The sequence below is a fragment of the Aquarana catesbeiana genome, linkage group LG11 (assembly GCF_042186555.1).
Source record: "Aquarana catesbeiana isolate 2022-GZ linkage group LG11, ASM4218655v1, whole genome shotgun sequence".
Taxonomy (NCBI): Eukaryota; Metazoa; Chordata; class Amphibia; order Anura; family Ranidae; genus Aquarana; species Aquarana catesbeiana.
In genome coordinates, this window is record NC_133334.1 from 221,662,379 (window position 1) to 221,734,467 (window position 72,089).

At 42.9% G+C, this 72,089-nt stretch overlaps 1 protein-coding gene across 1 annotated transcript; it reads right to left on the reverse strand.

The window, feature by feature from the left end:
- Positions 1 to 1,204: 1,204 nt before the first annotated feature.
- STIP1 (stress induced phosphoprotein 1) lies at positions 1,205 to 49,589 on the reverse strand. Its single transcript, XM_073605380.1, has 14 exons — positions 49,434 to 49,589; positions 26,479 to 26,688; positions 24,020 to 24,161; positions 23,479 to 23,620; positions 21,977 to 22,145; positions 20,194 to 20,320; positions 18,707 to 18,809; positions 14,569 to 14,689; positions 13,807 to 13,903; positions 11,949 to 12,073; positions 10,932 to 10,968; positions 9,480 to 9,583; positions 5,382 to 5,554; positions 1,205 to 1,539 (listed from the first exon to the last, which is right to left on the reverse strand). The coding sequence occupies exons 1-14, from the start codon at positions 49,440 to 49,442 to the stop codon at positions 1,467 to 1,469; spliced, it is 1,632 nt and encodes a 543-aa protein (XP_073461481.1). The 5' UTR covers positions 49,443 to 49,589; the 3' UTR covers positions 1,205 to 1,466.
- Between the last annotated feature and the right edge of the window lie 22,500 nt (positions 49,590 to 72,089).

Consider the following 72,089-nt stretch of genomic DNA (forward strand, 5'->3'; position numbering starts at 1 on the left):
TTCAATTCTCCTTTTTTGGATTAAGTGTGATAGCTGATGAGGTACAATAGCCATTGTTCCGCAGCAAGCATGACACGGTTTATCTGCAAAGGAGAATTACATTTCGGTCATAATATACATCTGTGTGGTCATGATTTTCCCTATTTAGGCCTTTCATTTTTTTTATCCCTTTGCCCTTCTGAGGAAAGGGAAGTTGTTTCACCCACAAAACGCAGGTTTTATGTGACCTATTTAACACTTAAAACTTACCTTGGCCTCTTTTTTTGGCCCGGTGCTCTTTTCTATATAATCCCTTCCATGGCAGATCTGTCAAGAAATGGTGAAAGATGGCACCCAGCAACCAATTAAAAAAGGAGGGAGCTTCTGGTGTCCAGCCCAAATAACCTACTCTCAAAAGGGAGTCTTTACAGACCGTGCATTTGCACAGGCAATCCCAGCAGTTTTGGGCCTGGAAAGCACTCTGCAGCCAACTTAACCAGAAACAATTCTGAAAAGTGCCCACACAAAGCCCAGCACTCAAGGATTACTTCTAGACTCAGTCCACAATAGTCTGGGGCAGCGGGGTGCAGTTGCAATACAGTCCAAACTTTGAGGGCTGAGGGCAACTATGGTGGATAGTTGCGAGTGTGGATAAAACTGCTAGTGACAATGTAAAGGAATCTTGACTGAAGGATAAGTAGCTAGAAAATTAAGGTTAGTCTTCACAAACAGCAGAGCTGAAGAAAAACACTAGCAAAAATAAAAAAAAATTGAGGCATGTTGATTGTAGGATAGGCTTATACCCTGTGCTGGCCTACAGTTTTTTTTCTTTGCTAGTGTGCAAGCCTTCTGTAAGTAGCAGTAACTCAAAGATTATAAACTTCCTGTGTACTTTAATGGACGCAAATGAAACCCCCCTAATACTTCCACATCAGATAACAATAAGCATGTGAAAAGTGTTCCAATCCTCTCCCACTCAAAAAAAAAAAAAGAGGAGTACCGAGTTTTGCAGTAGTTCAGTTTTACAAAAACCCAGTCTCAATTTAGGTACAAATATTTTACTGTAAACAGTTGATATGAATAGCCATGTTAACATGCATATGTACAAATGTTTTTTTGTTTTTTTTTAATACACACATGCATCCATTTACTCAGTTCAGCCATCCCTATAGAAATTTTATAGAATAAGACAGTAAGCAAATGAAGGATTACACAAATTCACAAATCTCATCACGTGCTCGTCTTTATTACATTATTACAGATCAATAAACTTAAACAACTGGGAGAGATTAGCAGAACAAATATGCGTATAGAGTGTCTGACGCATGGATCTCTACCCCAACTCTGCTGTTCACAGAGCGATCCTTTCATAAAGTCCCTAACTCTCCACTGAACCACAACTAGTGAAGAGAAAAATAGGGGCAGCATCAGGGGATGAGGACACCAGCTCTTAACATGAGGCAAAAGGAGGGGGGCTAAGAGATTCATCACCGGATAGCAATTAACCCAACATCCATTAATTTCTGTATCTTCTGGGCAATACCTGGATTTTTCAAGTGTCTGTAGGGAAAACAAAACCACAAAAAAGGTAAGGCATCAGGATTTATGCTGAAACCGCTTATTTAGTTCTAATTTTCTGAGAATGGAAAACCCATCAATATAGATGCAGACGAGTACAAATAAACTAGTAAGAACAATTACTATACTGTATATTTTACTGAATATGTAAATGTCCTAAAACCTGCACAAACCATTTACAGTGGATATAGAAAACAATCACCCCCCTAAAATAATCACATTTTGTTGCTTTGTAGCCTGAAATGAAGACAGTTTGTTTTATCCAGCCGTAATTACTCAGTGCAACTTAAAACAGCTAAGTGAAAAAAAAACACCAACATGTCAGAATTAAAAAAAAAAAAAAAAATTCTATATTAAATCAGAGTTGGAAAAAGGATCACTCCCTCCTAAAAATGTGTTGTAAATTCAATCGGGTGTAGATCACCTTCTCAATGGCACACAAAGCCATTTGACTTTCAACTGTGATCATGTTGATTAGCTCAGCATGAAAAGAGCTGTCCTGGAGCATTTCAGTCGCTGATAGTACAACTGAAGCAATCAACTATGGGTGGCAAGGCCCTGTTAAAAAGATCTCTGGGACAAAGTCGTGGCTAGGCACAAGTCAGGAGATGGATACAAAACAATTTCAAAGGCTTTATCAATGCCTAGAAGCACAGCAAAGTCTATAAAGAAGTGGAAGGTATTTGGTACAACACAGACCCTCCCTGGATTAGGATGTCACTCCAAACTGGATGAAAGAGCCAGGAGGAAACTGGTCTACCAAGAGTCCTACAGCAGCTCTGAAGCAGTTGAAAGAATGTATGACAAAGAGTGGTCATTGTGTGCATGTGACAATAATATCACAAATCCTCCACAAATGTGGCGTGTATGGAAGGGTCGCAGGAAGGAAAAAAAAAAAAAAAAAAAAAAAAAAAAAAAAAAAAACACACCACACTCCTAAAGAAAGGCCACAGGCAGTCACAACTGAGCTTTGCCAAAACACACCTTAAAGATTCTGAGGCCATATGGAAAAAAAAAAAAAAAAAAAATATGTAATTGGCCTCAACGCCAAACATTATGTCCAACAGAAACCCAATACAGCTCACCGTCCAAATAACACCATTCCTACAGTAAAGCACGGAGGTGGTAACGTCCTGTCATGGGGGTGTTTCTCTGCAGCAGGGAATGGAGCACTTGTAGGATAGAAGGAAACATTGATCGGGCAAAATACCATCAAATTCTTGCCAAAAATCTGCTGCCCTCTGCCAAGTCAATGGGAAGAAGGATTACCTTCCAACATGACAATGACCCTAAGCACACAGCAACAAAGACCACACAGTGGTTGAAGTAGAAAAGGTTGAATGTCACTGCCTGGCCTAGTCAGATCCCAGACTTAAGTCTAGTACACACGGACCAAATGTCGGGTGGCATCACAAGCCGACTGACATTTGGCCTGTGTACGGTTAGTCTTAGGACTAAAATGGCATTTTAGTTTTAGTCCCATTTTAATCTTCTGCAATTGTTTTAGTTTTAGTCGTATTTAGTCAACTAAATCTCTAGTACATTTTAGTCGACTAAAATCTAATGGGTGTAATTAAATTGTAATGCATTAGTTAACATTTCTCTACAATTTCCAAACTCATATACTGCTGGAGTGAAAACTCTAATATGTTATTTATTATGGTATTGAACATGAACTATATGAACATGCACTACAGACCAGTATTAATTTTGAAGTCAAATTTCAATTTAGTTTTAGTCTTTTGACTAAAATGCCATTTTATATCTAGTCGTATTTTAGTCATTTCAGTTGTTTTAGTCGTATTTTAGTCGACTAAAATAATATTCATCTAGTCGACTAAAATGTTTTAGTTGACAAAATTAACACTGCTTTAAACCCCATTGAAAATCTGTGGAAAGACTTGAAGACTGCAGTCCACAAACAGTCACCAAGAAATTTAACTGAACTTGAGCAATTCTGCAAAGAGTGGGCAAATATTGAAAAGTCTAGATGTGCAAAGTTAGTAGAGACATATCCCAACAGCCTAAACGACTAACTAAAGCAAAAAGGGGTTCAATAAAATACTAACACAAGGGGGTGATCCTTTTTCCAACTCAGTAATTAGGTTTTTGATTTTTTTTTTCTGACATGTTGGTGTTCCATCTGCCTTTCACTTGGATGTCATAAATTGCACTGAGCAAATACTGAGATCTCTCTCTATATCTATATCACAAACTGTCTTCATTTCAGGCTGCAAAGCAAACAAAATGTGATTTTTTTTTTTTTTTTTTAATAAGAGAAGGGGATGATTCTTTTCTATATCCATTGTACGCAACACTATATTTTGCAAATATCCAGATTTGTTGCTTGTGACAGCGGTTAAAATAAATCAAAGTGCACCACACCAAGATTTTAGATCATAAAAAAAAAAAAACAAAAAAAAAAAAAAACCACACCATTGGGACTTTTCAGGTGCTGCGTCGGACATTATACATGACAGAATATTAACTTTTACTAGTTAAATAATTTTTCCATATAAAGAGATCCTACATCTCAACATAGAACGTATTGCTAATATATGTATACTCCATATCAAGCCTAGTAAAGAGTTTTCCCCATCAAGTAGGTATTCCTCTCTTCCCCCCCCACATGTTTAATGTATACATTTTGCTACAGGATAAATTCCATATAAGCCTATCCGGATAATCAGCCGCAGGTTAGTTGGAGGGGGCGAGGGCACCAGTCCTAATTTTCAATACTTTGCAGCACTGGAGTCCAAGGCTCAAATCAGAAGAATGTACCAACTTCCTATTACCATTTAAATCCCTCAGGGCACAATCAAGCTTTCCTCTCCATACTGGACACAGATAGGGGAGCTCCCAGGCTGTAGCAGATCTTGTAGAACCCCACCAGGACTGCCACCAAGTTAATCCCATGGTGCCCCACCTCTAGGACCCCAATCTCCAGAAAAGGGCGATTACCATTCCAATAGAGGTCTCTTGAGCCCCATCTGGAAGAGCACTGGCCAGGTACAGCCCACCGGTAGCTCCTTCACAAATCTGACTGGCAGCCATGTCTCAGACTTCATCAACGCTAAACCCCGACCCACAGAGCAGAGCTAGGAACAATCAACTTTCCCCTCACCCCAAAATCTGACCTGAACATAAAAACTAACTGAGAAACAAATACAACCAACTACTCTGTACATGGTAAGACAGTTTCCTGAAGGCTAAAACAAGAACAAAAAAAAAAAAGCTGGAAGACTGCCAGGAAGCTAAAGAATGCCCTTTAACAAGGGGACCCCCAGATCCCGCCCTGGTCTGGCCCTCCAAAGCACCTTTTCCACCCATGTTGATGGGGACAAGGGCCTCATACCCACAACCCTTGCCCAGTGGTTGAGGGTCTGCGGGTGGGGGCTTATCGGAATCTGGAAGCCCCCTTTAAACAAGGGGACCCCCAGATCCCGCCCCTCCCCCCTTAGGTGAATTGGTAACGGGTACATTGTACCCCTACCAAATCACAAAAAAAAGTGTCAAAAATGGTAAAAAAGACAAGACAGCTTTGGTCTGCTTAGCTGTCAATGACTTAGGCCTGACTAAGGTCTAAACTGACACCATCTCCACCAGCCAATACAGACTACTACTGTAATAAGGGCCCAGGAGACAAATGCAGCACCCCTAAGCCTAGTACTGCCCTAAGACCTGAACAAAGATATGGAAAGACAAGAAAAAAAAAAAAAAAAAAAAAAAAAACACACAACAAAACACCACACACACACACACACACACACAACCACACAACCACAGGTAGAGTAGACCAATGCCAAACCATTTGTATTACTCACTCGCTCAGTGCTTGTGGGTCCTTTTGCATTTGTTCCAGTATAAGTCTCATTGCTGGATCACTCATAATCTGTTGTACTTCTGGATCTGACATTGCCCTGCGCTTTACATCTTCTGGACTGTCATTCCGATGGTACTGAGACATCATACACCTCTGATAACCATCACTTGCTTCCTGTGTGATTATATAAATAATGTTAAATCTGATAATCTCTTCCTAGTTCAGGAGTATTTTACATGTCCGAACTGTCAGATCAGTGCATTATGTTTTACTGAATATATTTTTATTAGTGTTCTACAAATGAACATCTCCTAAAACACCTTACAAAAAGGTGGAAGGGTCCTGCCCTACAACATGTACAATTAGACACATGGGTTGGGTACAAACCAGCAACTATCACTTACTACAGGGATCTCCAAACTATGGCCCTCCAGCTGTCGCAGAACTACATGTCCCATGAGGCAATGTAAAACTATGACAATCACAGACATAACTAGGCATGATGGGAGTTGTAGTTCAACAACTGGAGGGCCATAGTTTGGGGATCCCTGCCTTACTACTTTATTCCTATTACATTGTGACCAGTCTCCTTTAAATGGTCCTCACCCAATATATATTTATGCATTGGTTTTTCTTCAAGTTCGTGGAACTAGAATAAAATTGTTCATGAATAGCAAAAACATTCTCTATTGGCTACAAATTTGTCAGTATCTTCCCAATCAACAGCCTCAGGAAGTGCAAGAGAAAAAAAATAAAAAAAATAAAATAAAACCTGACGAGCTCTCTTGTAACATGCTTTTAAGCTTTTTTTAGTTGATCATGATAGATCATCTCATCAGTCAAATATATCTGGTATTTAACTCGTTATTATATTAAAGTAAACTCTCATAGATGGTTGATGCTACAAAAAGGTCAAATAGATTTTTGAAATGATATATTAATGAGAACAGATCATGAATGCTATTGCAATACTTTTCTTCAGAAAGCCGTTAGGTCAGCAAAACACCATCATGCAAACAGGAAACCGGTGAGTAGGGATGGGTGAACGGTTCAGCCCGAGCACAAGTTTGGCAAACAATGAACATTATGCGGTGTTCGTGACAAATTCAAAAGCCGCGGAACACCATTAAAGTCTATGGTACACCAACATGAAAAACCAAAAGAGCTCATTTTAAAGGCTTATATGCAAGTTGTTATATTAAAAAAAAAAAAGTAAAAGTGGCGCAGTTTTCTTCGTGTTTAGAACAGTACCGCAGCAAAATGACATTTCTCTGGTATGAATATTAAGGGGAACCCCGAACCAAAAATTAAAAATTGTGTGGGGTCCCCCCAAACCTGAAGGGCCTGGTATGGAAATTAAGGGGAACCCTGCGCCAAATAAAAAATATGGCATAGTGGCACCTCCCCCCCGTCAAAATTCATACCAGACCCTTATCCGAGCACGCAACCTGGCAGGCCACAGGAAAAGAGGGGGGGCGAAAGAGCGCCCCCTCCTAAACTGTACCAGGCCACATGCCCTCAACATGAGGGTGCTTTGGGGTCTGAACCATGCCGGTTTTTAAAAAGAGTTTTATCTATATTGCCGAGACCCAACAATTCATTACAGCTGCGATTAGTTTTAGATGACAATTTTTCCTTTAGAAATGTCATTTTGCTGTGGTACTGTTCTAAACACGGGAAAACTGCGCCACTTTACCCGGTTCCCGAACGGTGCACGCCGATGTACGTCGGCAGAATGGCACGGCTGGGCAAATGGGCGTACCCATATGTCCCTTTAAATTTGCCACCGTGCCATTGCGTGTGCGCACCGGGCGGGAGCTCTGTGAGTCGGGTCACGGGTCCCGCGGACTCGATCGCCGCGGGGATACCTGCGATCGCCTCACGGAGAGCAAGAACGGGGAGATGCTTATGTAAACAAGCATCTCCCCGTTCTGCCTTGTGACACTGTCACTAATCTCTGCTCCATGATCGGGAGCAGAGATCAGTGACGTGTCACACCCCCCCACAGTTAGAAACACTCCCCAGGACATACTTAACCCTTTCACTGCCAGTGTCATTTACACAGGAATCAGTGCATTTGTATAGCACTGATTGCTGTATAAATGACAATGGTCCCAAAAATGTGTCAAAAATGTCCGATGTGTCCGCCATAATGTCGCAGTCACGATAAAAATCGCTGATCGCCGCCATTACTAGTAAAAAAAAAAAATTATCAATAAAAATGCCATAAAACTATCCCCTATTTTGTAGACGCTATAACTTTTGCACAAACCAAACGCTTATTGTGATTTTTTTTACCAAAAATACGTAGAAGAATACGTATCGGCCTAAAAACGGAGGAAAAAAAAAAAAAAAAAAATTAAATATTTTTTGGGGATATTTATTATAGCAAAAAATGCGTTTTTTCAAAATTGTCACCATTTTTGTGTTTATAGCGCAAAAAATAAAAACTGCAGAGGTGATCAAATACCACCAAAAGAAAGCTATATTTGTGGGGGGGGGGGGGGGGGCCAATTTTGTTTTGGAGCCACGTCGCACGACCGTGCAATTGTCAGTTAAAGCGACGCAGTGCTGAATCGCAAAAAACGCACTGGTCAGGAAGTGGGTAAATTCTTCCGGGGCTGAAGTGGTTACTGTCATACTACAGACACCCTCCAGGCATGGCAATTAAAGGAATATTTCACTTTTTTTTTTCAGGAGCAGTGTTTTATTGTTTCACTTTAAGCATAAAAAATTTGCATACACACACACACACACACACACACACACACACGCTCAGGTGCTCTCCATTTTAGGCACTGTCGAGCTTGTAGAGGCTGATCTGCTCACAGACTTAAAGCAGAATTAAACCCTCATAACCTGTACAGTCAAGGAAGCTGCTTCTGTTTGATCTGCAACTGTCATGGTGCTGCACATGTGATCAGGTATGACATCAGCCACTTGATAGTTTGACAGTTTGGTTGAGGACATAATCAAAATGTGACAGTGTAAATGTTTATGAAAAAAAAAGCCTGTCAGCTCCTGTGTGTGAATGGTCTCCCCTCCTGCCGCTATTAGGAATACAGTAAATATTACAAAATGGTCGCTGCCAGCCCTTGCTTTTATGTGGCCATCACACTGTAAAGATTTATGACAAAAAAGCTTCTAAATACAGTTTCAGAGCTCTTCAGGCCGGTCACGTGACTCCCAGCCGCACCTTCTCCCCATCTAAGGGCTACAGCGGGAGGGGCAGAGCAGCCAGCAGAGCAGTCACATGACCTCCCCGGCTGAAGTGAGGGAGAGCTCGGCCCTTCCCACTATAGCCCATACATCGGAGTAGGGGAGCGGGCGGGAGTCACGTGACCGGCCTGAAGATTGCTGAAAAACAGTATCTAGAGGCTTCGTTTTTCATAAATATTTACACTGTATGTGATGGCTGCATAAAAGAGGTGCTGGTAGTGACAGTTTTTAGAAGGGTTACAAACCCTTTAAGGTGTATTATTGCTGTGATGTCCTTTGATACCTATGCTATACTGTATAAAACTATATTATACTAGAATGTTAAGATCTGTGGGGAGTCAACAACTGATGTTAAGATACTTAAGTATCAGATGCACTATATATTGTCTTATTAGAAAAAAAACTGATTAAAAAAACAAAATCAAAAAACACACCTTTGCCCTTTATGGGCAAAAAGATTCAGCTTAACCATCCTCCATTTGTAATTCTGGAGAACTCACTGGAATTTCAGCACATAGAACTGTTCCACGTCTGCTAGCACACTTTCCTTTAGCTGCTTTATTAATATAAATAATTTCCTGTTACAGATCCCATGCAGACTCTGTGCAGGTCATAGTTGTCAGAACAGGATACACATAAATCTGGGGTCTGTGAAGAAGATGAGAAGGAAGTTGGCTGGAAGAGGTTTGACCTAGGGTCTATGAGTATCAAACCTGTGTCCTGTACAACTGAGATAAGCACAGTACTCTGGAGAAGAGAATTACTGTTGTGGTTTTATGCAAAATCAAGACCAAAAAAAGTTGTGCCATGTTGAATTCTCAAATTTTTTAAAAAGATACAACTGTGACAAATATGGGACTTGCGAAACCGCATACTGTACCTTGCATGCAGAGTCCAGCTCCAATGCTTTCTGATAGACATCCATAGCCTTGGTGAAATCTTTCATGGCCTCCAGCGCTGAAGCTTTGCGAGTGTAGCCCTTAACTGAAGGAAAGAGAATATGACATTTTGTATTCTGTCCCCTAACAAACCAGGATATCAATGTATACAAGTTACACTCCCATTACACACAGATGGGAATGAGTCTGTGTAGGAGGAGTACATCTTATAGGAAGAAGAAACCTTTTAGTGTCCAACCTATGTATCCTGTGAAGGATATAGAAAAATATATCCTTGACACATTTGGGCTATTAGTGTATCTTAAAAGTGTTACTAAACCCACAACAGTAAAATCAGTCTGTATATGCAGTAAAACCTGCTCGTTTTACTGACTGTGGAACCTAAGGGGTTAATCCTCTGCACTGTGTAAAATGACTGTCTGATCCTGTATTTGATCCTCCTCTTCTTCCATGTGCCCTTATTATTTCCCGATAACACACAGCTCTGGGACAAGCTGCACATGCTCAGTTTGGTGCATTTTGCTAGATTTTTTTTTTTTTTTTCCCTCTGGGGAGTGCATGTGATCGGCACAGGCCAATCAGAACTGTCCAGAGGGTCAGGGGTCCATGATTCTTATAGGACATTCGTGGGAGAATGAAAACTTCTCCTACAAGCTTTAACCAGGCACTGATAGAAGTCACAAGACTGCTCTAAACTGCTAATGAGAAAAGGTACTTAGTTTATATATTTTTTTTAAAACAAAGTTAGTAGCTAAAGCACTCTGGAGTTTTAGGTGATGAAATATCAGCTATACTGTTGAGCAACGTGTGTATGTGATTTTGATAATCAAATGTTAAGCTGCAGTAATTCCATATCTCTTTAAAATTACCGACACACACAAGGAGGGGGGGGGTACAGCCTTGAAACACCCCAGCTGTGAGCCTAACAATCATCTGTGTTTGCGAGTAGTTTACTACATTTTAATAAATGGTGCCAGTGGTAATGCACTAGGCTGGTGTGACTTTACCGTTTGTTAGCTACACATGTTAACCATTACACAACCTGCCTTGAGTTTACATGTTCTCCCTATGCCTCTGTGGGTTTCCTCCGGGTACTCCGGTTTCCTCTCACTCCAAAAGACATGCTGGTAGAATAATTGGCTACTGTCTAAATTGGCCCTAATATGTGTATATACGAATGTGAGTCGGGGACCTTAGAGTGTAAGCCCTTGAGGGCAGGGAGTGATGTTAATGTACAAAATATATGTGTAAAGCGCTGCGTAAACAGTGCTATAAAAAGTACCTGTAATAAAATTAAAAAACTAAACTGATTCAATCACAAATATATTCTGAAGAACAGAGATTCATAATGCTTCATTCCTAAAGTGCAGGATTACAGAAAACATCCCATGCATCCATTCTCCACATTCTGGAAACACTTAGTGAATACTTACTGAATGAAGGCTCTAGTCGTATACATTCTTCACAGTCCTGTAAAGGGAGAAAATTATATACGTTATATAGAATATGTACTAAACAGATGACAGTTCTCCCCAGATGTCAACTTCTAGTGGTGTCAACTGCTAGTATATGGCCAGTTTTAGTACAAACAACTGGTGAATTAACTAAATGTCATTTAAAAAAGTATTTCAAAACAGTTTTTCACATTTCGATTTTAGAATGAATGGATTTTCCTGGAAAAAACCTGTACGTTGTTAGATATTTGTTTTTAAATTTAAAGTTTAAATTTTTCCATCCTGCTCTTTTGAATTTTCTTGTCACTGCATTCCAAAGCTACCATCCATTTAACCCCAATAACGAGAGAGATATATAGAGATATATATATATATTTTTTTTAATAAATTCTACTACTGTAGGGCCAGCTTTAGGAGTTTACAAAAAATAAAATTAAAATAAAATTGTTGAGCTTAAAATTGTTTGAGTAAAGTAGTGAATGCACCGAACACACCCACAGTGCGTTATGTCTATGTGCGGGTGCCTTCACCTATTTATGTCTATGGCCAGCTGTATGCAGCTCTAAAACATCAGAGAAAACAAAAATAAACTGTGCGGTTATGCTGCATGGGCAAATGAGCTCATGTACATGCAGTGAAATCGTGAAAGAAAGTGGTTAATAAATACTGCCAAAATAAAGCTCTGTCTCGAATGAAAAAAGATTGAGTTGGGTACAGAGTTTCATGATTGGGTAACAGTCAAAGTATCACAGTATGGAAGGATATAAACAAACATCGGTCATATTTTCACTGCCGTCTCTGGCCCTGTGGAGATTTCCCGTTATTCCTCTGACCACGATTACCAGGACAGAAAGTAAGAAAAGTAAGAATTCTGCTTTGTTACTAGCCAAAAAAAATGAAATTACCTTTTTAGATTAAAAGTGACCAGAGCAAAAAGCACATTTTACTAGACTATACCCCAAAAAAAAAAACAAACAAAAAAAAAACAAAAATCACCTTAAGGGCAAGTTGAAACTCCAGCAGTTTGGTGTAGCATGCTGCTCGATTACTGTATAGTTTGGCATCTTTTGGATTTCTTTTAATTGCTTCTGAGTAATGCTTCATTGCTTGCGGGTAGTCTCCTACAGACAGGAAAGGCAAAAACGCCACACACAGCTCATTAATATTACTTACATATACTGTATCTATGTATAGCCATCTCAAATTTGGATACAATATATGACTGATAATTACCAGGGTGACAATTTTAACCTCCTAGCGCCAGCGTCTCCCAGCCATTTAAGAGGATTATGATGCCGAGAGGCAGGGCTTAAGACCAGATGACAGTGACTGGCTGTCACGTGATCTGTCGCTTTCGGTTAAGCAACGGAAACTGTGCAAGGAGCAGGCATGCTCTCTCTGCACAGGTTTATTAGCAGCAATTCACGCAAATATGACCCCCTCGGTGCTAAGGACCAGGCAGCCAAGCTTGGAGTAAATATACAAAATAGTTAAAGTGGTTGTAAAGGCTGAAGATTTTTTACCTTCATGCATTCTATTCATGAAGGAAAACAAAAAAACCAAACAACCACAACCCACCTGTGTGCTGCTCACCCCACAGCCCCCTTAATACCCACCTGACCCCCCCCTCTAGATCCAGCGATGTGCATGGGAGGCTTCTCTGTCCCGGGTCTCTCTCCTCATTGGCTAGGACACAGCAATGGGAGCCATGGGCTCCCACTGCTGTCAATCACAGCCAATGAGCCAAGAGCAGGGGGGGGGGGGGGGGGGGGGGTGCACCATAGCAAGGAATGCCAGCAGGGGACCCAATTTTTTGTTTAAAAAAAAAAAAAAACACATACAACTTTCATATCACTTTAAACACAATGTTTACTAGCAAAATGAAAGACATACCCCTTCCCATCAACATGACATGAGTGCAGTTACACCTGAACATCTTAAACTGTCCCTGGATAGAACAGAACGTACTGTACAACATAATATCAGACATTTTACAAAGATAACACTTTCCTAGGCAGAAAGGGTCAATTTTTCCTGACATTTCTATGTGCTCAGCGTTTAAAAGATATTTTTTTTTTCCACATCGCAGTACTTCAAGCATTGGATAAAAGTATTCCCTATTGTAAAGGATAAAGATGTTAGGAATCACACAGGAGTTCAGTGAGAAGACTGCTGACAGCATACAAAGCTCAAAACTGACAACCCCAGACTGTGGCAGACAATGACAGAACTCATACTGACAAGTAAGGTTGCCTACAGAGCTTTAAGGGTGTTCAGACATGCATGCACAATCTGATTGCCCCTAGACTTCAGGATGAGGCAAATATAGTTTATGAAAAATGAACACTCTGTTGATGTGAATAGACAGGGAAGGGAGACTAGCAGTGCTGGAAGATGCTGCCGCCGCTTTTTATTTGATAGGAAAAGAGAATTTGGGTTAGTATTCTAGATTAGGTTGTAATGAGCTCACAGAGCCACCACAGCATCAGAAACTCAGTTTGTTAAATCTGGAGTCCAGGAGATCGATATCTGATGTCTCCCACCTGCAAAGAAGACCTCCAGGTGAGAGAGAGACCATTCACTCCAGTGCAGGCATTGCCACAGCTGAGGTGGTCTGTTTGTCCAGAATGTAAGTCTGAATCATGAAGTTCTACCCAAAACCAAATTTTCTGCCCATTTTCCTGCAGGAAGACTTTGGGTTTTCTCCCTGATGGTTAAAGTGTGGCACTGTACATCTGAATCCTAATCACATGCCCCGCGTTGAAGGGACATTGTGTTTGAGTAACTAATAATATTAATATATGGCAAACTAACTAACCATATCTGGATAATAGCTACCAAATGAAATGCCTACCTTTTTGAAAACATTCATTGCCTTTATTTTTCTCCTCCACAGCCAGCTCAGGATTGATGTAAGCGAGGCGCTCCTGCTCCTTTAGAATTTTCTCTGCCTTAAAAAAAAAAAAAAAAAAGGAAGAAGGTATTGACTCATTGGCACAGCATCTTCATAACCTTCATTATGGCAATTTTTCCTGGTAGATGACTAATATTAAAAGAAGTTCCTTTTTTTTTTTTTTTTTTAAAAAAGGAACTTTTTTTGCAGGTGCAAAAAATAAAAAAAGTGCATTTATTTTTCTTCTAAGGAGCCTGCAGAGCATTGCACCTACAATCAGCAAATCATGGATGCAATGTCTAGCTCCTGCAGACTCCGGATAGCTGTCTGCAGGTAGTTACTTTAGAGCAGGACTATGAGGACACACACACACACACACACACACACACACACACACGTGCCCTCGAAGATCATAGAAAACTACAATTACATTGCGGCCAACAGTACTTGTAGGCACTCATTCAAAGGAAACTGAATGGATGACGTGGCTGTGCACTGTTTTCAAACTGTAACAGCAGGTGCGGGGAGGAGATCCCCTACCCGCTGTCACAGGGAGGGGCTGCAGATGCTGAAACATGTAACATGTTCCAGAAGTGAACTTATTCTTTAAGATTGAAACATGCAAAGCACAACTACTGCACACTGTGTGCACTGCTCATCACAGTAGTTCTATAAAGATAATATAACAACATTTCATGAATATATCTTTCCACACAAGCTGACCTGCTGACATTTCTTGAGAACATCTGGAGTTCTGTGTTCTGCCAGAGATTTGTTGAAGAACTGAATTGCTTCCTTGTACTTTTCTTCTTTGTAATAAGAGTTCCCAATGCGGGCATATGCTCTGCACAAGGACAAAACAGTAGCTTATGAGATGAGAGGAGGTAGCAGAATGTCAAAATGTGATCAACATGTGCAAAATGTTAAGGGCTTACTTAGAGAGAGGAAACTGAAAAGAAAAAAAAAAAAAAAAGAAAACCTGCACATAATGCCATAAACATCAGCAAATTCACCAAGTCATAATTTCACTAGTCTATTGAAACATTTTAACCAGAGACAACAATGGGGGCTGCATACATCAATACAGCCATGGCTCAATGGCCTACAATGGAAGCTTGGGGAGATTAAAGTGCATCTAAACCCAAACACAAAAAATGTGTTGTGGCTTACCATTTTTTTTTTTTTTTTTAAGGTGCGGTGGCTAAATTCATTTTTTTTTCTGGCTTGTTTTAACTTTCACCTAGTAACCCCGCAAATACGCTTCTAGTGCCTTCAGCTCTAGACTTATTTTTCCTTTCCATCTATGGAGGAAGCAAGCCATGGTTGTCACACAGGCTTGACTTCAAACATGCCTACTGTTGCTTTTCTTCCTTACATAGTGGATTGATGGGACAAGTAGATTATACAGAAAAGTGTTTGTTGTTTCTTTTCATCTCACAGGAGCAACAATACTGCATTTCTCTTAAGGTCAACAGGTTTTCTTTATATTTGCTATAAAAACGTTCTTAGCTTTTTTTTTTTTTTTTTTTTTTTTTTTTTTTAAAAAAAGGTGGGGCAAGTTAGGCACCTTTCCATATACCACAACTCCCTTTGAGCACACCTGTCTTCCATCCATTAAGGGCGCACGTGCGCCTCCCCAATCCGTGCGTCCAGCCCCCATGCATGGATACATGGGGGGTTGGGGGGCTTTGAAGCACATGATTAGAGCCAGAGGCTCCAAAATAGGGAGGGGTGGTTTGAAAAACAAACAAACAAACCACACACACACACACCTCTGCTGTCTTCACTTCCTCCTCTATATTCTTGTCTCGGTGCAAGGGTCCTTTCCACTTCACTATTCTATGTTGCTCAATGGGACTGTGACATAGCAACCCCTTTGGATTTAGAGGACTGAAACAAGGCCTGGATAGGTATAGCCAAGTGTTTCTTCAATACATCAATTATGGAAAGGCTTATAAAGTACTTTTTGGGTAGTACTGGGTCCCTGCCAGGATCACTCGAGCCAACCCCAATCATAGCGATAGGCATTTCAGAGGCGGTGGTCAAACCAAAGCAAGTCAGGTTCTGGTCCAGAGTGTTTGGCCTTCTTCAAACCCTATTCCATCTGGTAGTCCATAGGGATGCCTGAACAGCTCATCTTCACCAACCAATCCCTGGCCTCTATACTTTCCAACAGAAATTGGCTACATACAGTACCTGTTCCTGGCAGTGAAACAGTCGATAGCACAAGGCCTGGAAAAAACCCTTGATCCCTTTTCAAGTGGTCAAAGGCTGTATGACTTATGTTAGATAATAAGAAACTGTCAGGCATCCTCAATGACATGCAGCCCGAATTCAACTGGAACCATGGCTTAGCTACATGCTGCCAACTTTGCATCCTATTAGCATGGTTGCTTCAGGACCTTCTTTTGGCTTTTTTTTAAATTTAATCTGAGTCTTTGGGGGGGGGGGGAATATACACCCCACCCCCTTTTCTTGGTTGCTTTTAGTTAGCTTCTTTTGGTCATGCAGACCCCTTGGGTAACCTACCCTAAATTGACTAGCTCCGATGTTATCTAGTCGTCCAAGGTGGTTTCTGATGCAGCCACCACTTTTAAGGACTTCTGAACTGTAATATACAGTGCCTTGAAAAAGTATTCACCCTCCTTGGCTTTTTACCTATTTTGTTACATTACAGCCTTTAGTTCAATGTTTTTTTTAATCTGAATTATATGTGATGGATCAGAACACAATAGTCTAAGTTGGTGAAGTAAAATTGGAAAAATATATACATAGAACTATTTTTCAGAAATAAACTGATAATTGGCATGTGTGTATGTATTCAACCCCTTTGTTAAGAAGCCCATGAAAAGCTCTGCTGCAACCAATTACCTTCAGAAGTCACATAATTAGTGAAATGATGTCCACCTGTGTGCAATATAAGTGTCACATGATCTGTCATTACATATACACACTTTTTTGAAAAGATCCAGAGGCTGCAACACCAAAGCAAGAGGCACCACTAACCAAACACTGCCATGAAGACCAAGGAACTCTCCAAACAAGTAAGGGACAATGTTGTTGAGAAATACAAGTCGGGGTTAGGTTATAAAAAAAAAATATCCAAGTCTTTTATGATCCCTAGGAGCACCATCTATCTATTATAACCAAATGGAAAGAACATGGCACAACAGCAAACCTGCCAAGAGACGGCCAATACACCAAAACTCATGGACCGGGCAAGGAGGGCATTAATCAGAACAATGGGAGGAGCTGCAGAGTTCCACAGCAGAGACTGGAGTATCTGTACATAGGACGACAATAAGCCGTACGCTTCATAGAGTTGGGTTTTATGGCAGAGTGGCCAGAAGAAAGCCATTACTTTCAGCAAAAAACAAAATGGCACGTATTTAGTTTGCGAAAAAGCATATGGGAGACCCCCAAAATGTATGGAGGAAGGTGCTCTGGTCTGATGAGACTAAAAATTGAACTTTTTGGCCGAAGAAAACGTTATGTGTGGCACAAACCTAACACATCACATCACCTAAAGAATACCAACCCCACAGTGAAACATGGTGGTTGCAGCATCATGCTGTGGGGATGTTTTTCAGCAGTCAGGACTGGGAAACTGGACAGAGTTGAGGGAAAGATGGATGGTGCTAAATACAGGGATATTCTCGAGCAAAACCTGTACCACTCTGTGTGTGATTTGAGGCTAGGACAGAGGTTCACCTTCCAGTAGGACAATGACCCCAAACACACTGCTAAAGCAACACTTGAGTGGTTTAAAGGGAAACATGTAAATGCGTTGGAATGTCCTAGTCAAAGCCCAGATCTCAATCCAATAGAAAATCTATGATCAGACTTAAAGATTACAGTTCACAAGCGCAAACCATCAAACTTGAAGGAGCTGGAGCAGTTTTGCAAGGAGGAATGGGCGAAAATCCCAGTGGTAAGATGTGGCAAGCTTAGAGACTTATCCAAAGCGACTTGGAGCTGTGATAGCCGGAAAAGGTGGCTCTACAAAGTATTGACTTTAGGGGGGTGAATAGTTACGCACATTGACTTTTTCTGTTATTTTGTCCTATTTGTCGTTTGCTTCACAATAAAAAAAAAAAAAAAAAAAAAAAAAAAAAAAAAAACACACCACACACAACACACATTTTCAAAGTTGTGGGCATGTTCTGTAAATTAAATGATGCAAATCCTCAATCCATGTTAATTCCAGGTTGTGAGGCAACAAAACACGAAAAATTCCAAGAACAAAAAAAAAAAAAAAAAACAAAACAAAACAAAACAAAAAAAAAAAAACACAACAACAAAAAAACAAACAAAATTATATATAAAAAATAAATAAATTAGTTTTTCTGCAGGAGCCTGGAAAGCATTGCACCCACGATCAGCAATATGGTGCAATATGGGCTCCTGCAGATATATCCTCCTGCTTTCAGCCCATACCTCTGCTTGAATAGTTTTCCTCCTAAACTCTACTGTATCCACTCTGTAGTGTTTCAAGAATGTTTTCTGGGATGACCAGCTAGCCGCCTTGCAGACTGTCTCCAGAGAAACTACTGCCCTAGCTGCCCAGGAAGAAGATATCGCTCTGGTTGAGTGTCTCTGGAGTCACTGATTCTGTATTGATGAGATTAAAGTTGGCCAACAGATTCCTCCATTCACACAAAGAAGGTGGCTGGAGGAATCGCTCCCCACCCTCCAGCTGAACAGCCTAAAATTCGATCCACCTGTGGCCAGTATAGATAAAAGTATTTAACTTGAGGAAGACAAGACAAACAATGCAAAAAAAAAAAAACACACCAAAACACACACCCAAAGCACTCTCAACTTCCATGCAGCTGAAAACAAGCTTCTTCTCCATACTTACTTTGCAATCTGCCGATAATCTTCTCGGTTTTCTCTTCCTACTTCAATTGCTGTTTCACATAATTCTCTGCATTTATTGTAATCTCCTTTTTCAAAATAAACAGCTAAATAACAAAAAACATTGTTCAGTAATGTACAAAGTATGTAGCACGCTAAACGTCACCAACAAGTGATAATGCCTTAAAGCAGGATTTCTCAACCGAGGTTTCCAGGAACCCAGGGGTTCTGTCACCATGCAGCAGATTTATCTGTCCAATGTTGGCTTCACTTTTTGCCCCCTGCAGCTGCTGTTAAAATGGAAGTAAAGGCAAAACCTAACTCTAAACCTACTCCCACCCACATTCTAAGCCTAATCTAACCCTGTAATACTTACCTATTCTGAAGCCGCTCTGGTCCGGTCTCCAGCGGCACCTTCTGTGTGCAGGAGAGAACAGTCAGCAGCTGGGAAACAATGTCACCTATAGACTTACTTTGTGGCTTCTGTTGTCGGCTGCCTCTCCTACACACACTGAAGCCACCACTGGCAGCTCAGCATGTGACCAGACCAGCTTCAGACTAGGCAAGTACAGCGATGTTTTCTTTACAGGGTTAGATAGATTAGGCTTACCATGGGGTGGGAGTAGATTTAGGTTTTGCCTTTACTGCCACTTTAATAGTTCTGGGCTGCCTGGGGAGCTAGAAAGCTATTGGTCAGTGCTGATAGGGTGGGGCTACAGACCAGCAGCTGGAAAGTATACTGTGTGGATGCACACATCCCTGTCCTGTCAGTGCTGGCCAATGGATTTCCGTAGGGTCGCTCCACAATAGATGGGGATCAAGAACCTTACATCAGAGTCGAGATGGGTGGCTACTACATGGTGAGGCTGAAGATGGAGCAGGTAGGAGGCACAAGACCCCATACTCCCCTGGACACTGGCAACGCCCACCAGTGCAAATGCTATATCATGACTGTCATTCTATTATGCAATTCTGTTTTAAATTGTATGTGTTTGTTATATTTCCATGTTTGCTAAAGCTACAACTCACTGAGCACACTGCAAGCTGTAGACAAGAACATTTCAAGGGTTCCCAGAGATTTTAAAATTTCAATGGAGGGAGAAAAGGAAAGAAAAGGAAAGAAAAGGAAAGAAAAGAAAAGAAAAAGAAAAGGAAAGAAAAGGGAAGAAAAGGAAAGAAAAAACTTTAAAAGTATACCTAAGGACAACAATTTTATATTCTGATAGATAGAGCAGGGAGTGGCTTGCATTTGTGTCAGTTTTTTGCCATTTGTATCCGATTCGAAAAACAGGAAATGTCTACAAAGTGAGGAAAATTAGAGCTGTTACTGGAATAAGTATCCCTGTAAGAAGAGTTCCCCTCTTTCGGTTCTAGTGACCATTTTTAGTCCTAGTGCTCACTACGACAAACGGTAAATCTCCCTGCGAACACAGATAGTAATACAAAGCTGAGAGAGAATCTAATCCCTCACAATGCTATAGAATAACTCACCAGCCTGGTTTGTAATATAGGTCATGTTAGATGGATCCAGCTCTCTGGCTTGCCCATAATGTTTCAGTGCCAGTTCAAAATCTTTCTTCTTGTAAGCTTCATTACCAAGCTCCTTCTCCTTTTGAGCCTGTATAGAAACATGACAAACATTAAAAATTCTATAGGTTAGTGCTAATAGCCCCAATTTTCATTAAAGCAGAGTTGTACTACACTGAGCAGTCTCATTGGTAAACAGGAGATTTCCTGTGATATAGGAACTAGTGAGCCAGGCTCTCTAGTAGTGGGTCAGGTGAATGAAGCTAGACAGAGAAAATGCACAGATGCCTATACTTTGGTCATGTGACCCAACAATACTAAAAGCCAGTTTGTGCAGCAAAGACACAAGAGAAAATGTTAGGAAGGTTGAGTTTCAGCTGGGTATAGCTTCTCACTGTTCTAGAAGAATTCAGGGTAAAACTGCATCCAATTCGGAGATTACATAGCTCTGCCCTGTCTTGCAGGGCAAGAGACTTGATGGTTTGCTCTTCTGTAGTTAAACACTTGCAGGTCATTTCCCCATCCCATGACTGGACAGTGAAGGAAAACCAGCATGCAATTGATCTCATCTCTACAACTTTGCTTTATTCCTCCTATCAGCATGTCTATTGTCAGCAAATGAACTGAATGACTCCTTATGCCATTTTTTACCCTCACCAGTTCTGCTGTGCAGAGGACTGCCAGTAAAATTTGTGTATTTCCATTACTGACAAAAAAAAAAAAAAAGGGGGGGATCTATAATTATTACAGTGCTGCAATATTTGTGTATTTTATATCTGCTTAGGGTCCACTCCTAAAGTGACCCTTTAGAGCAAAAATTAAATTCCACAAATTATGACAAAAGGACATAAATATTTAATAAAATTGTGCCTTAATCTTTTATAGAATGCTGCTTGGACCTTGAATTCCAGCTGTTGATTCTTCCTCTGTGCTGTCTATGTGCAGTACAGTTATCATTCCTGGCATCTCCAAGACAAAGAAGATTTTTTTTTTTTTTAAGGCAGATACGTGCGCAGGTGGACAAGCAAACTACAGGTGGGAGCAGTACGGGAAAAAGTGGGGGAAGCAGTCAGAGTAGCCTCCTTCTGTGATGTGATTAGATGGGTACATTTTATGTTATCATAATTACAGTTTTGCCTTCAAAGAAACACATCACAAGAGAAATATATAGTCAGCCACTGCCAACCACCTAAAAAAAAATAAAAAGCTAAGCACCCCATCAGTCATACAGATCTGCAGGCTTTAACAATTTCTATAAATTTCTAAATAAGTGATGATAAAGATCAGGAGTTCAGATATAGACAGGTGTTCCAGGTCTGCGATTCAGGAAATACTGAAGTTTGAGATAGTCAAAGCAACTAAAATTATTAAGAAAGTCAGCAAATGCAGCCCCCACAGTTTTTTCTGACACATGTGTAATGGCTGAAAATACTGATAGAATAAACTTCCAAAAAGTGGCTCTTAAGCAGGCCATTTTTACATGCAATTATTGAAAGCGGCTATAGTCACTAGCAATAATCCCTGTTCTCCCGGGGCAGGTACAGCATCCCTCTCTCCCCATGGTTGCGCAAAAAAAAAAAAAAAAAAAAAGAGCATGGTCTAAAGCCAGCTTTGAAAAGGAACACAAAGTTTGAGGAAAAAAAAAATATATAATAATAATAATAATGATAATGAAAGCTCAACTCTTCTTTCCAGCACTGGGTGTAATTAGCATTTATAATTTCACATGTCATGGGCCACTTCTCACCTGTTTCTTATTTTCAGGGAGATCTTCTTCCATTGGCTCAGGCTTGTTCTCTTTTTTGGGCTGAGTGGGGGGTGGTGCTGGAGGTTCCTCTTCGTCATCATCCACACTGCCTAGATCTACTCCAAGTAATACACTCAAAGTTGTCATAACTCGAGGATCCTGAAGCTTTCTAGAGAGGAAAATTAGCAAATTAAAAAAAAAAAAAAAAAAAAGGAATCTGTAACTGCACCAAAACATACAATGAGCAGGTCTACAAACAACAATTTCCCAAAAGGGAGACTTAAGGCTGCACTGGTCAAAAGAAAAAAGTTCTCTGGCAAGCTGGTACAAGTAGTTCAATTGCAGTAGCTGCTGTAAAATGCCAACAGGGTGCTGCAGCTCTCTGAAGATCCCACTGGGTGGCAGGAGCAGAACTAAACCAAAAACAGGAGGGAGAGGGAGAGAACACATTCGCAGTAGTGAGATACAGCTTTAATAGAAGAAAGAAAAAAAAAAAAAAAACTCATCAATAAAACACTCCAATACACTCACATTTGGTGCGAAATGGAAATCGCACATGAAAAGGTCTTTGGCCACTCTGAGTTGCCTCCGTAAGATCCAGATAGGATCACGATATGGCTGGCTGCCCAGTGTTCTGTGTGTCGTACTGCACACGCACCTGGTCCAGCCGGCGCTGCGCACGGACGATACAAAATTTGAACAGAAGGCAGGTGCCTTCGGATATGTATTGTCCATGCTTGGCGCCGGTTGGACCGGGCGCATGCGCAATACGATAGACACCCTGGGCTGAGCCGTGGCGGCCCATAGTTTATGCTGATAGAACTCCGGGCAGCCAGATCGGGATCCTATCTCTATCTGGATCTTATGGAGGTACCCCAGAAGAGTGGCCAAAGACCTTTCATGTGCAATTTCCATTTTGCACCAAATGTGAATATTGTGTGGAGGGTTTTGATTTTTTTCAATTAAAGCTTTATCACACTTGGGGTGATGTGCGCTCGCTCTCTTCTGTTTTTGGTTTAACCCAATTCAAAAGAAGTTCACCTTTAAAAAAAAAAAAAAAATGCATTTCTTTTTGCAGGAAAAAAAAAAAAAGCGAATTGAAAGAATTGCTTGGAGCCTGTAAAGAGCATTGCACCCACGATCTGCTGATGCAGGACTCCTGCAGGCAGACAGATACACACTGACAGGAAGAAATAATGACCCACCAGAGCACTCAACAGTGCCCTGATAGTTCATTGAGAACTAGAAGCCAACAGCTGCAAAGCCTATAGGTACTTGTAGTTTCTGATTCACAGAAATCTGGATGAAGGATGCGGCCTGGTGGGGTTCCCCGCTTGCTGTCACTAGAGGCAGCAGAGCAGGCAGAGGCTGCATGAGTGGGAAAACATTACATGTTCCCAAAGGTGGCCTTACCCTATAAACTGTAGAAATGCAAGTACAATTCCTTAGACAGACCTCTCACTCCCAATATAGGTAAAATATAGGATTAGGATTTTACTTACGTTCCAAGGTCAGATGGTTTGTTCCTTAGTTGATCTATCAATTCTTTGTAACTTGGATCACTGAGTAGGGCTCTCGTACGAGGATCTGATTCTAGCTTCTGGAATAAGTTGGGGGAGTTAAAAGGATTCATGAACTTCCTCTCTGCAGGGAGGAGGGGAAAAAAAAAAAAAAAAAAAAGAAGGAGGATTGCCATGATTGACCAATAAACCATGTTGCATCTCTCAGCAAATTGTAGAAGAACGCCATACTCACTCAAAATACAAATTTTCAGACACACAACCTTAAGCCCTGGTTTACATCAGTGAGATTTGACAGTTCAGAGTCGCATGACTAATGTCGCTGTGACTCTAAAAAAGGTTCCTGCAGTATTTGTGCGACTTGCATTGACATCTATAAATGAAGTCATACAAATGTCAGCAAGCTGCACTGAAGTAGCACGATTTCAACGCCACACTTGTGTGAACCAGGGCCAAGTCACAGATGTAGTAGTTAGTAGCGCTGTGCCAAAAAAAAAAAAAAAAAAAAATCATCAATCTGTACCTGCCAGTCTTGCTTCCATATTTTGCAGGCCTTCTTTCAATTGTGCATTTGTTGGCTCATGTCTAAGTCCCTCTTCATATGTTTTCTTTGCCTCCTCAAAGCGGTTAAGAAATTCCAGAGCTGCTGCTTTTCTCGAGTAACCCTGGAGGGAAAGTAAATAAAAAGCTTGGCACCTAGGAACATGTACATAAAGCTACAGGTAATAGACCAACAAGTATTTATTTATTTTTTTTAAAGAAAATTGAAGAGATTAAATAATCTGAGAGACACACACACTTACAAATGGGGACCTACAGGCACAGACAGGACAAGGCCATCCAGCGGCCAGAGCAGAGATGCAAAACTGCCTGATAATCAGCATGAACACTATAGTTAGCAAGTGCTTCATCACTACACGTACACTAAAGCAAGTCAAGCAAGTCACTTGCTATTGGGGCGCTTGTGCTCGAGCCCAGCTCTGTGTATCCATCGACACAGAATGGGGCTCCACTCTGCCTTGTCTCACTAGCTGCGATTACCAGCAGGAGTCAATGGCATCCACTGCTGTGTCTAAGCCAATGAGGAGGGAGAAAGCTGAGAGAGCCGCTGCTCTTGCGCATATCACTGGATCAAGATTGGACTCGGGTAAGAATTGGGGCACAGTGAGGTTTTTTTTACCTTCATGCATAGAATATATGAAAGGAAAAAAAAAAAAAACACCCCTTCAGCCTTTAGAACCATTTTAATTTAATTTTTAAATATGCATTAAAAGTGGTTCTAAAGCCTAAACATTTTTTTACCTTGACGCATTCCTTGAATTAAGGTAAAAATGATTAGGTATAAGTATCCTTTAAACTTACCTGAGCCCTCATTCGATCCAGTGATGTGCACATCTGCAGCTCCTCTCTCCCCTTCTTGTCTCGCTGGCTTTAGTAGGAAACATTGCTGTTAATCAAAGACAGTGATAAGGGAGCAGGGGCGGGGCCAAGTTCTGCCATCCACAGGTAGGAGCAGCCAGGAGTGGCCCTTTCCTCTCTCTCCTCTCACTGGCCATGGAGGCATCAGTGGGAGCCATTGGCTCCTGCCAATCACAATCGAGAAAAAAAACTACCAACACTCAGCGCTACACTTGGTATTATCAAAGAATGATCTTGGGCAAGCAAACTGAATGTTGCATGAGGGACTATATCGACATCAGATGAGAGTAGATACACCTCAAATAATTTTGATAAGCAAGGATATAAAATGACAAAGATATATGCATGTATATATTAGTCATATATAACCCCGGAGGTCTGGGCTATAATCAATTAGTGGATAGTCTTCTTGCTGACACTGGCTGGCTGTAGTTAGCCTGCCTCTTTGGACCGGAAAGCTGTAACAGAAGGGAAAGGGGAGAAAGAGGCACTAAGACGCCAATAGTGTAGCAGGATTTATTCAAATGTGCATGTTAAAATGCAATAAAATTGCACACGGAAAAGTTGCTTAAAAACAGGCAAACAAGCTCGATGTACACTCGCCAGTGCAGTGTCCACTCCCGACAGAGGCCGCCGAGATGACTGTACCGCTGTGGAAGCCAGGGATACAGGCAAACCGCCACGGGAGACTTGAAAAAGGAGCAGTCAAAGGAGCTTTCTCGAGTCTCATGGTGGTTTTCTGATGGTTTGCCCGGATCCCTGGCTTCCACAGCGTGGCTGTCCTCTCAGCGGTCTGTCGGGTGTTAGGAGCCTGTTATATGCCTGTTTTAAGCAACTTTTGAGAGTGCAATTTTAACATACACTGCTGAATACATCCTGCTACACTATTGGTGGCTTGGCACCTCTTTCTCCCCTTCATCTGTTGCGGTCAGTCACAGCCTGTGAGGAGTAGGGGGGGGGGCTAGGTCTGAGCCACATTGTACATGTCTATAGAGACACAGTGCAGCTCAGGACCAAGCCTGCATGAGTACCCCCACAGCAAGTCACTTGCTGTGGGGGCACGAGGAAGATCTAGGCAGCTTTGCGTAAAACCATTGTACAGAGCAGGCAAGAATGTTTGGCATTTAAAATAAAAATTATTTTACAATCACAAGGCAGGGACTGCATGAAAGATGATTATTAGTATGGCCCTGACATTCTGCTCCGAGGTGAATTGGAAATTTTGTGATTCCTGGCCCCAACACATATTAAATGGTCTTTCTGAATAACAATACAAAAGTACTCAAATGACATAAGTAGCATAGTAATCCATAGCAACTGTTCAGAAGCATCTCACTTGATAGGACTACAGTGATGGGGAGGAGGGAGCTGGAGAACTCTGCAGGCAGATGTGCTGGTATGCTTACATCTCAGGAGCATAGAGAACGAAACAGGATTTCTATCTTCCCTGAGAGCTGTCAGTCACTGGATATCTGCCTGTCACCACACATGAGACTGTCTCCCATGTCATTGCACATCTATAAGCTGCTAAACATATGAACTGAATGCATCACTTGTCCATACCTTGCCCCAGTCTGGCTTCAGCTCAACAGTTTTGGAGCCATCTTCCAGTGCTTTGGCATATTCTCTCTTTTTGGCATATGCTGCAGAGCGGTTGCTATAAAGCACATGGTTTTTGGGGTCTAGTTTGATGGCTTCAGTGTAGCATCGCACTGCTTCGTCCAAATCTCCAGCTGAAAGGGCCTTGTTGCCCTTTTCTTTCAACTCAGTAGCCTGAAAAACAATAAAGATGAAAGAAGTACATTTTAGATAATGTTATCCAAACAGCAATTTTACATCAACTAACACGGGACCTCAAGATTTCACAAGTCAAAGTTAATGCATGGAAATTAAGGTACAACACTTCCAGGTATTTCGTACCCCACACAGAGATCACAGTATCCCCCCAGATAATGCCTTCATTTGCTTTTCTCTCCAGAAGGATGGAGCCTTTTTTTTTTTTTTTTTTTTTTTTTTTAGCAACAATGTCTTTGACTAAAGCTGACCATAAACTCTTAAATCTATACAGCATGGATGGACCAATCTTCTGCCCTGCCGGCAGCTATCCAAACAATAGAACAGTGGCTGTATCTAATTGGATGTGGCCACTGTTGAGGTGGATGGAAAATATTCACCCTCTTTGATTTAATAAAAAGCAGTCAAGCACAAGGGTGGCAATAGTGCCACCCACAGAGTTAATTATGACTGGTTAATCAGGTACCTGCTTAAAGCTGAACTCCAACTTTCTTTTCACTAGAACTGAATGGAATGATCAGTCCCAGCATAGAACATATCTCAGTACCATGTTGACCTGTTGTCTGCAGATCCCCCGATAGTCGGGATTTAGTTGTGGCTTTGTCTCACGTGACACTCTGCATATCTGGCTGATAGACTCTGTCCCTTCCACAGCCACTTCCTGCAACAGCTAGAGTCTATAACACTCCCCTTTGTAGTCTTTTAGACTCTGCAAATGACATAACTTCCTTCACAGCTCTGATGGTGGGTGGAACTAAATACATCCCAATTAGCATTCAATCCCACCTACAGGAAGAGTCCAAACCTCCCAAGTCCCACCTCACAGATCCCAGCATTATTCAAGGCTTCAACCCCTTCATACACAGCCTGTTCTGAAAGCCAGTTCTGCTACTGGAAAGGATGGAATGGATCACAATTAGAATAAAATCCTGCCCAGTTAAATATGCCAACCTATGTGAACAGGGAGAGCCCCACCCCTCAGATCCCGCCCTCCCAGAGGTCTGCTCCCTGTGAAGTGATTCATTTACATATGAAGAAAACACCTTTATAATAACCACCCATAGTCCTTCCTCTGTAGTCTTGCAGTAAAATCGTTTTAGCCAGGCTGCAAGACAAGAATGACACAGGAGGAGGTATGAAATTTACACCTTTCACCACCCACATGAAGGCCCAGAAACACCTAAAGTAACCCTAGGACCCACCCACATCAACTCCTAGAACAGCTAAATGACTCCCATACCCAGCCCTGAAGCTACAAAGGCTCAAAGGATCATGGGACATGTAGTATCAGAACTGGTGAAGGAAGGAAACAGGAATTTAGAGAACTTTGTTAATTCAGCCAGGAGAAGGAGTGACATCACTGACACAGAAACCAGCTTTATACAGCTAAAAAGGAGGCAAGCTACACATAAACTGACAGCAGTGTTGTGATTACTTTACACGTACAACGCATCTGTTTTTGGGGAGGAAAAGCTAAAGTTCTTATTTAAATTCACATAGTGTAGAGCCAGCGTAAAGCCCAACTCGGGGAGTTGAAAATTCCTCCTTGTATTGGGTCTGCACAGCAAGAGTTAAAGCGGGTTTCCACCCAAATTTTGAACAATATCTGTATGTATTCTCTTCCTTGCCTAGATGCTGACATGCCGTTTAAAAAATTTTAAATCGCTGTAATTACCTTTTATTTTTCTGTTCTTCTTTGCACTTCCTGGTTCTCCTCCCGTGGGAGTAGGCGTGTTTCTAGCCTCTCCTAGACTCCGCACAGACTCCTGGGAGCTAGTCTCAGGCTTCCCAGGATGCCACTGAGCATGTGCGGGAACGAGCAGTGAATGCTGGGAGCACAGCATTCACCACATCCAGGAAATAAATGCTTGTGGGCGTCAAATGCCCACAATGAAGATGGAAACCGCCTGCAGTGAATAATATAAGTTATTCTTTCCGACGAAATCTGACACAGGCGGACATATTACACACAATATGTGAGTATGTAATGCTGAGAAGAAAAGTTTGTGAACAAAAAAAAAAAAAAAAAAAAGATAGATAGGTGGACCCCCGCTTTAACTGCTCATTTAGATCTAGGAGGAAAGAAGGAGGGGAGAAGAGGATTTACTCATCTGATCCTTCCCACTGTTAGACCCCTCTCTACAGCATCTTTTCCCCATACACCAGCGGTCTAGGGTCCTGATGTCATCAAGACCAACACAGGGTCCAAAGCCCTATACTGGACATGATGACGCAGAGGGACAGTCCACCTTTGGTGCATGGGGAATGCTGTCTGAAAGCCTTCATTCTGCCCTAGACATAACCAGCAGTTAGCCCCACTGCAAAAAGAAATTTGCAGATTTTCCAGCGTTGGGCTTTAGGATGCTAGCTCAGAGATGACACAATGTAAATGCTGGTGCCTGTGCAATTTTGTAGCAGGCTGTTCACATTATTACATTCACTTGACTTGAGCTCAAGAACTGTTTTTTTTTTTTTTTAAAGGGTGCAGCACATCTGATCTAACAAATCTTTATTGTTGCAGAGTATAGAGATCTATGAAGAATGTATTAATACAGACTTGTGAAGTAACTGAAAGTTCCAACACTAACTTTGTAGCAAGGTGAGTGGCTGCAGAAAGAGGCAGATCTGTGTCAGATCTTTGTGAACCATGCCAAAAAACTATGCAGACACCAGGATTTACATGATTGGGTCATCTTGGAGGCACCGGAAGGAAGGAAGTTGTCAGGGGCAAACTGATCTGCCACTGTTGTTGCCTTCCGGAAACCTCCCCTGAAAAATACAATGCAGCCATAAATAGAGAGTGTATGCTTTCAGATAAAAGTACCTACAGGTGATCAGTATCACGGATATGCAACAAAGGATGAAAAAAAAAAAAATAGATACGATACCCAGTTTTCTTCAAGAACTTGAGGGCCACAGGTCTCTAATGTCCTGTATACACACACACACACAAATATTACAACCCTTCTCTCCCTATGTTTGGAAACCTTTACCCAACTCCCTGCATTCTTCTAGAACACGGCCATATAGTGCCACCCCCTTTATGACTCACTCCAGGCAGTGTGGGCTGAATCCAGAAAAATCAGTTTCCACAATTTTCTTTCCTGACGTCAACTGTACAAACACTTATCTGCAGGGCAATTACAGAAAGGACAGACAGCACTATAATTTTTAAGTGTCAGAAGCTAGCACAAAGTACATCTTAAAAAATAAGCATCCTCATGGATCGAATGCAAGCAACTGCTATTTACAAAAGGATAAAGGATTTCTTTTTTTTTTAGAAAAAATTAAGGGGGAGACCTACGAGGACATATCAAATACTGAATCCAGAATCACTTTTTTGTGTTTGAACTAAGTGGGTTTTCTGTGCAGATCCAGTGCATAAGACCGCTTAATATTTTCAAAAGCTGAACCCCAGAAATTAAACTACTACTCAAGGGTTCAATGCTTGTTGAGTCTGCATGCATAAGCTGTACTACTTACTGCTTTAAGCTGGCCAGAGATGGTGCGATTTTCTTCTCTGCAACCACGGGGGGGTGGCAGTCCTTCAGTGTCATTATGCAGGCAAGGATATTACCTTTGCATTGTACATGGATGAAAAGAGTATGCAACCATGGCTGTGAGGACCTTAGAGAAACTGTAACACTGAAAGTGCTTATTTAAGGTAAAAAAAGTTTTTATCTTAATGCGCTCTGCGTTAAGGCAGAAGAAATCAGCTTTCAAAAGCTGAACCTCCCCACACACACTGCCTGGTTCAGACCCCGCATGACTGCCCCCATAGCACAGACAGCATCCACACTCAGAAGGGACCAGAGGCCACACATATAGTGTAAAACTGCCAAATGATTTAATAATAAATATATAAAAATACAATGCAGCCATAACTAGCATGCATGCATTCAGATAAAAATAGCTGCAGGAGACCCCAGCTACTCTATCTTTATAGAACATTGCTAATTCCAATCCCGAATTCCTTATTTAAGTCACTACAATCAATATTAAATAAATAACTTTGGCAGGGGAAAAGAGCTAGGTGTGCCTTTAGCAGGCTGATCAAACACAGACAAGCAGGGGGTATAGGCCATGTACATCTGCAAGATTACTACTTCGCTACAATCTTAGCGCAACTTCAACACTGGCTACTAAAAGACTCCAATACATAATGGAAGGAAATAGAACAATCTTAAATCTTTAGAGGGATTTCACTCAATAAAAACCTAGCACCTCCCCCGTTTTAGCATCGGTAAGAGCGTGGACTCACCTCCGCAGCTTTTAAAATTGGAGTGGCAAGGTGGCCCCTTTAAAATTTCCCATCTCCGCAATATCCCAAATAATACCAAACATTAATGTATCTAGCTGGATAGCAAAAGGGATAATTAATTAATGACGTTATGGAAGGCTCCTCACTGAAATCGTTCACAACACTTCATCAGGCATTCTGACTTCCCCACACAAATAGCTCACTTAGTAACTTAGTAAAGAAGCACCCTAACTTAGTTACAAAGTTACCTGAAAAAATAACCCAAGTCTATCAAACAACCCCGAGTAAACACAAAGGGATATCACATATATTCAGGCCTACAAGAAAACAACATCTGTGTGAAATCTACATCTATGTTGGCATGGGAACAGAGTACACTATGCCTTGTATATACCTCCACAAAAAGCATCAAACTTATGGGAAATAAAAAAAAAAAAAAAATGGTACCTGACACCACACTGCATAGCTAAAATTTACTGGGATACTACCTCATGCTGTTGGAGAAACAGGTACTTTAATTCACATCCTATGGCACTGCCCCAAGATAAGATCACTGTGGTTTCAGGTTGAAGGAATGATAGCAGGTATCACAGGCACACACCAACCTTTATCTCCAGGAATGGTGATACTATCCCTAGACATCCATTCCATACCTCCACCCTATAGAACTGTAGTATCACATGTTTTATTGGCCACCAGGTTGACTATACTCCAATACTGGAGGGAAATAGCGGTCTCTCCGGCCCCGGAAGTAGTACAAACTATCCACACCCGTGGCGCCTATGAGGTTTTACACTCATTATCCACAGAGAACTATTAAATAGTTCAAACAATGGACCCCTTGGAGAGACTGGTATAATCGTAGAACACAAGATAGGTGGAGGGTGGAAAGTAATTGGTAGAGTTCGCAAACGGAATGAATGGACGTTGCTGTGACTGTTTACGTTTTAAATTTTTTTCTTTTCATGGTTGTTTGTTTTCTGTTTTATATTATATACTATCAGTTGCTTACCAAATTGGGTAACAGTGGTCCTTCGAATCAAGATATCAGCTAGGATGATAGATAATTAAATAGGAAGTAAACAGGAATGGAAATAGAAGACAAAAGACACACCATACTATTCCACTACAGGAAAATATGGAACTTAGCGACCTCTAGACTTGACATCTCACAGCTCAACGACTTTACGCCATTATGGCATAACAAAAACCTTCAAGAGTTTAATAAAATACAGGACACATCTATATGGTCCACACGAGGAATATTTTATCTACATCATATATTAAAAGATGGACAACTTAAAACCTTTGACTTACTCAAAGAAGAATTCACAATACAGGACCAGATGTTCTATAGATTCTTACAAATCCGTCACGCAACGCAATCACAATTCCTAGACTCCTGTCCTAGTCCTACACCTAATGTACTCATTGCCATAATTAAGGGCACAGACTCTCAAAAATTGATTTCTGCATTTTATAACTTGCTCTTAACCCCTGTAGCTGCTAAAATAGCATATGGCCTTAAACCACGATGGGAGAGAGAGGTGGGACCAGTGGAGGACGTGGAGTGGGGGGAAGCATTGGAAGCCTGTACAACTGTATCCCCTAAACTCTCAGATCGTTTGACGCAGCTCTACATTCTCCATAGAGCATACCTTACACCCCTCAGAGTGGCGAGATACAAGCGCACACAAAACACCATATGTCAGATGTGTGGGAGAGAGACAGGTACCTTTTTTCATCTTATATGGGCATGCCCTAAGATAAAAGGCTTTTGGGAACAAATTGTAGCATTTTTACATGACATGATGGGCTCACCTCTAGCCCTAGACCCCAAACAGTGTCTCTGGGGTATAGTCCCAGATACAACCGATAAATACACTAAAACCTTTTTACACGAAACACTCTTTGCAGCAAGAAAGGTTATAGCCAAAAAATGGATGAGACAAGAGACCCCCAAAATAGTGGAATGGAAGGTGGAGATAAATAATACCCTACCATACAAGAAATGTATATATATTAATAGAGGTTGTCCAGCAAAGTACAACAAGATCTGGGATAGATGGCTCCAGGAATCTTCTACCTGTGTCTAGTATAATTATATGACCATAAAGAGATAAAATAGATATAAGTATGGATGGACAGAATTAACAACCAAATATGTACACCCTGAATGACAAGATAAGCTAAATATGCTTGAATTTAATGGTACATGTTTTTTTTTTATTTCAATGATAATAATTGTAATACTGTTATAATGTAAACATGACATTGTAACCGTTTACTTTCTTTCTGTATGCACTAAATATTCAATAAAACCTTGTTTGATAAAAAAAAAAAAAAATAAATAAAAAAAATAAAAAAATTTAGGAAGTAAACCCCGATGGGTTTACTTCCTCTTTGTTTCCCTGCAAAGGTAAAGCATAATGGGCCACTATGCATCGCAGAGTAGCCCTTTATGTGTCACTTACCTGACGCAGGAGCCAGCGATGTCACCGCTGTTCCCTCTGCTACGGAGCATCCATTTTCTTTCCGGGTATCGTGGCTCCGGCTCTGTGATTGGCTGGAGCCGCGATGACGTCACTCCCACGCATGCACACGGGAGCCGCCACTAATGGCACAGCATATCGCTGTTAGCAGCGGCATGCTCAGTGCGGAGCGGTGCCTGTCTTATTGCAAATATCTCCTAAACCGTGTAGGTTAAAGAGATATTTCTTGGAGATTAAGGCTTACCTGTAGGTCAAAGTGGTCTGTATAGGAGATATCAATCACAACAAAGTGGTCAGGTTTGCAAGATAACTAAAATATATATCACAGGTGATATCATTTGCTGCTCAGTGATTGCCGTATTCTAGTCTGCATCTCCCCAAGGTAATACATAAAACCTGGCCTGTTAGTGGGTCCTGAGGACAGGGTTGATGACCATTGATTTAGAGTGATTGCAGGTGGATGTCCACAGAACTCATGTGATAAACACACAACCTCATTATTACCTCCAAAGTATAAAGCGGTAATGTTGATACTACTATGAGAACGAATGCCAATTACTCAGCGTATACATCGAGTATAAGCGACTGAAGAATGTTGACAACTACAGACACATTGCTATTTACTGTATGTTTTTTTTTGTTTTTTTTTTTTTTTGTTTTTATTTCATTGTCTTGACAAGTAAACCTAATAAAAATTATTGAAATTAAAAAATAGCCGCAGGAGATCATTGTAGCACTGATCTGAAGGAAAGAAAGGAAAGAAAGGAAGGAAAAAGAAAGGAAGGAAAAAGAAAGGAAGGAAAAAGAAAGGAAGGAAAAAGAAAGGAAAAAGGAAGGAAAAAGGAAGGAAAAAGGAAGGAAAAAGGAAGGAAAAAGGAAGGAAAAAGGAAGGCAATTTAACAGTGAAAAAATAAAAATAAAATAAAAATATGATACCCAGTTTTCTTCAAGAACTGCAGGGCTGCAGGTCTCTAATGTCCTGTATACACACACACTATATATTACAACCCTTCTCTCCCTATGTTTGGAAATTTTATATATAAAAATCATAACATCTTAGAGGTAAAAGCAATCACAGCATGTAAGTAGTAGTGGCTCTCCAGCATCCACCCGGTGGGCGCGATGACGTCGCAGGTCTAGCTCTACCGAACATGTTTCGACATCAAAAGCATCATCAAGGGAACAGGAGCACCTCTGTTCCCCTCTACAAGTGTGGATGCTGTCTGGTCTAACCTTGGAGGCATTGAAGTCTGAATCTGGCAAATTGCTTTAACCATGGATGGATGGATGGATGGATGGATGCCTAGGGGCTTGCTAATGAACATACATGTTTATTCGATCTCGGTTATGGGGATCCTGTTCATTTGGTCGGCCTTACGAGAGATCTACATGGAATTGGTGGATGGTCGAGTGTCCCACTCCATTTTTGAACTTTTTCCCATTACAGAAGTCTGAACACATTTTTATACAACTTTGTTTTTGTAGATTTTATTTATGTTGATGCACACCTATTATATGTATATACAGCAGGGTGGATTTGATTCAAAATTAAGTCGATTTGAATCACTAGTAAAAGGCTTGATTTAAAGCAACTCGAATTAAATCATAATATTTAAAGAGCAACTGTCAGCTCTGTCCCGCAGCAGCTCCTCCTCTGACTCGCTGTTGACTCACCAACAGTCCCATTCAATTTAATGGGATGGCTGGTGATGTGGCAGTGACACAACAAGGTGAGGGACGTGGCTAGGGCTGAAACAACTAATCGATTAATCGACAACTAATCGATTATGAAATTAATCGATTACTATTTTCATAATTGATTAATCGGCCAGTAATATAATGGGGTAAAAAAAAAAAAAAAAAAAAAAAAAAACTAAAATGAGCCCTTTATAGTACAAAAAGAGCAAATAATCGCTACTGTAGAGGTTACTTTCACAGTTCTACGGCAAAAAATTAACCCCTTACAGTAGTGATTATCTGCTTTTTTTTTGTACTATAAAAAGGGCTCATTTTAGTTTTTTTAACCCCATTATGTTACAAAATGTCTTAGACCTGGTTCACATCTATGTGTTTTTTGGTGCTTTTTTTGCAGAAGCGCACTGCAGTTCATTAACATGGTTTCCCATTGGACACGTTCACCTCTTTGCTTTTTACAGCCGCTGCGTATTTGGAAAGGGTCAGGGACTTTCTTTAATGCAAAAACGGGGCTTTTTTGGTTCAATATACTTCAATACAGAAGCTGCAGAAAAGCATTTAATGTGTTTTTGCAGCAATTTGTGTTTTTTAATCTGCCCAACAACAAATTGGCCAAAACAAAAGCAAATTGCCGCAAAATCACGTGCGCAAAAATCAAAATGCACAGCAAAAAGCACTGCAGAAACAGATCAAAAAGCAAACTGCCTAGGTGTATACTGAGCCTTATTCTGGCCACACGGATCAATTTTTAGATGAGAATATTCAGACAAAAAAATCTTTGTACATTCGCTGAATGAAAGAATGTTGTTTGAAATTTTCACTTGTTTTTAACATTCTGTTCTTAAAATGAATGTAATTTCTGAACGAAAACTACATACACTGTCTGAAAATTCCTTTGACCAAGAAATTTTCTATTTCCAAATTTTCCCGTCACTGTGGTTGAAAATGAACGTCAACTTGACCCCACTAATGATTAGAAAATCAAACGAACATTCTTAAAATGAAATTTTTTTTTTGAAGGAAGACATTCGATCTCTGAGTCTGAAAATATTTATCAGATTCACCCTTTAATAGTATGTACAGTATATCTCTTCTCTAACAGTTTATACAGTATATCTCCTCTAATAGTATATCTCTTCTGTCTGTTATTCTCAGAGTGAGATTAGATATTTTGCTCCCTAACCATATAGTTTGTTATTTATATTTACCGCTGCATAGAGATGTTTAGAATATTAAGAATAAATTGCCTTTTTTAAAAACTTTACATATTAACTAAATTATACGCCACACTTTTTTTTTTTAAGGTTATTAACTGATTAATCGATTAATCGAAACAATAAATCGGCCAACTAATCGATTATGAAAATATTCGTTAGTTGCAGCCCTGGACGTGGCGACAGCTGGTGAGTAGATACCCCCTAAAAGTGCTGCCATGATGAATCTGAAATGACAGGTGCTCTTTAAATGTAAGGACTCATTCTCGCTGGTAGTTAGAATCTTTAAATATTTGCAAACAAAATAAAGATTTCCTATTTAGAATAATAAACTGTCAGGTTAGTAAATATTCCCAAACTGAGTCTCTTATGGCTTGCTACTATTTTGCTCCTCAAGGTATGTACAGAAAGATCACAAGGTTTATATGTGGCTTAGAAGGTTTCACTTTCTTACTGCTTGCCCTTCTTCCTCACTTAGAGCCTGGTACAGATGAAGTTCTCTTCAAACAATCATAGTTTGTAGTGTACATATTTGCAAAACAATGGTATAAAAGGAATATTCATGAACTTTGTTGTTTTATCTCATGGTTACTGTGAAATTATGTGAGTGCATGTTATCTCAGCTTGCATTCATTGAATGCGTTTACCGAAAATGTAAATATTGCAGAATATACAGACTCATGCTACATAACTAAGCTCCATTTCATGCTGAATAAACTAAATAATTAATGTATCTTAAATAGAAAACTAATCTTTAGTTAGATTTTTAGTCCAAAAGCATTTTTTATTAAAATAAATCTGAAAAAAAAAAAAAAAAAAAAGGATTTTTATCCACCCTGATATACAGGTAATTTAGATCGAACATCCAGTATTGTGATGTTTAGTAGGTGCAGCTCTGTACACATTTTTACACTAAGCACAAAATATTTTCTTTATTCCCCCATAGCACACAGCTTGTTATGGGGTCACTCAGAAAAGGGAGGTGACAAGATCACCAGCAAGGGACCCCAGAAGAAGAAGAGGTTTGGGGCTGCTCTGCGCAATACCACTGTACAATAACACATTAATATGACAGGCCACACTACAAGGGTAGATTTTGTCCAATTCTCAGCTTTAACAACATGCCAAGTGTAGATTTGCAGAGGTTAATTTAGACTTAGTGGGGTAGGATCAATTTATGCTTTTAAGCCAATTAAGACCTGGAAGAAGTTTAGAGTCAGGATAGAATTAGTGTGCATACCACGGAGAAGCACCTCATGCGTTGCTGGAATATGTGAATGGTCCCCAATGCACTTTAACTACCTCCCACCCGCTGTATAGACAAATGACAGCGGGATGCGTCGTTGTTCTGGGATGACGTCATGTGACATCCCCCCAGTCTCTGCACGCAGCAATCGTGGGCGCGTTGTGTCCCTGGGACATGGCGTGACCCCGATCTCGGTAAAGAATCAATGACCTGGCTCTTTACCCCATGTGATCAGCTGTGTTCAATCACAGCTGACCACATGTAAACAAGGAAATGCCGGTGATCAGCTCTCCTCACCTAACACTGGCAGTGTGAGGCAGAAAATGCACAATATTTTGCCACATTTTTACCACGATTCTACTATGCTTATGGTGCATTTTTCATAGGTCAGGTGATTGAAAAAAAAAAAAAAAAATAACAGGTGCGTTATTGATGCAATTCAACAGGGAGGTCTGTTTTTTTTTTTAAAGCGGAGGTTCACACAAAACTGGAACCTCCGCTTTTCAGAAGACAGGTATTTGCACCCACTTCCAGCATAGCCTCCCACGGGAGTCTATGCCTCCTCCCGTCCCCCCACGCTGTCTGCTGGGACGGACACACACACACACACACACACACACACACACACGAGTCCCAGAGACAGCGGGGACCAGTTAGGAAGCGCAGCGCGACTCGCGCATGCGCAGTAGGGAACCGGGAAGTGAAGCCGCAGCGTTTCACTTCCTGATTCCCTTACAGAGAATGGCGGCGGCAGCACCCAAGGACCGAGGGACGAATCGGTCTCGGGTGCCGACATCGCTGGACCCTGGGACAGGTAAGTGTCCTTATTTTAAAAGTCAGCAGCTGCAGTATTTGTAGCTGCTGACTTTTAATTTTTTTTTTTTTCGCGGGACTCCCTTTTTAACTGACCAAAAATGCAGCAAGATTTTTAACACCACAATGGATCAGTGTAAAGACATACATAGAATTTAGAGGGAAGCATTTTTCTTGAGCTTTTCTTGCACTAAAAAGGTGCTAATAATGGCCGACAAATTCATATTAATTCAAATTCATGATATTAAAAAGTCGACCATATATTTGTGTCATTTTCGGTTTTTCCTCTATTAAAAGAAAAAAAATAATAATATATGTTCACGTCCTGGTCACAATCAGGGGGAATTAACAAAGAGTGGTGCAGGCTTTATAAAGCAGATTACATTTGCAAAATACCTTTGTAATGCTTTGTACCAGAATAACACTTTCAGGACTCACACTATGAGGTGCATCTGAGCGCGCATACTTTTTTTGCACGTTGCATTTAAAGCACCCAATTCAATTTCAAGAGGCAATCCCATGTGCATGAAACATGCAAAAAAAGATGCAGGCACCATTTTCTAAAATTGCAGATGTAAACGCCTGAAGAAAAATATATACTTCATCTCACAAGAGTGAGTACACCCCTCACATTTTTGTAAATATATTTTATTATATCTTTTCATGTGACAACACTGAGAGCCGGTTCACACTAGAAGCGGCACGACTTGCAGGTCGCCTCACCGAGGCGACCTGCACACGACTGCCACGGTGACTTGCAAGACGACTTCTGTATAGAAGTCTATGCAAGTCGCCCCCAAAGTAGTACAGGAACCTTTCTTCTAAGTCGGAGCGACTTGCGTCACTCCGATTAGAACGGTTCCATTGTACAGAACGGGAGGCGACTTTTCAGGCAGCTAGGTCGCCTGACAAGTCGCCCCCGTGTGAACCGGCTCTAAAGAAATGACACTGCTACAATGTAAACTAGCGAGTGTACAGCTTGTATAACAATGTAAATTTGCTGTCCCCTCAATATAACTTAACACACAGCCATTAATGTCTAAACCACTGGCAAAAGTGAGTACACCCTTAAGTGAAAATGTCCAAATTGGGCCCAATTAGCCATTTTCCCTCCCCGGTGTCATGTGTTACAAGGTCTCAGGCGTGTTTAAATTTGGTGTTTAAAAAAACCCAAGGGTTAACGCTGAGCTCAAACTAAATATAGAGTGAAATAATATTGAAAAATAAATGAAGCAGCCAGCACCAAAAAGTCTAATACAAAAACTCCAGTACAAATGTAAAAAAAGATGCGGCGCTAAAATCATAAAGAAATTAACAAAAGTGAAATCAAGTCAAAGCAAGTTAATGGTGAAAAAACTCTCAAAGAAAACTAAGGCGAATACCTCACAAAAATTAATAATAAAATCAAACTAGAAAAAGTAAAGGAAATTAAAAGATATTTAAAATGTCCCATCCTGTGCAAAAAACAAAAAATCCATATAAAAAAAGTCAGTAGAAGGGGTGAAGAACCTATAACGGCATCTGTAAAGGAAGCTAAGTCCGTGGCATATACCAAAACGTATTTCTCGACATGTTTCGCTAAAGTATACAGCTTCTTCAGGAGATTCGTAATGGTCCGTGTACAGCGTATTCACTTTAGGCTGCAGAGGTTAGTGTGGGGTGCCGCATCTTTTTCACATGTGCTTAAATTTGGTGTTATCGTTCTCACTCTCTCATACTGGTCACTGGAAGTTCAACATGGCACCTCATGGCAAAGAACTCTGAGGGTCTGAAAAAAAATAATTGTTGCTCTACATAAAGATGGCCTAGGCTATAAGAACATTGCCAAGACCCTGAAATTGAGATGCAGCACAGTGGCCAAGACCATACAGCGGTTTAACAGGACATGTTTCCACTCAGAACAGGCCTCACCATGGTCAACCAAAGAAGTTGAGTGCACGTGCTCAGCGACATATCCAGAGGTTGTCTTTAGGAAAAGACAACCTCTGGATAAGCAAGTCCAGTTTTTCCACAACTGGACAGGTTATTACCCCTGCAGAAAGTGTCTGTTCTGCCATCACAACTCCTGTGGTCGTAGAGCAACCAAAGGAATTTAGCTCTAAGGTAACTGGTCGATCTTATACCATCAATCATTTTTGTACTTGTACCACATGGGTTATGGCACATTTACCGACTTGCCCTTGCAGGAAGCAATATGTCGATAGAACTATACGAACATTTACGGCTAGAGTTACTGAACATATCAATCTAATAAAACTTGGTAGTACTAAACATACAGTTCCTCGCCACTACCGACAAAATAATGCATGTGACCCTACAGGGACTCAATTTCTTATTATTGACAGATACATTGCCCCATGGAGGGGTGGAGCTAGGACGAGAGGGGTATCCAGATTAGAAACCTTCTGCATCTATGAATTACAGACCCACCATCCACAGGGAATGAACGTAGAGTGGGACATTAACTCTTTTTTAAATAAAGCCTAATTGCCTACTTTTGCTCAGAGAACACCTGGAAACCCCCCCCCCCCCCTTTTAAAAAAAAATTTTCAACATATAAATTTATTTTATTATTTGTGTATTTGGGCTATTTCTAACCCACTCTCTATTGTTGTCAACAATGTTAGTTTTAAGTTTTTCATTTAACTCTTGGAGTAGGGTCTTTTTTGTTTATATTTGGTTTATATTTAGTTATCGGTATTTATTTGATTTAATTTCTGACCGCTGACCTCAGACCTTGCTGCAGCCGCTGTTGGACTTATATCCAATAGAACACCTTGATCCTTTAAGTTGGCTTTAGTATCAATAACTTAATCATGTGCACCTTCTTCATTCTGTGGGGCGGGTGGACATTTTTTCTGTTATTGTGATTTACTCTCTGCTGATTGGCTTGGGATGGCATGTGATCGCCCCTTCTGTGTACACGGCGAGGCTTGATTACTTTGCTACCATGTTTATCTCACCAAGTCACACGGAGGTTACTATACCAAGCCTCGTTTTCATGACGAGGCTTGGTTTCCCATATTAAAAACGGACACCATCTAACCAAGCCTCGTTTTCATAGCGAGGCTTGTCTAGCCTATTTGACAGCCATTACACATAGTCTTAACTCCAAACCTCGTTTTCATAATGAGGCTTGGTCATATTGTATGACAGACATCACCAAGCCTCGTTTTCATTACAAGGAAGTGTTGGTTCGACATAAGGACATTTTGTAATTGCAGGGCTTTATGCGCCTTTTATTATATGTCATGTACATCATATACTATGGAGAAACGCACATAACGTTGACCTGAAATATCTAGGTATCGATTTCCTTCCGGGATTGCGATACAGGAACCGGAAGTGATGTCATGTGGAGCCATTTCCGGTGTTTAGCAGGTTCTAGGGTCATTTTCACTTTATAAGAGATGCTGTTGCAGGGGGTCCACACCCCAGATGACGACCGTGGAGTCGAGACGCGTCGGGGGGACCTGTTTGCATCGCTCTTTGTTATATACTTGCTTTTTTCTACTCTTCCAAATGTGAGTGTTTTATTCTATTTATAATAAATTGGCTTTTTTATAAAAGGTATCACGCTATGTTAGCCTATCTTTTCATTGCATGATATATCCCTCCTTGCTTTTACCTTCCACCCTCCTCACGATGATTGGAGCCTTTAAGTCACTATTCAGTGACAGTCCAATGTCGATGGATTCAGATCTAGGACCAGTTGTTTCCAACAAATGCGTTCAACCTAATAAGCTCTGCAGACTTGGATGGTGTAAGCCCTGCCAAGTCAATAAGATCTGGTAAGCCTCCCCCTGTTTACGATGGTGGTACTTCTGTTTTTCCCTTCACAGTTCATACCGGTGATTGGAATCCCCCATATGTCTAACGGGACAGCACATCTAATTGGATTTCTTTGGACTCTATAATTCACCATTTTCGTTTTTTGGACTTTGTTTATTGTGCAGTTATTATAGCACATTTTTCAGAAATTACTCTAATTTTTTCTGAGTTTGGACTCACATTCATTATGTGTTAATCCTTATTTGAGGTGCTTCTGTTCAATATTAACACCCTAATTTCTATCTCTCACCTTATTTAGGGTACAGTCACCATAGTAGCACATTTTTCACCATACCAGCATTTTTTTCAGAAATTTCACTTTTTCTTTGTTTGATTCACATTTTCACCACATATGAATCTCTGTTTATTTGATATATTTATGTTTAAGTCACATTTATATCATTTATTTATGCAAATTTGCTTTTTGCAACCTTAGCGCTGCACTTATTTATTCACAGTTTTTGCTTTTTGTTTACAAGCTGTGCTGGCTGCTAGGTTGCAGGTTCACAGCGCAGTATTCCTTTCACTTTATTTTTCACATATATGCAAATTGGATGCAATTTAAACTGCATCCAGGTCACATGACACGTGAACCGGTAGTCTTCTCACATATCTGCAGGCTGGCCATTGTCTGTTTTTAAAAAGAATCTTGTACCCTTTCGTCCTGTTCAGGTTTGATTGAAAGTGAAAATTTGCATCTAAACCGGTGAACAAACCTGCACCGGACTCTACACACGAGGGGAAACCACGGCTGGATATATGTGAACCGTGCCTTAAATGGATATTAACCACTTGCCGTCTGCCATATAGCAAAATAACAGTGGCAAAGTGGTTTCAATACCCTGACTGGGCGTCATAAGATGTCCTCCGGATGTTAAGCTGCTGCTCGCCCCCAAGGGCGTGCATCGCATCGACCGTTGTTGCAGTGTATCAGTCTGACACACCGCAACTACGATCTTGGTAAAGAGTCTGATGGAGACTCTTTACCACGTCATCAGCCATGTCCAATCACAGCTGATCACGATGTAATCAGGGAGAGCCGGTGATCGGCTTTTCCTCACTCACGTCTGTCAGATGCGAATAGAGGGGAGCCAATCGGCTGCTCTTCTGACAGGAGGGATTTGTGCTGATCCATTATCAGCACAGCCCCCCCCCCCCCCCCCCCAAAGGATGCCCACACTGGACCACCAGTGATATCACCACAAGGGATGCCAATCAGTGCCCACAAGGGATGCCAATCAGTGCCCACAAGGGATGCCAATCAGTGCCCACAAGGGATGCCAATCAGTGCCCACAAGGGATGCCAATCAGTGCCCACAATGGGCATAACTGATTGGCAGGCATTACTGTTTGGCACTGATTGGCATCCATTAGTACCATACATAAAAGTACATCAGTGCCCATCAGTGAAGGAGAAAACTTATTTACAAAGTTTTGGAACTGAAACAAACAAAAAAAAATACCACCAAAAGAAAGCTCTAATTGTGGGAACAAAATGATAAAAAGTTAGTTTGGGTACAGTGTAGCATGACCGCGCAATTGTCATTCAAAGTGCGACAGCGCTGAAAGCTGAAAACTGGTCTGGGCAGGAAGGTGTATAAGTGCCTGGTATTGAAGTGGTTAAAATGGATTTAAACAGAACAGAACTAAAGGGAAGTGAAATGTGAAACGGACGTAGATTGATGTAAACCGAACTGAAGACGGGTATATTTAAAAAAAAAAAAAAAAAAATAGGATGGATGTTAAAAGTGGCAAACCTTCCTTTTACAATCAAAAATAAAAACAAACATGCCTATACTTATCTGCTCTCTGCAATGGTTTTGCACAGAGCAGCCTCGATCCTCCTCTTCTGGGGTCCCCCGCTGCTGCTCCAGTCCCCTCTTCATCAAGTGGCTTACTGTGGGGGCACCTGTGTGGGCTCACTCCCGAGTCTCTCTGCTGCGTCACAGGATTTGATTGGCTCCTGCTGCTATCTATCCAATGAGGAGAGAGACAGCAGCTGTAGCCACTGCACATCGCTGGATCAGACTCAGGTGAGAAAAAGGGGGGGGTCTGGGGGAATCCTCTGGCACAGAAGGTTTTTCACCTTAATGCATAGAATGCATTAAGATGAAAGGTCCCTTTTACATGGGCTTTCCGATCAGGTCCGCCAATCAGTTTTTCAGGTAGACCTGATCAGACTCCCCAGTCTCTTCTGTGAAGCGGCGGATGTCAGCGGACACGTTTGCCGACACCCGTCGCCATCTGATCTGATAAAAATGGACGGATGGCGGTCCTATTTTCCATCCGTCCGATGGATTGGATGGAAACAGACAGGCGGTTCGTTTCCATTCGACTGACCATTAGAGAGCGGGTGTGGGGCTGTGTCCATGTCCGTTCTGCATAGCATAGCAGAGCGGACATAGCCCTGTCATCTGCCTGCTCAGCGGGGATCAGCAGACAGATCACCTGTTGAGCAAGCGGATTCCACTTAGCAGAGGTGCCTAGGTAAAAGGGGCCTCAGGCTTTAGAATGACTGATGTAAACCAAATCTGCTTTTTGTGACTGAATGGATGATGCGCATGTAAAACAGGGCTTTACACATGTTTTTTGATATGTTCTGGTGCATGTTTTTCTAGAGTTCGACCCATATTTGGTCTTTAATAAAATCGTCATCAGCCGATTATTATGCAAATTAGGTCGATTAGCACTGACTTCACCGTGCCCCGCTGACCCACAAGTGTTCCTCCTCCCTTCCCTACACTCCATTGGCAGAGCGGCACTTGCCAGAGCCGCCAAGTATGTGAAACTGACACATGTAACTGAATGCAGAGAGAGACCAGCTGTCAACATTGAGCGTTGATGTCGGGGGTGGGCGGGACCCAGCAGCTATCAAACACCAGCCAATGGAATGGGATTTGGGTGGGCCGCTATGTGTATGTGGCTCCGCCCCCTTTCCTAAGTAGCCCAATCATTGGCTGGTGTTTGATAGCTGCTGGGTCCAGCCCACCCCCAACATTACTGCTGAATGTTGATAGCTGGTCTCTCTCTCTGCAGTTACATATGTCACAAAAAAAAAAAAAAAAAAATGCACCAGAACGCATCAAAAATACGCATGCAGAAAAGCATCCGGACTGTGTTTCTATTGTGTGAACTGGCCCTAAGGCTGTCAGCAGCAGTGCCTTAAAATGGAGAGCAACTGAGCATGTGCAGAGCAGGGTGAGAATGTATTACTGGATTTTAACCACTTGTTGACTGCGCTATAGCCGAACGACAGCTACAGCGCGGTCGCCTAGTTCTGGGACGGCGTCATACGATTGAGTGCCTTGATCGTGTTCGCCGCTGAGTGCGGGCGGCACGTTCTGTGGTTGTAGTGTCCTCCAAATACTACTGATCACAGGTTGAGACAAACAGCGGATCCTTACCATGTGATCAGCTGTATCCAATCACAGTTGATCATGGAGGTAAAGAGATGCCGGTTATTGGTACTCCTTTCCTCATGCTGACAGCAGAAGGAGAGGAGGAGAGAGCCAATAACTGGCTTCTCTAAAAGGGACATCTACACTGATAAACAGGGCACTGGTTATGAGTGTCCCGATTATCAATGCAGTCCTACCAGTGCTGCCAATCTGTGCCCAGCAGTGCTGATCATAAGTGCAATAAGTGCACATCAGTGAAGGAGAAAAATTACCTGTTTGCAAAATTTTACAACAAACTACGAAAAAGTTCCCTTCAAAAATGTTTAGTCTTTTTTCATTTGTTTAGCCAAAAACCCAGTGGTGATTAAAGCAGCGTTTTACCCAAAAGCTGAACTTCTGCTTTAAGCACTCCTCGCCCCCTTACATGCCACATTTGGCATACTTCCTGCTTCCAAGTACGAGCCGCCTAGGTGACTCCTCCTCTCCCCCTAGCCGGTCCCTCCCTCTAGGCAATATCCTGGGACATGTCCCAGAAGATTGCCCGTCTAATCTGAGAGCTCATGGGCGCCAGGCCGTGAAGCCACAAGCTGTCACGTTCGGGTGCCCACAGTTTCAATGGAGGCACCACAAGGAGGGGGCAGAGAGGAGCGGGGTGTCACGTCACATTCGGCTACACATCACGTTTTGCTACCCTCTGGAGTGCGCATGCACAATGCCGCCATATGCTTTCCAACACTGTTGTAAGACCACTTTACCACAGGGCCGCTCGCCACACTTCAGGCACGGCCTTGCTTCTCTCTGCATAATTATAATCTAACTCTATGTCCACTTGGATGGTGGGGCTTGAACCTGGACTCAGGGGTGTGGCCACAAAATTCTGCACAAGCGCAGATCACCAGTGTTGGAATTCATATGGCTGCGTTGCACATGCGCACTGCAGCGGGTAGCCAAATGTGATGGGTCGCCATATGTGACGCTACACTGGCTCCGAGCAGCCGCAACGGTGGACACTGGGACAGGTAAGTGGCTGTTTATTAAAAGTCAGCAGCTACACTGTTTGTAGCTGCTGACTTTTAATAAACAAAACAAAAAAAAAAAAAAGCCTGGCACTCCGCTTTAAATACCACCCAAAGAAAGCTCTATTTGTGCGATAAAAAAATTAAAAAAAAAAAAAAAAAAAAAAAAAGATAAAAAAATGTCATATTGGTACAGTGTTTTGCATGACCGCACAATTGTCATTCAAAGTGTGACAGCGCTGAAAAATGGCCTGGGCAGGAAGGGGGTAAAAATGTCAAGTAGGCAAGTGGTTAAACAGTACTAGGACTTTAATGTTTTACGTAGCTATACCTGCAAAGGGGCCAGCCTGAAGTGATCGATCAGGACTTAACCCCCCTTCACACTGGGGCCGCGGCCACGTTTAACCCCAAAGAAGAGGTTAAGAGCCCTTTCACACGTGCGGACCGTTCAGATCCAACGGTCGCTCCATACATCTCTATGGAGCGACGGATGTCAGCTGTCATCCGATCCGCAAAATCCAGACGGACGGAAACCCTATTTTCCGTCTATCTGGCGGATTGGGTGAAAACGGACAGGTGGTCCGTTTTTATCCGATCCCCCCCATAGAGGAGAGCGGAGACCTGACAGGCCCATCCCTGCAGTGTCCAGAGACGGACTTGTCATCCGCCAGTTCAGCGGGCATCAACAGAGCGATCCCTGCTGAGCAAGCGGATGGCTGAATACGGATCCACATGTGTGAAAGGGGCCTAAAACCCTGTGTTGCGGCACTTCCGAATAGCTGCCCGTTTATTCCAATGGGCAGGGCACTACATACAGCGCTCCCAAACTGCCCCAAAGATACTACTTGCAGGACTTTGCAGAATGTCCCCCAAGCACACCGCCCAAGTGTGAACAGTCACACTGGAATGAATGGGAGGCAGTTTCAGGCGCTTAGCAGAGGTTCTAGCACTAAAGAGCCTGAAAACCGCCCCAGTGTGAAAGGGGTCTTCAAGGAACACTAAAGTTAATTTTTTTTTTTTTAATAACAAACATGTTATACTTACCTCCACTGTGCAGCTCGTTTTGCACAGAGTGGCCCTGAACCTGGTCTTCTGGGGTCCCTCGGCGGCTGTCTCGGCCCCCCCCCCCCCCCCCCCCCGCAAGGACTCAACACTTTCATGTGCGCTCCCTCGCATGGTGTTGAGTGCTTGCGGTGCACTCCCGTGATACAGCCGGCGGCCATAGCCACTCACTGTAGCACTCGACGCCACGCCCCCGTGTCATTGGATGTGATTGACAGCAGCGCGAGCCAATGGCTGCGCTGCTTTCAATCCATCCACTGTGACCAATCAACGGCCAGGCTGAGCGGCCAAGAGGATGTCGGGAGCGAGCGCGGGACTTTCGAGGGGTCAGGTAAGTAAAAACGGGGGGGGGGGGGGGGGGGGCTGGAGGGGCTGTATTGTCAGATGTTTTTTCACCTTAATGCATTAAAGTGAAAAAACTTTTACCTTTCCAACCCCTTTAAAGTATAACTAAAGGCAAATCTTTATTTTTGGATAGCGTGGAGAGGGATTAGAACCCCTGTCAGTGCTTCCATAAAGGTGATTCCCCCTCTCTGTTTTGTTTACCATTAAAAGTGATACTAAAAGAAAATCCCACATTTTGGGTTGCCCCCAGAAAAGTAATAGAGGAGAAATCTTCCAATGGGGACACTAGTTCTGGTGACCTGGGGATCCCAATAATTTACAGGGATTTCCTCTCACTTCCTGGTTGGCTTTGGGACAGGAAGTGAAGGGAAATCTGACAGGGGTTAGAACCCTCCCTCGCTCTATCTAAAATGAGGAAAGAAGAAGTTTTGCCTATAGTTCTACTTGAATTTTCTAACTAAAGTTCCACTTTAAGGTTTGTTCTATTAAACGGTTTTGATTAATATAAATAGGGGAGGTACACACATTTTTGGCTGCGTCCCCCCCACATGACTAAATGAAGTCAAGGAGTCTGTACAGAGATTGTATAGTGTATGGACAGCTTAGCAGTCTTTACATACAGCCCAACCCTAACTGGATGACATTTAGTTTGCTAAAGTACATACACTGCGCTTTAGCAAACTAAATATCATCCAGTTAGGATCGGGCTGTATGTAAAGACATAAACTAACACCATAGGGTTGCTATACAACATCTTTTTCCACCCAAGTTCTGCTGATCTCCTTCTGCCTCTTTCAACAACTTCCTGCCCATATTAGACCCCCTGGTTGCACATGATTGCTCAGGATCATCTCCCTAACAGTGACACCAGTGGGCATCACCTGACCAATGTATGACTGTCTCCTCCACCAGGGGGCACGGTGACAACACAGGAGCACAATTTACAGACAGTTGTCACCCCATAACAGGAAGTGTCCTGACAAGAGTCCTCATGGCAGATCACAGGCAAAGATCGGGGGGGGGGGGAAGATTCAGATATTTAAAGACTGAAATAAAAGTAAAATGTTCTGTTGTGAGTATGAAATGTCCATGATGAGGGTCAGACCCACCTCCAGTGACCTCAGATCCCCCCAGAAGAGTGACACCGTGTACAAGTTCTATACAAGTGTCACCACATCCGCCTGGAGGAGCTCAGAGCTGTATTCTGCATTGCTGCTATGCTCTGCATCGGTGATACAACAAGAAATGAATGGACTCACGGCTTATCTTTATGAAGTTTAATGTGAAGCAGCCGGCTGACACACAGCACACCGTCCCCGCTCTACTATCACTACACCGGGCGCCCTCTTACCTTCTCCATGCCTCTGCTGCTCCCCGCGACTCCGGCCTCTCCACGCGTCTTCTCGAACCTACTAGAAGATGACAGTTCAGAGTCCGCCCACTAACCGCGATACCATTCGCTGCCGGTAAAAAAAAATAGAAGCCGCCGACTGGCCAAAGGAGCTGTCCATCAAGAAGCCGCGCCTACTTCATCACTTCCCGGGGCATGGCCTAGCATTTCTAAACCCCGCCTACCGCAATGGCAGCATTTTATTGGTTGGTGAAGTTATCGTGAAAAGGGTGGAATTGGCTGGCGGATTCTGGAAGCTTCCACAGCACGGATTGGCCGGCGTCCAGGGCTGTAAATTGTATTGGTTGTGTGTACTGGCCAATCCAAGTGTCCCGCCTCTTTTACGTTCATTCAGGAATCTTGATGTTATGAGGGCGGCTGGCGGTCTTCTCATTGTACTGGGAAGGTCAATGTTGTCTGTGCGATGAGAGCAAGACAACGGAGGAACGGAAAGCTGGCCATACACTGTACAATGGGATTGTACGATCTATGTCACCAAACACTATGTGGACACTCCTTACCACCCAATTAATAAACCATTTGAACACCAGGCCTTTTCCTGAAATGTGTTGCTTACAAGTAAAAATATGTATTTTTTGCTAGGAAATTAGTTACATAGTGGAAGAGGTTGAAAAAAGACACAAGTCCAACCTATGTGTGTGATTATATGTCAGTATTACATTGTATATCCCTGTATGTTGTGGTCATTCAGGTGATTATCTAATAGTTTCTTGAATCTATCGATGCCCCCCCCCCCCCCGCTGAGACCACCGCTTGTGGAAGGGAATTCCACATCCCTGCCGCTCTTACAGTAAAGAACCCTCTACGTAGTTTAAGATTAACCAGTTGCTGACCATAGCACGCCAATGTACGTCAGCACAATGGCAAAGGCAGGCATAAGGGCTTACCCTGTACGTCCCTTCCTGCCCGCAGGCGGGGGGTCCAATCAGACACCCCCCCCCCCCCGTGCCTGCAGCGGTCGGATTAGCTCCAGCAGTGATCCGTGCTGAGGGGGAGGCCACTGATTCATGGCCACCCCCTCACGATCGCTGCTGGCAAATGACAGGCTTCCTCAGCTTCTGAACTGTAAACAGAGTGATGTCGTCTCTCCACGTGAAGCTTCCTTGGAGAAAAGTAAGTTTGCACCAACACTACACGTACAGTAGAACACGCAGCCACACTTTTCACCCCCCAATCACCCCCCTGTACCCCCTGTCACAGTGACACCAATAGCAGTTTTTTTTTGTTTGTTTTTTTACTGATTATTGCATTGGTGTCAGTTTGTGACAGTTATAAGTGGTAGGGCAGTTAGTGTTAGGCCCCCTTTAGGTCTAGGGTACCCCCTCTAACCCCCCCTAATAAAGTTTTAACCCCTTGATCACCCCCTGTCACCAGTGTCACTAAGCGATCTTTTTTCTGATCGCTGTATTAGTGTCACAGGTGACGCTAGTTAGGGAGGTAAATATTTAGGTTCGCCGTCAGCGTTTTATAGCGTTGGGGACCCCCATATACTACCTACTAAAGGTTTTAACCCCCTGATTGCCCCCTAGTTAACCCTTTCACCAGTGATCACCGTTTAACTGTTACGGGTGACACTGGTTAGTTAGTTTATTTCTTATAGTGTCAGGGCACCCGTCGTTTAATACCTAGTAAAAGTTTAACCCGGCGGGTGATATAAGTTAGGTTTTAGGGTCAGATAGGGTCTGCGTCGCCCCAGGCAGCGTCAGGTTAGTGCCAGTACCGCTAACACCCACGCACGCAGCATACACCTCCCTTAGTGGTATAGTATCTGAACGGATCAATATCTGATCCGATCAGATCTATACTAGCATCCCCAGCAATTTAGGGTTCCCATAAACACAGTGTTAGCGGGATCAGCCCAGATACCTGCTAGCACCTGCGTTTTGCCCCTCGGCCCAGCCCAGCCCACCCAAGTGCAGTATCGATCGATAACTGACACAAAACACTAAGCACACATAACTGCAGCGTTCGCAGAGTCAGGCCTGATCCCTGCGATCGCTAACAGTTTTTTTGGTAGCGTTTTGAATCAATCGCTAACAGTCAGGAGCTTTTTTACCTGTGTGTCTCACTAGTGTACCCCTAAATTTAGAGCCCAAAATGGCAAATCAAAGGTACACTAGTGAAGAGGCCTACAGGTTTCTGAGCATGACAGATAGTGAAGAGGAAGTCACTCATCTGTCAGATTCAGGCTCAGAATACGATCCTGTAGAGAACAGCGGCTCCATGACAGATAGCTCTGACGACGGAGTTGTGGTCCCTGCCAAGGTCAGGCGTACCAGACCCCAATCTTCTTCTTCTGTCGTTGATGTGCAGGAACCGCAGGTCCCTCGTATGGAGCAGAGAAGTACTAGCGCCGCTATTCCTTCTGGTGAACTGGCAAGCACCAGCGGCCTAGTACATCCTGGTCGTACATCCAGCACTGCAGTATCACATGGTGATGTGGCGAGTCCCATAAGTGCAGTTCAAGCTGGCGAGGTGGCAAGCACAAGTAGTGTCCCGCTGCCACCAAAAAGACAAACACAGGCCCGTCGTGCCCATAGTGCCCTTCCTGCTGCATTCGCCAATCCTAATTGGGAACCCACCACTTCTGCAGCACCTGTACTTCCCCCATTCACTGGCCAACCCGGAATTCAGGTGGAAACAGTTGATTTTACGCCACTGGATTTTTATTCACTGTTTTTCACCGAAGATCTCTTTAGATCTATTGTGGACCAAAGCAATTTATATGCTGGTCAACACATCGCCGCTAATCCTCAGTCCTCCCTTGCCAGAGATTGGAGACCAATTATGGTCTCTGAATTTAAGATCTTTCTGGGCCTTTCCCTCAACATGGGCATAGCTAAAAAGAGTGAGTTGCGGTCATATTGGTCCACTGACCCAATTTATCATATGCCCTTGTTCTCTGCTTCCATGGCCAGGGCACGATACGAGCAGATTTTGCGGTTCATGCACTTCAATGACAATGAACTCTGTCGTCCTCGTGGAGACCCTGAATACGATCGGCTCTACAAAATTCGGCCCCTCATAAACTACTTCAATCAATGTTTTGCAGACTTGTTTACTCCCCATCAAGTTGTCTGCGTTGATGAGTCCCTGATTAAATTTTCTGGCCGCTTGTCATTCAAACAGTACCTTCCCAGCAAGCGTGCCAGATACGGGGTCAAGATGTATAAGCTCTGTGACAGGGCCACAGGCTATACATGTAGTTTTATGGTTTACGAGGGCAAAGATAGTCACATAGAGCCGACAAACTGCCCTGACTACATAGGAAGCGCTGGCAAGATAGTGTGGGACTTGGTGTCACCCTTATTCGGAAAGGGGTACCACTTGTACATGGACAATTATTACACGAGCGTGCCACTTTTTAGTCACTTGTTTGATCATCAGATTGAAGCATGTGGCACTGTGCGACCTAATCACCGGGGCTTTCCCCAGCGGCTTGTAGATTCCCGTCTTAGGCTGGGGGAGAGAGCCTGCTTGAAGTGTAATAACTTGCTCGCTATGAAGTGGAGGGACAATAAGAATGTTTTTGTTCTTACCTCCCTTCATGCAGACACGACGGTCCAAATTACTACGGCAACTGGTGTTGTGGAGAAACCCCTCTGTGTCCTCGAATATAACCAAAAAATGGAGGGGTGGACCTCAACAACCAGTTGTTGGCGCTGTACCAAGTTGCCCGTAAGACCAGACGCTGGTATAAAAAAGTGTCTGTATACTTATTTCAATTGGCTTTGCTGAACGCTTATGTGCTATACAGAGCTTCAGGACGGACTGGATCCTTCCTTAAATTCCAAGAAGAGATCGTCAGAGCCCTTCTGTATCCAGACTGTGCTCCACCTCACCATCCCCAACCAAATGCAGTAAGCCGGCTGCATGAGAGGCAATGTCCTCCTGATTACCCCTACCCAACGAGCCCCCCAAAGAAAATGTTGTGTCTGCAGAAAGCGCAGATATAGGCGTGACAACCGGTATTATTGTCCCTCCTGTCCTGACAATCCTGGTCTTTGCATTGGTGAATGTTTTGAGCGCTACCATATAAGATAGTATAGTGCAGCGCTAATGCAATAAAAAAAAAAAAACAGTGACGATATCCCAATGGGAAATTGGGGTATATATAAGTGCAAATACAATAAAATTATTAAACCACAATATTGTTGAAGTGTAGATCAACCGTGATAGTGTATATAAAGTGCATATAGTACATGTATGACATCAAAATGGTGACTATAAATAAGTGTGAACTGGTTGTCTGTAGATAATCCATCACCGTAAGGAAAGAGGCTTACCAGAGAACCCAACAAGGCGTATGCCTGATGAGTCAACCAAGCTTTTGGTGTAACACACCCAAGGAGGTACAGCAACCACAACTTCCAATCTAGGCCAAATCGGATGTGGATCCGTGACAATTGTGACATCAGTGAGTATCCACCATATGAATAGCAACCGGAATTCGTGAGCAGTTCCTCTCAGTGTGACATATAGCAAAAGAAGAAAAAATTGGGCCACATAGTGTGATTCCGTTTAGATGTAAAACATTTATTGAAAATGCTAAAATGGTCACTCACATTTGAGAAGACATTAAAAGCGTTTGGATAAAATTAAGCAACGCAGTGGCATCAGCAGAGCCCGTCCCGACGTTTCGTCCTAATAAGGCATCCTCTGGGGTGAATGTTTTGAGCACTACCATACACTAGTTGAGTATTAGCGTAGGGTACAGCATTGCACAGACTAGGCACACTTTCACAGGATCTCCCAAGATGCCATCGCATTTTGAGAGACCCAAACCTGGAACCGGTTACAGTTACAAAAGTTACAGTTACAAAAAAAATGTAAAAAAAAAAAAAAAAAAATACACAAAAAATATTAAATAAAAAAAAAAAAAAAAAATAGTTGTTTTATTGTTCTCTCTCTCTCTCTATTCTCTCTCTATTGTTCTAATCTTTTTTACTGTATTCTATTCTGGAATGTTTTTTATACTTTACTGTTTACTGTGTTTTATTGTTAACCATTTTTTTGTTTTAAGGTACACCATTCAGTTGCAGCGCAGATTTATCTATCTTGACAGCAACAGCGTTTGCTCCCACGATACATAAAGCTGTTACTCCAGTGCTGTTGGAGGTGATTTCACCACCACAGTTAAAAAAAAGAGCATATATGCCGAAGCATGGGGGCAGCAGGGGCAGAGGAGCAATTTGCTCCTACCTTTTGCTGGTCGATGCCCCCATGCTTCGGCATATATATATTTTAGGCATAGGTTGCGTTAAAAAATGTTTTATTTTTTTACTATTTTTTTTTGTATTTGCTTTGCAGGTATGGTATGTCTTACTGTTATACTGTAATGTTACTTTGTTTTATTGTTAACCATCATTTGCTTAGCAGGTACGCCATTCAGTTGCAGCGCGGATTTATTTATCTTGACAGCAACAGCGTTTGCTCCCACGATACATAAAGCCGTGACTCCAGTGCTGTAGGGGGTGATTTCACTACCGCAGTTAAAAAAAGAGCATATATGCCGAAGCGTGGGGGCAGCAGGGGCGCAGGAGCCATTTGCTCCTAACTTTTGGGGCGGATGCCCCCATGCTTCGGCATATATAAATGGTGCATGTATGCCCATCATTAGAAGTGGGTGGATGAAGGGAGGTATTCTAATGGTGAGCATACCCACCGATCAATCTCTTTTTTTCGTGCAGCCCACAGGCTGCACGAAAAAAAGATTATAATATATGCCCAACAAGGACCAGCAATGTACTAGTATGTTGCTGGACTTTCAGTGGTTATACCAGAATGATGCCTGCAGGTTTACGTATCATCTTGGTATCATTCTTTTCAGCCAGCGGTTGGCTTTCATGTAAAAGCAATCCTAGCAGCTAATTAACCTCTAGACTGCTTTTACAAGCAGTGGGAGGGAATCCCCCCCCCCCACCGTCTTCCATGTTTTTCTCTGGCTCTCCTGTTCCAACAGGGAACCCAAGAATGCAGCCAGTGATTCGGCCAGCTGACCATAGAGCTGATCATATGGTCCAATCATCGCTATGGCCTAAGAAACCAGAAGCTACGAGCATTTCATGACTTAGATTTCGTCGGATGTAAACAGCGCCATTGGGAAATTGGGAAAGCATTTTATCACACCGATCTTGGTGTGGTCAGATGCTTTGAGGGCAGAGGAGAGATCTAGGGTCTAATAGACCCCAATTTTTTCTAAAAAGAGTACCTGTTACTACCTATTGCTATCATAGGGGATATTTACATTCCATGAGATAACAATAAACATAATAAAAAAATGAAAATGACCCCATTTTGGAAAGCAGACACCCCAAGCTATTTGCTGAGAGGTATGGTGAGTATTTTTCAGACCTCGCTTTTTGTCACAAAGTTTTGAAAATTTAAAAAATAAATACATTTTTCTTTTATTTCTTCATTTTCAAAAACAAATGAGAGCTGCAAAATATTCACCATGCCTCTCAGCAAATAGCTTGGGGTGTCTACTTTACAAAATGGGGTCATTTGGGGGGTTTTGTGCCATCTGGGCATTTTATGGCCTTCAAAACTGTGATAGGTAGTGAGGAGTGAAATAAAAATTTACGCTCTTAGAATCCCTGAAGGCGGTGCTTGGTTTTCATGGGCCCCGTACGTGGCTAGGCTCCCAAAAAGTCCCACACATGTGGTATCACCGTACTCAGGAGAAGCAGCAAAATGTATTTTGGAGTGCAATTCCACATATAACCATGGTATGTGTGAGAAATATATCATTTAGTGACAACTTTTTGTAACATTTTTTTTATTTTGTCATTATTTAATCACTTTGGACAAAAAAATTAAATTTTCCTTGGGGTGTCTGCTTTCCAAAATGGGGTAATTTTTTTTTGGGGGGGGGGGGGGGGGGTTGTACTGCCCTGCCATTTTAGCACCTCAAGAAATGAGATAGGCAGTCATAAACTGAAAACTGTGTAAATTCCAGAAAATGTACCCTAGATTGTAGACGCTATAACTTTTGCGCAAACCAATAAATATACGCTTATTGACTTTTTTTTTACCAAAGACATGTGGCTGAATACATTTTGACCTAAATGTATGACTAAAATTGAGTTTATTGGATTTTTTTTTATAACAAAAAGTAGAAAATATAATTTTTTAAAAAAATTTTCAGTATTTTCTTTTTCCATTTATAGCGCAAAAAATAAAAACCGCAGAGGTGATCAAATACCAACAAAAGAAAGCTCTATTTGTGGGAAAAAAAGGACGCAAATTTCGTTTGGGTACAGCATTGCATGACCGCGCAATTAGCAGTTAAAATGACGCAGTGCCAAATTGTAAAAAGTGCTCTGGTCAGAAAGGGGGTAAAACCTTCTGGGGCTGAAGTGGTTAAACCTCTTTTCTTCTAATTTTAATGAGTGGCCACAAGTCTTGTTAAACTCCCTTCTGCAAAAAAGTTTTATCCCTATTGTGGGGTCACCAGTACGGTATTTGTATATTGAAATCATATCCCCTCTCAAGCGTCTCTTCTCCAGAGAGAATAAGTTCAGTGCTCACAACCTTTCCTCATAACTAATATCCTCCAGACCCTTTATTAGCTTTGTTGCCCTTCTTTGTATTCGCTCCATTTCCAGTACATCCTTCCAGGGGACTGGTTCCCAGAACTGGACAGCATACTCCAGGTGCGGCCAGACCAGAGTCTTGTAGAGCGGGAGAATTATTGTTTTTTTTTTTTCAAATATAAATTTTATTATTTTCTTAAACAGAAAGTCAAAATATAAGACATGTTACAGTATCTCACAACAATAATTCTCGTACACTAGAAAGTATACACTTGTGGTAACTGTAATCGAGCATACTACAACCAATTCTGAACATTGTTTCTGTATACTTTTATGGCTGGTTGAATCCCGTGTTCCTTTCAGTCGAGCTCAACACATAGATACGTAATGATCTCAGTCTAGAATCACCAGAATTCCCACGAGAAAAAAAATAAAAAATATAAAAAAGAACTAACGAAGAGAAAAGAGAAAAGAAGGAGAGACAGGGAGAGGGAGAAGCAGTCATAGAGATGAGTACAAGCTGGGAAGGGAAGTGGGGGGGGGGGTAGTATAAGGGTGGTCTGTGGAATTAGTGTCTCCAGGTTCCTCAGATGGAGTATTAATCTTATTAGTATATGGTCAAGTCGCTAGCATAGCCTGCCCTTCATCGGAATATATAAATATATTCCAGTGCGTCCAGGTGTTGAGATGTTGTTCCTGCTTATTCTGTGCCGTGAGGACTAAGTCCTCCAATCTCCTGATCTCCTCCACTCTGCGCAGCCACATTCCCACCGTCGGGGGTGAAGTTTTTTTCCACAATAGTGGGATGCAGGATTTAGCTGCATTTAGTAAATGTCGTATTATTGATTTTTTATATTTCTTTGGCGGAATAGAGGAGACATGCAGCAGTATAAAAGCTGGATTGTCATTCATCGGGTATTCCGTAAATTTCTGAGAAATCATTCGGACTGTTGTCCAAAAGTGCTGCAACAGAGGGCGGGACCAAAAATTGTGGAGGAGTGTTCCTTTGGCAGAGTGGCATCTCCAGCATCCCTCTGAGGAACGAGGAAACATCTTGTGAAGTCTGACGGGGGTATAATACCATCTGGTCAATATTTTGTAATTGAGTTCCTGCGTCTTTGTGCATATGGATGATTTCAGAGAAAATCTAATTATCGTTAGTTTTTGAGCGTCCGTAAACTGGCATTTTAAGTCTGTTTCACATTTTTTTAAGTGTGTCAAGTCTGGTAGTTCCACCGGGGTATTAAGCAAGATATACATTTTAGATAAAAGTTGGGGTAGAACTCCCTCATCTCTGCAATAGTCTTCGAAGGTCGTCAAGTCTCTACTGAAGTGCATTGGATTGGGGATTGAGTGTAGAAAGTGGTGCAGTTTTAAGGCTTCCCAAAATGGCAGTTTGAATTGTCCTCTAACATCCGTAAGGGACTGTAGGGACGGCCAGGCATTATCTATTAAAAAATGTGCTGCTCTGTCTCCTGATGATGTCAATGTCTTATACCCCTCCCGTCCCAGGCCAGGCATAAAAGCAGGGTTGCCCAGTATGGGATAAAGAGGGGAGTCATTGGTGGATAAGAGGTTAGTGGAAATCACGGACCCTCCAATCCGAAGGGTGGCACCGATGACCGGGTGAGACTTTAACTGTGAGGAGATCTGGTCATAACACCAGATTGCTCCTTTTAGTGTAATTTCGGACTGTGCCTGTTCCAATTGTGTCCACAGTTTGTTTTTATAATGACGGTTCCAGTCTATTATTTGACCCAAGTGGACTGCTGTGCAGTGGTGTATTTAGGTTTTGTGCTGCCCTAGGCCTGACTAAACGCATGCACCCCCCTAATTTAAATACGACCCACCCCATCCTGCCGAGGCCACACCCCTTCCTGTTTAAGACCCACCTTATCATCTGTAAACAACACCCCTTCCTCTTTAGGCTCATTTGGCACCTTTCAGGGGGGAACGGGTACCTGTTTCTGACAGGTACCCTTCCCCACTTCTGGAAAACTGCGCTGTCCCCTCTGAAGTTTGCCCCCCCTCCTCCTTCCTCTACTGGGCCATTCAGAAAGTGCAACGCGCTTCGCACATGTGCAGTAGGGAACCGGTCGGTTTCCCTTACCATGAATGATAGTGGCAAAAAACGAGAGCCAATCCGAAAATCGGCTGAGGTGTCGACATCGCTGAATCCCTGGACAGGTAAGTGTCCTAATATTAAAAGTCAGTAGCTACAGTATTTTTAGCTGCTGAGTTTTAATGCTATCACGGGGGGGGGGGGTCTCACTGTGCCCATCAAACGCAGTCACTGTGCCCATCAAATGCAGCCACTGTGCCCATCAAATGCAGCCACTGTACCCATCAAACGCTGCCACTGTGCTATCAAACGCAGCCACTGTGCCCATCAAATGCAGCCACTGTACCCATCAAACGCTGCCACTGTGCTATCAAACGCAGCCACTGTGCCCATCAAATGCTGCCACTGTGCTATCAAATGCAGCTACTGTGCCCATCAAACGCAGCCACTGTACCCATCAAACGCAGCCACTGTGCCCATCAAATGCTGCCACTGTGCTATCAAACGTAGCCACTGTGCCATCAAACGCAGCCACTGTGCCCATCAATTGCAGCCACTGTGCCCCATCAAACGCAGCCACTGTGCCCCATCAAACGCAGCCACTGTGCCCCATCAAACGCAGCCACTGTGCCCCATCAAAAGCAGCCACTGTGCCCCATCAAACGCAGCCACTGTGCCCCATCAAACGCAGCCACTGTGCCCCATCAAACGCAGCCACTGTGCCCCATCAAACGCAGCCACTGTGCCCCATCAAACGTAGCCACTGTGCCCCATCAAACGTAGCCATTGTGCCATCAAACGTAGCCACCGTGCCCATCAAATGCAGCCACCGCGCCCATCAAATGCAGCCACCGCGCCATCAAATGCTGCCACTGTGCCCATCAATCGCAGCCACTGTGCCCATCAATCGCAGCCACTGTGCCCATCAATTGCAGCCACTGTGCCCATCAAACGCAGCCACTGTGCCCCATCAAACGTAGCCACTGTGCCCATCAAACGTAGCCACTGAGCCCATCAATTGCAGCCACTGTGCCCATCAAACGTAGCCACTGTGCCCATCAATTGCAGCCACTGTGCCCATCAATTGCAGCCACTGTGCCCCATCAATTGCAGCCACTGTGCCCCATCAATTGCAGCCACTGTGCCCCATCAATTGCAGCCACTGTGCCCTCAAACGCAGCCACTGTGCCCTCAAACGCAGCCACTGTGCCCATCAAACGCAGCCACTGTGCCCATCAAACGCAGCCACTGTGCCCATCAAACGCAGCCACTGTGCCCATCAAACGCAACCACTGTGCCCTCAAACGCAGCCACTGTGCCCATCAAACGCAGCCACTGTGCCCATCAAACGCAGCCACTGTGCCCATCAAACACAGCCACTGTGCCCATCAAACGCAGCCACTGTGCCCATCAAACGCAGCCACTGTGCCCTCAAACGCAGCCACTGTGCCCATCAAACGCAGCCACTGTGCCCATCAAATTCTGCCACTGTGCCCATCAAATTCTGCCACTGTGCCCATCAAATGCTGCCAGTGCCCATAACACTGATATACTTTTTAAAATCATTGTACCTGCTGTCCTGGGGGTTTCCCTCATGCTCCTCTCTCTCCTGACCTCACAGCCCCAGGGCCGAGGAGAAGATTCACTGCAGCAAAGCAGTGCAGGGGAGGGTAGGCGGAGCTTAAGGCTCCACCTGTCACCTGTTGGTTATGGGGGCGCGATTGACACACGGCGCCCCCCCGCATGAGAGGAAGCCCCCCCACCCGTCTTGCTGATTCCCGGCTCCCGCTGCCGCCTCCCGCATACATGCAGCGCACGGCGGCCGGCTTTCTGTAGCGGCGCCGTGGTGTATGGGCGTGCTTGTCAGAGGGTGGAGGCGTGTATCTCACGCCCCCCTACTCTGACAAGCACGCCCATACACCACGGCGCCGCTACAGAAAGCCGGCCGCCGTGCGCTGCATGTGTGCGGGAGGTGGCAGCGGGAGCCGGGAATCAGCAAGACGGGTGGGGGGGCTTTCTCTCATGCGGGGGGGGCGGCCCTTTTTGCCGCCCCCCGCAAAGTGCCGCCCTAGGCCTAGGCCTAGTCGGCCTAGGCCAAAACACAGCCCTGCTGCTGTGTAGTACTTTTTCAGGTCTGGGAGGGCAATTCCTCCCAGATTTTTAGGTAATGTTAAGTAGTTTCTACGTAACCTAGGTTTAGAGTGTGCCCAAATAAATCGGGTAAATAATGAGTGTATTTGTTCAAAATATTTAGGTGGGATTTTAATTGGGAGGGCCTGGAACAGGTACAAGAATTTCGGGAGTATCGACATTTTAAGCAGGTTACACCTGCCGAACCATGAGTGAAGTCCCTTTCGCCAGTCTTGCAGTAGTAAACGGGTCTCAGTCAGTAAGGGCGGAAAGTTGAGGTCGAAGGTACGTTTTAAGTCATTTGGAATCTGGGTGCCGAGATATTTAAGAGAGTCTGTTGACCATTTGAATTTAAATTGCGACTTCAATGAGTCCACTCTGCCCGGTGGGATATTTATTCCCATCGCGGCCGATTTATCAAAGTTTATTTTTAAATTAGTCAGGGCTCCATATCTGTTGAACTCTTTGAGTAGGTTTGGTATTGAGATAATTGGATTGGATAGGGAGAACATGAGGTCATCTGCGTACGCAGAGATTTTGTATTGAGTGCCCTTCACCGTTACCCCCGTTATGTCTGGGTTCGAGCGAACCGTGCACAAAAATGGCTCAAGTGTTAGGGCGAATAGCAGCGGTGATAATGGGCAGCCCTGTCTGGTACCATTAGCTATTGTAAAGGGGTCTGACAGAATCCCATTTGCCTTGACCTGAGCCGTAGGTATAGTGTAAATACTCGAGATCCACTGTATCATTTTATTCCCTAAGCCTATTTGTTTGAGGACTGCTGACATGAATCCCCAATTGACACGGTCAAACGCTTTCTCAGCATCTGTGCTGAGAAAGACGCATGGGGTCTTCTGTTGGGTAGCTACGTGAATAAGATTTAGTACTTTTGTAGTGTTATCCCGTGCCTCTCTTGCAGGGATAAATCCTACTTGGTCAGCATGAATTAGATCTGGCATGAACTGAGTTAATCTATTGGCTAACACTTTTGTGAATACTTTAAGATCCACATTTAGAAGGGATATGGGCCTATAGCTGCCGCAAGCAGTTGGGTCTTTGCCTTCTTTTAGTATTATAGAAATGTGTGCCCTAAGCGTATCTCTAGGAAAGGAGACTCCATTGTTTAGGCCATTAAATAGCCGTACCATATAAGGGCCTAGGGTAGGTTGTAGGATTTGATAATACTGCAGGGTGAGTCCATCTGGGCCCGGGGCTTTACCTGGTTTCATGCCTTTCACTGCCTGCTGTAGTTCTTCTAAGGTGATGGGTTCTTCTAGTTCTGCGCTGTTCTCTGGCGTCAGTTGGGGGATCTGAGATGCAGAGAGGTATTCCTTTATTTTTGTGTCATTGGGCGGTCTAACAGGAAGATTATAAAGGGAGGTGTAAAAATCTCTAAATTCCCCCGCTATCTGTGTCGGTGTATTCTTCTTCTGTCCTGATTGGTCTATTATCTGGGGTATATATGTGTTAAGTCTTTGATTTCATACCGCATTGGCAAGCAATTTCCCACATTTATTCCCTGATTCGTAGGAAAGTTTACGACACCTTTGTAGTGCTGCTTTGGCCCTATATTGTAGTAGCTCCAAAATTTGTTTTCTTAGTGTCATCAGTTCTGTCTCTAGGGATATGGTCGGTGTTGTCTTGTGCTTTGTTTCTGTGACCTGAATCTTCTTAAGAAGTTCCAGTAACAAGTGCTCTCTTTCTTTTTTGATATGCGCTCCATGTTTGATGAACACTCCCCTCATCACGGCTTTGTGCGCCTCCCATAAGATACTTTATGTGGAGTCGAGTAAAAAGTATAGTCTCTTTCCCCTAAATGAGTCAGTCTCCAGATGTCTATCAGTTGGGCATTATGAAGGTCTTTTGTTATCCTCTTAAGAGTACTCGCCCGCATAGAGGAGGCATTTGAAGAGGTATCAACCGCAGGGTTGAGAGGCGTATTAAAGTCTCCCCCTAGAATCAATTGACCTTCCTGAAAGTCCGAGAGCAGCTTCAATGTACGGTGTAGGAATGTGTCCTGTCTGTCATTGGGGGCATATACCGTGGCTATGGTGACCTGTGTATTCCTTAATGTTCCCTTGACAAATACGTACCGCCCTTCCGGGTCTGCACGTACGTCACTACATGTCCACGGCACAGTCCCTGCAATAAGTATTGACACCCCTTTTGATTTAGTGGTCGCATTCGTTGCGTGGTATAAATGGGGGAATTGACGACTTTTGAGGTAGATGAGTTTGTCTGTTCTGAAATGTGTCTCCTGTATGAGCGCTATGTCAGTGTGTGCCCTTTTAAGGTCATTTAGGAGCATTCGTCACTTTTCAGGTATGTTTAGGCCCCTCGCGTTTATGGAATAAATGTTTATAGAGTCCATATTCTCCCTGACTGTGACTAATGAGAGTGAGAAAACCACAGATAAATGGAGGGGGGGGGGTGAGGGGAGAGTGGGGTAGGGTAAGAAAGGAGAAAGTTAGCAAGATGTAGAGGAGAAAAGGGAGGAAAAGGTAATTTAAGACAAAAAGTAAATGCCGTCAAAAAAGGAACGGCAAGTGTCAGATAGTATAACTATCCTGTCCGTTTCGAAAAATACAAATACACAAACCGTGTGTATTGAAGCTTTCTCTGGTATGTACCATGAGATGTGCTTCGTCCTATTGGGGAAGAGGTAAGAGATGACCGGGAGAGGCCCTCCCGGCATTACCCATCCCATCCAGCTTGATAACGTAAGTTAAATATCTATTCTCAGTAGACATGTAAATCTCAGTAAGTATAACAAAACATATAACCTTATAAACAGAAAAAGGGGAAACAGAAGAGTATCGCTGAGATTGCCTCTCCTATTTCAAGTAACGTGTCCCCTCAGTTCCTCCTTTCCTAATCCCTATCTGTTCTGTGAACTATCTTGTATTTATCTAAGGTTTCTAGTCAATCATGGTATGTGAGGTATGGGGGGGGCTAGCTTATCCAGTACCTGCCCTTTATCCCGTGATAGTTTGTCTGCATCCCCCTATTACTGGAGTTCCTGCATCTCTATGTATGTAATAAGGCTATCCTGTGTCAACTGTGTTGTAGTGAGGGTTCAATCTTCTCTCCTCTACTTCTAGGGTCTGCTTCCCGTTAAGTTGCTCAATTTCTGTCGCAACTGGAATAGAGCCCCTCTACGAGTATATGTCCTAGATTTTATTCTGGTTGTTTGCTCTACTCGCTAGGGTGAGTTCACCTGTACTCTATATGTGTAAGAGAATTCCCTTGTGTAGAGTAACTTTAAGCATTAAACATTATTTCAACCATACAACACAGTCAATAAACTGGAGTAAAAAGATTGACCAGGTTCCTGTATAAATACTTTTGTCTAGCGCCTGTAAATATCTTCTATAACTGCAGTGCAATGTACGACAATATTGCCGGGTCATTATCTTATCACTCTACTATTTTTCTTGTTTACAGTTTCTGCATTGGTCAATGTTTATGCACCCCCCAGTATAGCAGGGAAAGCATCAAAACAGAGGGTGGATAAGGGCTCAGATCCGGTAGAAGTCTCGTGAGATATAGGGGGAGACAATCAAGGGAGTCTATCCGTGTACGGCTCACCCTTGGCTTAGTGCAGTTAGGGCAGGGATCATCCCTCCTCCATACCTTTTTCTGTTCCTTCCCTGTCTCAATGCATTCATCAGTGTACTGTATGCAGGAGACCGCGTAGAGAAGATGTCAGGAGGTTGTTCTCGGAGGTCCTTTCCCCGCCCTTTATTCTCTGTGCCTGTATACATGGGGCCGTGCCTCTTGGCTGTATAGCGTCACATTTCAATGGTGATTCTCCCTCCCCCCTGCTTCCCACTGTCCGGTGAGCAGTTCTGGAGGAATTAGTCTCCGCCGTACGAGAACCACCCCCACTCGGTAAAGTTAAACCCAGTGAAAGAATAAAAAAAAAAAAAAATTTGAAAATTTTGAAGTAGAAAAACTCAATGATAGACACAGTTTGGCCGAGTTAGATAAGGACGGAGGAAACCTGTGGGTGTATACCAATCATGGATGGAGTCATCTCCATAGGGAGGGGAGTCCTCTCAGCTTACCCGTCAGCCGCGGTTATTCAGTCCTCTCTTGGTGCCTCTGCAGAGCTGTATCTCGGTCTGTTCCGGTTCCTCTGTGGCCTCGGTGACCGTGCTCTCCGCTGGTGTGATGATCCGGTGCGGGGATTGTACGGTTGAAGCATCTGGAGCCAGTCGGGTACTTCAATTGGTTCGATCTCCAAAAATGTAAAGAGAGACGGAAGATCTGTTGGGTTCCGTAAGGTGAATGAATGCTGTGCCTTTTTGAAAATTACTGAGATGGGGAATCCCCAGCGATAGGTGGCCCCAGACCGTCTAGCTGCTTCCAGTATCGAGAATTATTGTTTTATCTCTGGAGTAAATCCCTTTTTTAATGCATGCCAATATTCTGTTTGCTTTGTTAGCAGCAGCTTGGCATTGCATGCCATTGCTGAGCTTATCATCTACTAGGATCCCCAGGTCCTTTTCCATCCTAGATCCCCCCCCCCCCAGTGTATAGATTGGTCCCAGCACAGATCCCTGGGGGGACCCCACTACCCACCCCTGACCATTCCGAATATTCCCCATTTATCACCACCCTCTGAACTCGCCCTTGTAGCCAGTTTTCAATCCATGTACTCACCCTATGGTGCATGCCAGCTGACCTTACTTTGTACAGTAAACGTTTATGGGGAACTGTGTCAAATGCTTTTGCAAAATTCAGATACACCATGTCTACGGGCCTTCCTTTATCTAGATGGCAACTCACCTCCTCATAGAAGGTTAATAGATTTTTGGCAAGAACGATTCTTCATGAATCCATGCTGATTACTGCTAATGATACCGTTTTCATTACTAAAATCTTGTATATAGTCCCTTATCATCCCCTCCAAGAGCTTGCATACTATTGATGTTAAGCTAACTGGTCTGTAATTCCCAGGGATGTATTTTGGGCCCTTTTTAAATATTGGTGCTACATTGGCTTTTCTCCAATCCGCTGGTACCATTCCAGTCAGAAGACTATCAGTAAAAATTAGGAACAATGGTCTGGCAATTACTTGACTGAGTTTGACGTGGAGAAGTACCCTCGGGTGCAAGCCATCTGGTCCCAGTGATTTATTAATGTTAAGTTTCCCAAGTCTAATTCTAATTCTGTCCTCTGTTAGCCATGGAGGTGCTTCCTGTGATGTGTCATGAGGACAAACACTGCAGTTTTGGTTACTGAAGCCCCCCGATTCCCTTGTGAAGACCGAGGAGAAGAAAAAATTCAATACCTTCGCCATCTCCCCATCCTTTGTAACCAGATGTCCTTCCTCATTCTTTATGGGGCCAGTATGGTCTGTCCTTAAAGAATTTCTTGCGATTTTTTTTGCTCTCCTCCGCTACGTGTGTTTCATGTTCTATCCTAGCCGCCCTGATTGCACCCTTACATTTCTTGCTGCATTTTAAAGTCTGAATGTTGATGATGAGCCCTCAGCCTTGTATTTTTTGAAGACCCTCTCCTTTGCTTTTATATGCATTTTTACATTGGCTTTAAGCCATCCAGGACTTTTGTTCGCTCTTTTAAATTTATTACCCAGTGAGATGAATTGGCTAATTCCCTTATTTAATATGCTCCTAAAGCGAACCCATCTCTCCTCCGTGTTCTTTGTTCCTAAGATTTTATCCTAATTTATATCTTCTAGCAAGGTTCGTAGTTTAGGGAAGTTGGCTCTTTTGAAATTCAGTGTCTTTGTAGTCCCCTTATGTTTCCTATTTGTGTGATTTATACCGAAGCCATGAAGCCAATTGACCTGTGATCGGTGTTACCTAAATTGCCCCGTATTTCCATATCTGTGATCAGGTCTGTATTGTTGGTAATCAGTAGATCCAGTAACGCTTTATTTCTAGTTGGTGCGTCTACCATCTGACCCATAATATTGTCCTGCAAGACATTTAGGAACTGGCAAGCCTTAGACGAATGCGTGGTTCTCTCCGCCCAGTCTATGTCTGGATAATTAATATCCTCCATTATGATAATCCTTGCCGCCAGGGCTTTTTTTCCAGCAGGAACGTGGGGGAATGCAGTTCCGGCACCTCCAGAACTGAATAGCAAGGGGTGCTGCCCTCCAGAATTCTATTGTTGCTGAAGGGGATCTATTTTTTGCGGAGGAATGGGGTCTATTGTTGCTGGGGGGACTATTGTTGCTGAGGGGGTCTTCTGTTGCTCGTAAGGGATCTATTGTTGCTGGGATTGGGTCTTATGTTGCTGGAAGTTCAATTGTTGCTGGCAGGGATCTACTGTTGAGGGAGGGGGTCTTTGTTTCTGGCTGCTGGAGGGTCTATTGATGCTGGCTGCTCTGGAATCTATTGTTGCTGGATGGGATTTATTTTTGCAGGGGAGTATATTGTTGCTGGGAGGTCTATTGTTGCTGAGATGGGTCTTATGTTATAGGAGGTCAATCATTGCTGGGAGGGATCTACTGTGGAGTGAAGGGTCTAATCTATCTGGCTGCTGAAGGGTCTATTGATGCTGGCTGTTGGGAACTCATTGTTGCTGGGGTGGATCTATTGTCACTGGGGTGTATTGTTGTTAGATCTATTTTACTGTCTTTCTTGTTATCATTGACAAATTCCATACAAAATAATTAGCACCATAAAATGATACCTGGTTCTGTATTCTCTAAAAGGGGTGGTACTGGGCGGTGGGTAAGGGTTGGACCTAAGGAATGGTGCTCAGAGGTGGGTAGAAGGCGGAGTCAAGGGGTGATTCGGAAGGAAGGACTTCCTGCACCTATTCTTTGAGAAAAAAAGCACTGCTTGCCACTAATCCAAATTGTGATAGGAGGTCCACCTTCCCCTCCTCCCTCAGGTTAGGGAGCCTATAGCATACCCCCAGTATTATTTTCCCCTTAGCTTCATCCCTTTGGGGTTCTACCCATAAGGATTCCACCTCCTCCCTAGATCCCTTAGTGATGTCATCTCTCACATTCACTTATACATTATTCTTTTTTTTTAAAGGTGTTTATTTTTGGATTTTTGCAATAAAAATAATACAAGAAAAACGATGAAATAATAAGAAGACCAATAATATAAACTGTCCTACATACATGTATGTCATAGGTATTTTGATCATTGAGAATATAGCAAAAATCATGAAGTAGTACAGCTGTACAGAACAGTAACATCCCAACCAGAAACAACTCGCACCATTCATACACACACTCATACACACATCTGTCACCCGCGACCACCAATATTACAGTATAATTATGGCGCTTCTTGTGGAACAACCCCTCATCAGAACGCATACAGATTTCCATCCACATTAAGATATATGTCAAGTAATGTTTGCTAAGAACACATCTCCTCGCCTCCTCACTGAGACAACTGTGAGGAGAGGACCTCCCCCCAGAAGTCCTTTGAAACATCCAGCCAAGGCTGCCAGATCCTGGTGAACTTCCCAGGGCATGCTCTGCTCCTGTAAATCAACTTAAATTTGGGGAGGGTCCCATGTACAATACGGAAGAAGGCTTGGGCTGAAGGGGGTTCAGTATCTTTCCAGTGCAATAAAATGGTTTTACGTGCATAAAACAATAAAATACGTATTAACATCCTAGCATGAGTGCGAGGAACACTATCATTTAGTACTCCCAGGAGGCCGACCTCTGGAGTTTGCGGCAGCGGTATATGTAACTTACGGCTGAAAAAGGAAAAAACATCTTTCCAGAAGGCTGCAAGCCCGGGACATGCCCAAAACATATGAAAGAAATCAGCAGCGATACTCTTACATCTAGCGCATGCAATATCCCGACCCAGTCCCATTGTAACCAACCTAGCAGGTGTATAGTGTAAGTGATGTATAAACTTAAATTGTATCAGGACATCAGCCGTACTGATGATATCCTGAAAGCACACTTCCACTGCCTCCTCCCAGTCCTCTTCAGAAAGCTCAGGCATAATCCTTTGCCATTTACGTTGAGAGTTCTGAAAAGGATCCGCACCCCTCACCTGAAGGCGCCCATAGAAGGTCGTCACAAGTTTGTCTATCTCTGGAGAGGACAGAAGGTCCTCCATGGAGGATTCCCTGAGCCCTATGGTCAATGAACCAAACTGTGTCCTGAGGGCATGTCGCAATAAAAGGTATTTGAAGAAAAATTTGTTTGCAATGTTATATTTAAGTCGAATGGATTCAAAAGACATTAATATATTGTTTTCAAAAATATGAGAGAGGTGCGTGATCCCATAACGGGCCCACCACATCGAATACTTATACATTATTCTTGATATACAGGCATAGCCCTCCCCCTTTTTTACCCTCTCTATCCGTGCGATAAAGGGTATACCCTTGAATGGTTGTCAGCCAATCATGAGAGCTGTTGAACAAAGTCTCTGAAATTCCCACAAAATCCAAATCCTTGTACAACAGTATCTCTAGTTCACCCATCTTGTCTGCCAGGCTCCTGGCATTGGTGAACATGCCACATAGTTTAGACCGGTCGCATATTATCCTCTTATTGGGTGTTCCGAGATTGCAACTAGGACTTGTTACTATACTTACCGTGGGTTTATGTGCTTTAGTCAATCTACCACTAATGCCCCCAATACTACCCTCTGGAATATGTTTTGCGCTGACTATCTCTACTAAGGATGAGCTCAGGCGTGTTCACAAGCCGCACGTGCAGAGACCGCTAGGAAGTCGGCACTGCACAGCGCTAATCATAAGCAGTGAGACATTGTCCCGATGCGCAGCTGCAGAGATTGGGAAATGTCTCACTGCTTTTGATTAGCGTAGCACAGTGCCGACTTCCTGGCAGGCTCTGCACATGCGGCTTGCGAACACGCCTGAGCTCATCCTTAATCTCTACCTCTGGACCCTCCCCCCCGTCACCTAGTTTAAAAACCCTTCTAACTTTTGGTCATCTTTTCTCCCAGCACATCTGCATCCTCCTCATTTAGGTGCAGTCCGTCCCTTCTATAGTACTGGTGACCGACAAAGTCGGCCCAGTCCTATAGGAACCCAAACCCCTCCTTACTACACCAGCTCCTCAGCCACTTGTTTACTTCCCTAGTCTCCCTCTGAGAATATAACTTAAGATTATATATTTTTTTTAGAAGAGACCCTAGTGAATAAAATGGAGATCGTTGCAATATTTTATGTCACACATTTTATGTATTTACACAGCGGTCTTTCAAATGTAATTTTTTTTGGAAGAAATACACTTTCATGAATTAAAAAACAAAACAGTAGAGTTAGCCCAATTTTTTGGTATAATGTGAAAGATGATGCTATGCCGAGTAAATAGATAAGTAACATGTCATCTTTTAAAATTGTACAATGGCAACACGCTACGGTACTTAAAAATCTCCATAGGCGACGCTTTAAAAAATTTTAACGGTTACTTATTGAGAAATAGAAAGGAGCTCTTATGCTAAAATGATTGCTCTGGCTCTGATGATCGCGGCGATACCTCACATATATGGTTTGAACACTGTTTACATTTGCGGGCATGACTTACATATGCGTTCACTTCTGTGCGCGAGCACGGAGGGATTAGGGCGCTTAAAGAAAAACTTTTTTTTTTTTTTAAATTGTTATCACTTTTATTGCTGCCACAAGGAATGTAAAGATCCCTTGTGACAGTAAGGGCTAGTTCCACCTGCTTCAAAACATGGTTTTAGGACTGTAAGCTAACCATTTTATTTAGTGACAGGGGTCACTAAATAAAATTCTTTAGTTTACAGTCCTGTTTACACCTTGCTTTTGCTTGGTGTTTCGATGAGGCTTCGATGAGGTTTCGGCGAGGCTTCGATTAGTCTTTGGTGGAGCTTCGGTGGGGCTTCAAGCAAGCTTTGCCATAGACTTCTATGGAGTCTTTGAAGACACTTTGAAGCACCACTAAAGCTACATGGGGTATAATTTTTTAAGAAAAGCCGAAGCAAAGCAAAGCAAAAGCAAGGTGTAAACAGGATTGTAAGTAAACCATTTTAATTAAATGACAGGAGCTTTAACTGCCGTTCAGAGAGCTTTAACAAAGCCTGTCCAAAGCCATGTTTTGAAGCAAGTGTAAACTAGCCGCTAATGTGTGTTGAAGCCCAAGCAAGTGTAAATGAGCCCTAATAGGCAGTGACAGGTACTCTTTATGGAGTGATCTGGGGTCTATAAGACCCCAAACCCCACTCTGCACTCTGTATTCAGAAAGCCAAGATCGGTGTTTTTGAATGTTTTTGATTTTTGAAAACTATCTCCCGAGTAAACCAGAAGTGATGTCAAGGCGTCGCTTCCGGGTTACCATATCCGAGACCCAATCAAAGCAGATTTTGTCTTTGTTTGGGTTTCCAGCCATCCAGCCAGCGGATGTGCCGCCTGGTCGCTTAGGGGTTCCGGTGGGACAGGAGAGTCCGGGTGAGTGGCGGAAGGCGGCGGGAGGGGTGCTTAGCTGCATCGGTTGTTATTACAAGAGAGCTGACCATCAGCTCTAAAAAAACAGTATCAGGGTGATGCCTGCAGCTGCAAGTATCACTCCGGTACAACCTCTTGAATCCAAATGACGTAGAGGTATGTGATTTGGCGGCATTAATGAGGCAGGCCCTTGTACTACATGGTTGATGGGAGACCTAAAGAAGATTATACTGTGTATGGGCACTAAAGTAAAATCATCATTTTTAATATATTTATAGGTTCATCTGAGAATCTAATATATAGTCAGCTTCTATATAGTCAGCCTTAACTATGATTGAATCCCTTTACATCAGAGCATGTGATGGCAGGATGCATTGCCATTTATTCAGATCCATTGATTGCAGTGGCGGTGTGTCCATAAGGGCGCCGGTGCGCTGCCCCCTCTCTCCTGCCACCCCTCTAGCA

Excerpts from the sequence above, each read along its gene's own strand:
- STIP1 (XM_073605380.1), bottom strand. Across the intron at positions 22,146-23,478 it reads AAACCATCTGACCTTGGAAC|AAAGCTTCAGGATCCTCGAG; the intron begins GTAAGTAAAATC and ends TTTCCTCTCTAG. Across the intron at positions 20,321-21,976 it reads TCCCTGAAAATAAGAAACAG|GCTCAAAAGGAGAAGGAGCT; the intron begins GTGAGAAGTGGC and ends GTTTCTATACAG.